Here is a 72,089-nt window from a genome sequence, read left to right as displayed (position 1 = left end):
CTCCTCTTCCTTTAAATGTCTTCTCTTTTGAGGACAGGAAACTTTACCACGAAGCAGCACGTCGGAGGTGTGCCAAGGCTATTCAGGGTTTCCTGAACACACTTCACACAGTGCAAATTCTTCACAGCAGAACGAGGTCAACCGAACAGTAGCTGCCTTGCTTGCTTGCTTGCCTACACAACCGTTCGGATTCTTAAGATAAAGCTCCCCAAAGCAACTCCTGTCTTAAAACAGAAAACAAAAACTGCAAAACGCCATGAGCCTCTCTTCCCAGAAAGAGTCTCCTCCCCAGAATCTAGAATGCCAGTCCCAGGGTTGTCACCCTGGGCTTATGCTCTGACATCCCCTCTTTTCTTTTTATTGGCATTACAATCTAATCGCAGGGTATATTTAAATCCTGTATTGGACAAAAGGATACAGAAATATTCCAGTAAGCTGTCTTTAACTTGGACAGACAGCTCTGATGGGAAAGATAGCCGCCTGAGAAACCCTGACAAGATCTTTATCGCACAACAATTTGAAGAATTTATCATGAGCATTAGTAAGTGCGCCTAATATTTGTAAAGTGCTCTGACTTCTGCCTCAACCCTTTCCTTCATAGCTAAGTCCTGTGACAGTCATTTGAGTCTGGAGGTATTAGGCCCAGTTTCCAGATAAAGAACTGAGCTCAGGGCAGCTCACTTCCCCTGAGGGAACACAACTAACAATAATACAAAACAGCTTCTAATACTAGACAGCCACATTTACACAACCTTTTAAGTGTTCAAACTAATTTAAATGATACCAAGATAAGAAAGTGGTTGGCAGAGTTGCTGACACACCACACAGGCCTCAATGAATTTAATTGTCCCTTCTCTTTGCCAATGTTGGCATCTCTAGGATGCCAATAAAGTAGGCGTGGCCTCCCCTTAGTTACCAAGGAGGAGAGCAGAGGAGAGGAGAGCTGGAGGGCTTGTCCAAAGAAGACATGGAACAAGCCACCAAGCTGGAATTTGAAAGACCTAAGTCTTGTGTGTGTGTGTGTGTGTGTGTGTGTGTGTGTGTGTGTGTGTGTGTTAAGATTCAATTGGACTGTGTGCCATAGAAAGCTTTTCCTAACTGGCAAATTATTTTAAATGTCTCTAGTATTTCAACAGCGAGCATTCAAGCTTAGGTATGTGCATTCCTTGAGTCCACCACAGCATCAGGGTGTCAGGCATGGTGGTACATACCTGTAATCTCAGTACCATGGGAGGGAGAAGAAGGGCCAGAGATTCAAAGCCATTCTGGCCACACAGGAAGTTTAAGGTCAACCTGGGTTACTTGAGACCCTGTCACACACAAAAAATAAAAAAGTAAAAAATTAAGAAAATGATTTGATGGCCCCGTGCCTGCTTAGCATGTGTGACGTTTTGGGTTTCACTGCCAATCCTGCAACAAAAAATTAATTACAATATTAATTATTAATTAATTAAGTGTTAGCAGGTAAGTGGCTTCAGCTGAAGGTCCTCAGAGAAGGAGCAGTTTAGCGATCAGACAGGAAGTGGACTCAAAACCAGCCACCACTGCAGGGTCAAGAGTACAAGTGCTTGAATTCTGAAGCACGGAGGCCAAGACAAACAGCAGGAAAATGATCTTTTACTAATCCACACACATTACTTCCTCCTCCACAGAAGCCAGACGCAGGCAGCACCCCTGAGTTCCAAAGGAAAGGAGTCTGTGTGCTGCTCATAAACTTGCAGCAGGCACTGGGACACCCCTCATTTCAGACGTGGGGCCCTCAAGATTCAAGGTGTGAAAGAGAGGCTCTAATTACAGGCCTTGCCAGGATGCTCGGCCGGCCGGCCGGTGTGGGTGATTCAGCAAGCTTCTGACTTCTCTTTGAGTTCCTGCCAAAACGAGGTCAGGACTGGTTTGTTGGAGCTTGAGAACCTCATCTCCCACATCTAATGAGGAAGCGTAAGTCTCTGGGCCGGGAAGGAATGATAGCATTGCAGACTCTGGGGAGGAAGAGCTGGAGGCAGGGGCATCACAGGTGCTCAGGCCCGAGGGTACTGGGCCAGCACTGACAAGCCAGGGGGTGTCCGTATGAACTGAGACGACAAACTGGATGAGGCAGCCAGAGACCAGCCCACTGCGATGAGGATGATGTACCGAGTAAGAAAAGCGCACGAACCCTGGGCGGTGACCAGGAGAAGATACGTGTTCTAGCTCCACTCACATCTAGTCAAGCATTAGAGAATGTAAGATCCACGAGCTCCAACATGAAAGGAGGTGATCCTGTCCCCTTATACCGGATACAATGACACCTTGGCCTCAGATGAGGCCCTTCTTCCCTGTGTGCTCTTAGTTCAAGAGAGTACCTGGACTGAGTAACACTCTCTGTCTTGTCTCCCTCTTTCTGCCCCTCCCTCGTCATCAACCCCCAAAACCCACCTGCCCTCTTCATTTGGGAGATGGATTCAACCTGCCAGGCTCAATACGCTCTACCCTGTTCTGGATGGCGCCAGCCTCAAGCCCAGGGGGCGTTTAGTCTGTCCTTACAAAAGGTCAACATCTATTTTAGAAAGAGGTACCTTAGAAAGTTACCTTTCCAGCTGGCATGGTGCCACACACTTGCAATTCCAGTAGTCAAGGAGGCCAAGATAGGAGTATCACAAGTCTGTGTCCAACCTGAGCTATACAGTGGGACCCTGTCTCAAAAAATAAAATAAAATCGAAACTGAGAAAAATGGCTCATTTGGTAAAGTGTTTCCTATGCAAGCGTGGAGAGACCTGACTTTGTATCCTCAGCACCCACATTAAAGGTGCCACATGCTGTGGCATCTGTCTGCAAGCCCATCACTGGATAGTATTCCCACAGCTGGTTGATTAGCCAGCCTAGCCAATCACATGAGTGCTCAGGCCAGTGATTGAAGGACCAAAACCAGAAGCTCTTACTAACCCAGGAGCTTACTGATTGGCCATTACTAACCCTGGAACTTCCTGATTGGTCTTTGCTAACCCTGGAGTTTACTGATTGGCCTTTACTAACCCTGGTGCTTACCGATTGGTTCTTACTAACCTGGAGCTTACTGATTGGCTCTTACTAACCTTGGAGCTTACTGATTGGCTCTTACCCTGGTGCTTACTGATTGGCCTTTACTAACCCTGGAACTTCCTAATTGGCTCTTACTGACCCTGGAGCTTACTGATTGGCTCTTACTAACCCTGAAGCTTACTGATTGGTTCTTACTAACCCTGGAGCTTACTGATTGGTTCTTACTAACCCTGGAGCTTACTGATTGGCTACACACACACACACACACACACACACTACACTACTACAGTCACACAAAAATAGTCAAATCAAATTAATATGAAGTCACCTTATTCTAGCTTTTTAGAGCTGAGATCTCCCTCTGCTTGTCTGCTTGTCCTGTATGTTACCTCTGTGTCATTCTGAGCTTGGGAGGTACAAGTTTAGATCTAGCTTGTCCCCATCAAAATTAGTGCTGAGGCTTGATCCCAAAGTAGTGGTGCTGAGAGGTGGTGAGGCATTTAAGAGACTACAAGGAATCTGCCATCATGAATAACTCAATGTTTTTCTCCTAGGAGCGGGTTAGTGGCCATAAGAGTCCACCTCCCCTGTTCTGCAGAAACTTACCACCACTCCTTCCCCCCATCTATGAGAAGCATGAAGCCTACACCATAAGATGGTAGATCTAATCTTCCAGCCTTCAGACCACAGAGCAAATTAAAACCTGCCTTGCCTTGCCTTGCCTTGCCTTGCCTTGCCTTGCCTTGCCTTGCCTTGCCTTGCCTTGCCTTGCCTTGCCTTGCCTTGCCTTGCCTTGCCTTTTCTCCCTTCCTCCCTTCCTCCCTTCCTCCCTTCCTCCCTTCCTCCCTTCCTCCCTCCCTCCCTCTCTCCCTCCCTCCCTCCCTCCCTCCCTTCCTTCCTTCCTTTCTTCCTTGTCATTTATTTGTTTTTAGGTGGGGGTCTCACTATGAAGGCCTGGCTGACCTATAACTCAGTATGTAAATCAGGCTGTCTTGAACTCACAGAGATCCTCTTGCCTCTGCCTCCCATGTGCTGATATTAAAGGCATGCCCTACCACACATGGATACTGCTTCTTGTTTTAGTGTATTTTGAACCAGGGTCTTCTCTTATAGCTCGGGTTGGCCCGATACAGCAACCCTCCTATCTCAGCCCCCTGAGTGCAGAAAATATAGCTGTGCATCCTCATATCCTCAGGACCTGGCGCTTGCCAGGCCTCCCTCTGGCTCCTTTCCTCCCTGGGAGCTGACCCCAGTCTGCAGACCTACTTAGAGTCCAGGGTCAGCGTTTCACAGTGGAGGCCCATCACATCCTCACTTGATGTCAAAGGCATTCACTGAGATGCTTCTGACTCTCCTCTGTGCCTTCATTTGTCCAACTTTAAACTGACCTTGTCTGGATAGCTCCTGGTCTTCCTCTACCATGGTGGAGGTTCTGCTGCTATGACATGACCTGCAAAGATCCATGTGTACAGGAACACATGGCCCATGGCAGTCACAGGCCTCCATAGCCACCTCTAATAGGCTCAGAAGGGAGGGATGGTTGAGATCAGTCCTGGGCAAAGTGTTGACAGAAATTACATTTTCCCAAATCCCTGGGAAATAGTTTGACCTTCAGGTACTCCCCCCCCCCAACCACCACCACATTTCCCAGGGATTTGGGGGGGGGTTTGCATGCTTCTGCATTCTCTGACCAAAATATTCCAAATGAAATCTAAAATGGTTCTGACCATATGAAGTGGACCCACTAAACCTGAAACTGTCCTTTCTTTACAAAAGGGATGGGACACACCACCGTAAACCTGCACCACAGCCCCAGGCTCCCACTGACACGTGGCAAACGCCCATAGGAATCCATGGGTTCTGTGCACATTGCCTCCATCCCCATCGATATTACCATCAGATCTTCCTCCCATGCTCTTGTCTGCTCACATCCTGATGGTCCCTCAGCCCCTGCCCCCAACCTAAAACATCTGAGCTCCTCACCTGACCTCCCTGATGTACCTACTTCCATCCAGGAACATCAGAAAAGATGCTCATTCCTTCTGGGACTGTCTGTTACAGTCACCTCTGCTTGGCTCAAAGGTAGCTTAGGCTCATACTCCTAAAGGCCTGGGGTTCAGTGCACAAGTGCAGCAGCAAGAGCCTGGCTTTCATTGCTTGTAGACCTAAGAAAGGAAGAGAATCAGCTCTCGGCTCATCTCCTGAGAAAATTCTGACAGCTGGACACCGGATATTCATGACAGTGAGACTCTCTCCAGAAATTTCTACTGCCTACCTAGATGATAAATTCTGATGATAGATCAGAAACCTATTAAACTCTGGCCCCAGTCTATGATCCAACCTCATTTGAAAGAACAAACCTCTATCAACTCTAAGGGCTTTCACTTGCTAAATCTATCCATCCATCCATCCATCCATCCATCCATTCATCCATCCATCCATCCATCCATCCATCCATTCATCTATCTATCCATCCATCCATCCATCCATCCATCCATCCATTCATGGAGGGGGCCTCTGCTGCAGCATATGTGTGGAAGTCAGAGGACACTTTACACGAGTCAGTTCTCTCCTTCCACCATGTGGGTCCCAGAGGTTGAACTCAGGTCATCAGGTCTGGCAGCAAATGCCTTTACCCAGTGAGCTCTCTACCCAGGCCAAAACTCACTTTTTCATTGCTTCTTGGATGAGACATTTCACTGCTGGGCCCCTGTGCGTGTGTTAATTAGGGTCAGAGTGAAGGTTAGGGTTAGATTCATCTCCTTGGCTACTGTGTGTACCACGCAGTGGCTTTGAATACATTCATTGGCTGTGTAGTTACCACCATCCAGCTCGAGAGCATCTTCCCAGACAGAAGCTCTCTAAGAGTGGCTCATCCTTCTCCTCACTATTTTCTTGCCTTGGGACAGGCTCATTTCACCTAATGATGTCTTCAAGGTTCGCCTGTATCACAGTATGCATGGCCTATAAGGTTTATAGAATGATCTAGATACCTGTATTTTCAGCTTTAAGTGAGTGGGTTTATCAGATACATGGCAAGAAAAGGTAAGAGCTAAAGAGTGGGTAGCAGGCACACCCAGTAGATAGAAAACCAAATCCAATCAAATGGGGCACACAACATGCAGCAGAGACTGGAGTAGCTCACTTGCGAGAGCAAACAAAAGATGCCACCATCAAATCGAGGGCTTACAAACATCCAGCAGAAACAGACTGCAGAAGACCCACTGAGATTCCCAGGCCAGGCAGAGTGTCCTCTTGGGGGAAGGTTTCCATGTACAAAAGCAAATTGAAGCAGACAGATAATCGCATAAAATCAGGCACATAAAACCACCCTGCAGAAACTAGCAGTGGACTCAGAGTTAGTCAGATGGAGTTCCCAAATGAGAGGGTCCCTAGTAGTCTTCTCTATCCTCTCCATGGAGAAGTCTGGCTTCCCATTTCCAGCTCAGTATTATTACACAAACAGCAGTAGGAAACAGTTTACCTGCTAGCTGTTCTAAATGACATTTTAAAAATAATATTCTTTACTCTATGAAAGTTTCATACATTTATACAATGTATATTGATCATATCTCACTCCAATTTTCCTAGTGTGCCCCCACCCTGTCCCACTCCCAAATTTATGTCCTCTCTTTTAATTTTACTTTTATTGCTGTTAATAACCCCACATCTAAATTAGTGCTGCCTGTATGTACACGGATGTGTGGCCATCCACTGGGCATGAATAATCTACCCCTGGTCGTATCCTCCGAAGAGTCACTCTTCCTTCCTCAGCAGCGTTCAGCTGCCAATTGGTCCTCTAAAAGGCATAGGACCTCTGAGGACCCTCCTCCAGCCATACTGGAATTTTGACTGGCTTGATCTTGTATAGGTCTCATTCAGGAAACCATGCCCTCTGTGGATTGGTGAGTGCAACAGCTATGTCATATCTAGAAGTCAACACTTCATAGCTCTCTACATACCAGCTCTTAAGTTCTTCCCATGACGTCTTCCATGAACATCCTTAGATGTTGGGAAGTTGATAGACCCAGCACAGATCCACAGCTGAGCACTCAGAGTTACTTATGCATGGCACGTTGCCTGTTAAGTCAACTGTATGATGCTTCAATACCCTTTACTGCCTGCTAATTTCCTTTACCCTTGCTATGGCGTTAGAGGGTCAGTCTGACCCAGAACAAGGAGTGATTTGTTTTGTTTTGTTTCTTTTTTGTTTTTGTTTTTGTTTTTGTTTTGAGACAGGGTTTCTCTGTATACCCCTGGCTGTCCTGGAACTCACTCTGCACACCAGGCTGGCCTCAAACTCAAAAGTCTGCCTGCCTCTGCCTCCCAAGTGCTGGAATTAAAGGCGTGTGCCACCACTGCCCAGCAGGACAAAGAGTTTTGAAAGATACAAGAGATGGTCTCCTTGCTCAGAGTCTGCTTTCAAGATCTTACAAAACATACAACAGTTTACCAATATAATGTGCATTACAGTGTGTCCTGCTGGTTTAGTGTCAACTTGACACGAGCTAGAGTCAGCTGAAAGGAGGGAACTTCAAATGAGAAGATGCCTCCATAACATCCAGCTGTAGCATTTTTCTTAATTAGTGATTAATGGGGAAGGGCCCAGCCCATTGTGGGCGGTGCCATCCCTGGGCTGGTGGTTCTGGGTACTATAAGGAAGCAGACTGAGCAAATCAGGGAAAGAAAGCCAGTAAGCAGCACCCCTCCATGGCCTGTGCATCAGCTCCTGTCTCCAGGTTCCTGCCCTGTCTGAGTTCCTGTCCCCACTTCCTTCAAAAGAAAGTGTAAGCCAAATAAACCCTTTCCTCCCCGACTTGCTTTGGTCATGGTGTTTCATCACACCAATAGAAATGCTAACAGAATCTTGAGATTCCTGCCTCCTTGAGACTAGGCAAATGTTGCATTATGGATCTATTCTTCCTTTTGCTTGTGCATTCTATGTCAATGGACATTTGGTTTGCTTACATGTTAGCTGCCTTGAATAGGCTATGAGCACGGGTGAGCAGATATCATTTTGAGGCCGTGTTCTTTCTTATTCTTGTGGTTATCTATGTATTGAACAATTATGTATATAGCATATTTTTCTATATTTACGTTTTTGAGGGACTGAATGTTTTCTGCTATTTTACCCTTGATACTTGATAGTCCCATAAACACAAGGCTTCCTGTTTGTCTTAGGATTCTGTTTCATTAGTAGGGTTTCTTGTAGCCAAGGCTGGCCTTGAACTCCTGACTCACCTACCTCCACCTCCCAAACACAGGTCTGTGTCACCATGCCAGGCATAAATCCAATTTTCTCTCATATCCAGTAACAGTGTTCATTTTTTTTTCTCATTTCATTGCTGTCGTTTTTGGTTTTGCCAGTAGCCATCCTTCTGAGACACAAGTGACATCTCATTGTGGGTTTAATTTGCCTTTCCCTGATGGTTAGTGATGTGTATCTCGGTGTACTTCTTGGCCATGTAGGGACCTTCTCTGGAGAAATGTCTTCTCAAATCTTTTGCCCACTTTTCATGTGTGTGAATGTGTGTGTGTTCACATGTGTGGATACACATGGTGGACATGCATGTGGGCATGTGGAGGCCAGGCATTGATATCAGGTGTCTGTCTCCCTTGGTCTTTCTATATTTGATTTACTGACACTGAACCCAAAGCTCCAACTCAGCTGGCCTAGCTCTCCAGCTTTCCCTGGGGCTTCCTGCCTCTGCCTCCCGAGCCCTGGGATTACAGGTGCAACCCCTATGGGTTTCTGTGGGCGCTGGGACTCTGAACTCCAGTCCTCGGGGTTGCGGGCCAGTGCTTTGTCGAGTGAACCATCTCCCCAGCCCCTTTGATCATGTTATGGGATAGTTGTGCATTGTGGTGTTTTACAGTTTTAAATTCCTATCCCACACCAGATACATTGACCCACGCTATGGTCTCCTTTCATAGTCCACCCCCCTGTGGACAGTGTCCATGAAGCACCATCGTTTTAAGTTCCATGATGTTCTCTCTGTGGGTTTTGTTCCTTTGTTTCCTACACTTTTGTATCACACTGGAGAAATCCTTGCCAAAGCCAATGTTGTCATTTTTTTTTAACTATGTTTTTTTTTTCAAAAATTGTATTATAGCTGGGCATGATGATGCAGAGGCAGTCGGATCTCTGAGTTTGAGGCCAGTGTGGTCTAGACAGTGAGTTCTGGGCTAGCCAAGACTACATAATAAGGACTTGTCTCAAAACAAAACAAAATGCTGTGTTGAGCCTTTGAACCTTTTTTTTTTTTAATCTGAATTTCTAACATTAGTAATAATGTTATTTATTCAAACTCTTTCATTTCCTCTGTGGGACACTCTTAGCACTCACCATGTGTCATGTGACCACGTGTACGAGGGTTTCCTTCGGGGCTCTCTTCTGACCCATTAGTCTGTGTGTCTGTTTTTACGTCAGTACCACACTATTCTGATGGCTCTGTGCTGAGTTTTGAAGTCAGCTTTGTTCTGCCTTTTCCAGATGACCTACTAGACCTCCCTTGAGAACCCGGATGAATTATTACAAGATGAATTTTTTTCAGCTTAGCTCTTTGCCTTTGTAGTTAAGTACTGTGTCCTTTTGGGGGTTTTGTACCCCTTTCTTTTTTGGTTTTGGGTTTTGGTTGTTTGTTTTGTTTTTACACTAAGCATTGGACTCAGGCCTCACACGTGTGCCCTAACACTGTTCTATATCCCTGGCTCTGTTTTTCTAAATTCATGACAGGGTCTCATTAAGCTCCTGAGGCTGGCCTTGAACTCATCTGCAGCCCACACAGGCTTTATCCTACAGTTCTGTCTGGGCCCTCTTCAGTAACTTGTGTCACCAGGCAGAGCTGGCCTTCTTCCCCTTCCTCCTGGGAGTCAAAGCATTCAAACTCCAGCTCCATTCCTGCCTCCACATGATTTCCACCCATTTTGAGCTGTGGCTCCACTGTTTACTGTACCTTTTCTTTCTCTTCCTTTAGACAGGATTTCTCTGTGTAGTCCTGGCCATCTTGGAGCTCAGTCTGTAGAGCTGACAGACTCAGAGATCTACCTGCCTCCACCTTGTGAGTGCTGGGATCACAGGTGTGATTCCCCACAGCTGTCTTATTAGGTGGGTGTTGGACAAGCATTCTATCAACTCCAACATAGACTAAGACACAGTGTCCTTTCCCACTGTCACATCTCTAAAATGGAGTGCTGGGTCTCAGAACTGGTGACCCCTGACCATGGCTGTATCTTCTATTTTGTTGGTACATGAGTGATGCTATGATTAGTTCATATATGGTCACAACCCAGTGGCAATCAAATGAAGAAAAGACAGACATAAAGACAGGAAAACTTGGGCTGGTGAACTGGGCCATCTGCTGGAGAAACCATAGCATGCCGGACTCCGCGTGTTTGTTATAGAGTTGGATGGAGAGGCGGGATTGTTGCATACAGTTGAACAGGAGGTGGGGTTTATGGTATCATATACATATGATCAGGAAGTCGGGTCTATGGTAACAGCTGGATCAAGGGACAAGTTTTGCTAATCTCAGTAGGAACAGTGTCTGTAGGGGAGCAGGCTTTACGACATAAATATCCATAAAGTTGGGAGGAGTGTTGCTGTGGACATTTTCTGTGCATAATAACAAATCCACACGTGGATCAGAGAAAAGCGTTGATATTTCCCTCTGAGCCTCACCCTGGGAACAAGGGTAAGGGGACTTTGCCATTCCTCCATGGGTTTGAGGTTCTGGGGTCCTTGACATTGCTCATGCCTGCCCTCCACAGAATGTCGTATGATCAACAATACCCTAGTTTCAGTGAAATGTGGTGCACGTTTGCTTGTGTTTCCCTATGTGGGTATGTCTCCATCATCTGTAAATCCCAAGACAGCAGGGGCCAGGGCCTTAAATCAAAATGGAAGATGTTATCTAGCTTCAGGCTTTGGTGCTCACTGGGTATTTGATGAATTGCTAGGAAACATTGTTGTTAATCCGTATTGAATTATAAGCCAGTGAATACACTATGGTTCCTGAACCAGCACTTAGACACACCTATAGAACAATAGCTCTGCTAGATAACATCTCCCGCTCCCTGGGCCTGTGCTCACTGACACTAGTGGAAGGGTTTACCTTGCCTCGCTCTTAGAGGAAGAAGGATGTAAGTCCTGTCTCAGACAAAGCTCTTGCTTGCTTCCTTTTCCTTGGCAAACAATTGGCCTTTGTAAACAGAAGGCTTTTGTAAGCTGACACCCACATGCTTGAGGTCTTCCATTTTGATTTGAGGCAAACACGCTATGCAATGGGGACGTCACAAAGGGATCCTATGGAAAATGATGTCAGTTTTTCCCCTGGGAGATCTGATGACGTTGTCTATTAAAGAAACGCTGCCTTTCTATAATCTTTACAGTAGGTAGCTACTTACAATCAGGCTGTCTCCGAAGAGTCAAACAAAAATGACTCTTTGTTTTGTTTTGGTTTGGTTTGGTTTGGTTTTTTGAGACAGGGTTTCTCTGTGTAGCCCTGGCTGTCCTGGAACTCACTTTGTAGACCAGGCTGGCCTCAAACTCAGAAATTCACCTGCTCTGCCTCCCAAGTGCTGGGATTAAAGGCGTGCGCCACCACGCCCGGCGAAAATGACTCTTTGAGGAATAAAAAATGAATGTGTTCTTTTGTGCAGGTGAAACTCTGAGTTCGAGGCCAGTCTGTTCTACAGAGCGAGATCCAGGATGGCCAGGGCTACACCTTGAAACTCTGTGCACGAGGGGCAGGAGCAGTTCTCTTGGAGGGGACTTGGAGTTCCTGTTCTGGGTTCGTTTGTCAAGTGTGACAGCCCAGGGGCAGGTGGAGCCCAGTATCGTGAATTCTTAGTGGCTGGGCTAATAACAGAATGGGTGTTCCCACAGGCCAAAAGGAGAGTGGGCTGGAGACTGGGGAGCTGTTTTTCCTTTTAATCTGGTTCTTTTCCCCGCAGACTAAGCAGGCAGCTTGATTTACAGTGGGTTCCTTCAACATTTGAGGAATCTGCTGGTGATCCAGTGACGTAGCAGGTAGGTTTTACAAAGAAAAGGAAATGAGATTAGTAGTTAAATATTGGGGTGCCCCTCCACCTAAGCTTTTGTAAGTTACAATATAGATGTCACAGTAATGTCAGACTGCTCTACAGGTTCTCAGGAAAGGGTTTTCGAATTGCTTCCAAGGAGTACTTACCAAGGTCCCATCCCAGAAGGCAAAGAAAGAACAGTAGGCAACCCTCTCTGCTGAGGAGCCCACTCCAACCTCTGGGGGTGTATACAACTTCCTCTTCCTGAGCCTGATTTATAGTCTTTCTCTGTCTCTTTCTCTCTCTTCCTCACTCCTTCCTTTCTCCATCCCCTCTTAAATCTGCTTAAATTTCAGCTTGTTTCATTAAATTTTTTAAAAGATACAGGACTGTGGAGGTGGCTTGGTTGGTAAGGAGCCTGCCTTGCAAGCATGGGCATCTAAGTTCAGATCCCCAGAAACCATGAAAAAAGCCAGCCACATCGCGTATAGCTGTATCCCAGTGCTGCGGGACAGGCAAAGACAGGTGGATCCTTGAAGCTCATCAGCCAGGCAATCTACCTGAGTCAGCGACCTTCATGTTCAGCAAGAGATGCTCTCTCAAAGAACTACTGTTACAAGGATGGTAAGTAACTGAGAAAAGATGTCTGATGTCAGCCTCTGGCCTCCACACTCACAAGCACATATGTGAACACACACACACACACACACACACACACACACACACACTGATTTAACAAGTACATACACTGCCTAACACACATGCACGCAAATGGGCAATTTCATAAGTGAAAATAATAAGGTCTGGTTTCCAGCAGCCTCTATGGGCCTGGCACTGTAAGAACTACATACTGAGTCCTATGAGGCCATGTTCACCTCCATTCATAGTGTAAGAGACTGGGGTCCATGAGGTGAAGTCACTTGCCCAATGGCAGAGAGCTAATAAGAAAAGACCTGTGACTTAAACTCAGACATCCATTTCATAGTATCCTGAAGAATATATCTATGGCTGACCTGACAGTCCCTGGGAGGAAATATTGACAAGATCTGGTGTGCAGAGGGCTGTCCTGACCTGTATGTGTTCACCCATCCTCAGTGTCTGGAATGGAGTAGGAGAAGAAGAATCCTGGCGGTGGGGGTGGGAGGCAGCTGTATCAGCAGCAAGTACAAGAACAGAGGTGAGGAAGAAAGAACACAGGATTCACCTCTCTCATCATGGTTTCTGGATCTGTGAGTTCAACCCACTGCAGATCCCAAACTCAGAATCAAAACTACATCTGTACCGAACACGCGCAGGCTGTTTCCTCGGTTTTGTTCCCTAGATGATAGAATACGACCTCTCTGGCATGTACGTTGTGTTAGACACCGTGAACCATCTGCAGGGAAGACTCCTGGAGTACACAAGAAGGTGCTATTGAACACTCTTCAATTTAACAGAAGGGATTTGAGAGCCCTGGTCAACTTCAGTATCCATGGGGAAAGAACTAGAAAACATGGTGAGGGATTCTGAAAATATAGAAACAGAAGACTAGAAGCGAACTCGTCAAAAGGATCAGAGAAAGCAGTTCCTAAACACAGTGTGGCGATGAGTTTCTCTTCAACAATGAACAATGCAAGCAACAATGCCTCTGAGCCAAGCACGGGCTTGGGAGGTGCCACCTTCCTCCTATCCTGTGCTTCTTAGAGGAGTAAAGGTTGCTGCAGGCACTAAATCCAGGGCTCACCCACTGCTGACAGCCTTCTTTGATGCCATGGGTTGAGTGAGCTCCACTTACAGAGCCTCAGGCCTCCCAAGCAGGTGACTCACGGGTTTAGCCCTCTCCTGTGCATTTTACAGGGGATGGCCTGCTAACATGGTGCATCCCTGTTGGGACATGCTGAGGTTCTCAGAGAACTGTGGTCCTCTCCAGAGCCACAAGCAACGTGGTTTTGGAAGAATCCTTCCTGCTTGGCATCGAAAGTTCTCTCAAATGCAGCATGTGCAGACTGTGGCTCTGTAGCTCCCTCCAGACCCTGGCTGGTCTCCATCAGTATTCCATGTACTGCTCTGGCTGCTTTGAGAGGTCACCCCTGCCTTTGGGTGATAAAAGGGCGTGCTGTCTCTTAAAAGAGGGATGTCTCAGAGCCCCGAAAGCCACATGGTAGAAGAAGAGAACTGATTCGCCCAAGTTGTCCTATGATCTCCACATGTGTTATGGCACACATGCACCCCACAACACACACACACACACACACATACACATACACACATACACACATACATACATACACACACATATGCACACACACATACACACACATATGCACACACACACATACACACACATATGCGCACACACACACATACACACATACATACACACACATATGCACACACACACATACATACACACACATACACGCACATGCACACACACATACACACATACATACACACTCATGCACACACACATACACACACTTATACAAACACACATACACACAATAAAGAAACAAGGTTATAGAAATTAAAGCAAGTAGTAAATTAAAACAAAAACCTTTGTAAACACATCTGAGATGAATATTAATGGGTTTCCTACCCCAGAGAAGACTTCAGAGCTGAAGGAGATGAAACCGATAAAGCTTCCTCACTGAGTTATGGCACACATGCACCCCACAACACACACACACACACACACACACACACACACTGAGGAAGGCAGTCCTTCAGGTTGGAATCCTCCTAGTCTCCTAAGTACCGGGCTAGACCAGACCTGTGCCCCCTCTGTTTGTAGGCAGGCAGTCTTGTACCACATTACAACAAGGTTCCTTAGGATAATCGTGGAGCTAAACATCCCTACAGCTAAGAATTGCTATGATACCTTTCCTGTGCCTAGATGTGTTCACAAACACAAACACGGACTACCACCCTACGATGGCCCAGGAACGCTAGCAATCCATACAGCCCTGGTGTGAAACAGTCCATTCTGTGAGGTTTGCACAATGAAGGAACTGCCTGAAGGCCTGTTTCTCTGATAATGTTCTTCTTAGCCTGCATGCATATGGTCAGTGCTAAGCAGGCTTGGGGCAGCAATTCATGTCAATGCCCCGGCTGTGCCCTTACCAACTGATTGGCCTTTGGCCAGTTGCAGTAGACTTTCTGAGCTTTTATTTCCTTAACGGAAAGCCAGGGATCCTGTAACCTGAGTGACTTTATTGAGGGTTGAGTGAGTTTCTGTATGTAAACGTCTATCTCTCGGCAGTGCTGGGGAGGAAAGCCCTCACCAGCTACATAGTCACTGAGCCTTTCTCTCTGAAGCAGAGGCTGCTCACATAGCTTTGTGGAAGGTAGGAGAAGGGCTTTGGAGTTTGTTTGTTTGTTCACTTTTGTTTTCGGCAGAAAACTTACTGGCCTTGAACTTACAGCAATCCTACCTCAATCTTCCAAACGTGGAGATTACAGGCAAGCAACTACCAGGTCCACTTTGACTACATTGGTCTTATTAAGATAAAAGGTGTCTGTGAACTCATACTTTATAATTCATAATGGGCAGAGTGTTAATCCTTCGGTGGAGAGAGATCAGCACAGCTCAGTACCACGGATGCTTTGAGTACAGGAAGTGGGGCCTCTCACAACCCCAACCCAAAGTCTTAGATGACCAGATGTTCGATAAATAATTGGGCTGGTTACATATGTGCTATTAAAGACATTTATATCCCCAACTAACGAAACACTGTGCCCTGTCAATTAGTCTAGTTGTTAATGAACAGTGCTGTCTACACTACTTTTAAAAAAACTCAAGCAGGGGAGTTTTATATGTTGTAAACTTTGGTGCTTAAAGATTCATTAAATTCTGTCCTAACAAGATCAAACACAAGCTTGCTGTGTTACTCTGAGCTGTCACACTGAGGTAGGACAGACACAGTCAACAGATGTGGGTTCAATTTTCATCCCACACACAAAGCAGATTCACTCAGAGAAGTAATTCCGGTTGCTACCACCAGGGGACGCCACATACAAACACATTTTCACTCCAGTGGCTACTGGGGTAAAGCTCTCTTATCACCCAGGTTCTGGGCACCTGCCACAGAGCCAGGCTCAATGTGTAACATCAGCCTCAAAATGCTGCTAGAACATAGAGATGTGACCCAGCTGAGAATCCCTGTCTAGTCAGTTTGTCTTATGTGTGCATATGTATATATCTACTCTCAAATTACCCTAAATGCAGTCTTTGTTAAAGTCAAACAAGAAGCAAACTTTTACAGCCAACTATTAAACCATATAGTTATTGTATTGGTTGTCACCTAGAAAATGTGTAATATGACAGGTGCAAGTCTTTCTGGTCTTTGCATGATATCAAGTAAAAAGTTCATACACACACACACACACACACACACACACACATATATAATCGTCTTCCTCATTTTAAGCACACAGTCCTTGTGACTTTAAGCACATCCACACTGCAAATGCCACCCCATCTTGTTCCCAGACAGAAATTCCACATCCATTACTAACTCCCCTGTCTCTGCTCCCCAGTCCTGGCAACCACCATTTTACTCTCTGTCTTCATGATTTTTTTTTTTCTGTTTGTTTTTTTAAGACAGGGTCTCCTGTAGCCCTAGCACTTCTGATCTTTCTTGATTCCACTTCTCAAGTGCTAAAGTTACAGAGAATGTCCTATGGCCTGCTCCCCCACCCCACCCCCACAGTTATACACTATAGCCAAAGATGGCCTCCAGCCTCAGCAGTCCTTTCCCTGTGCTTCTCAGGTGCTGGGATCGTAGGCATGAAACACCACGCCTGTTTTCAACTTGACAGTTCTCAGCAGCTCTAATAAATTGTGTCTTAGTTAGGGTTTTACTTCTGAGAACAGACACCATGACTAAGGCAATTCTTATAAGGACAACATTTAGGGGCTGGCTTACAGGTTCAGAGGTTCAGTCCATTATTACCAAGGTGGGAGCAGGGCAGCATCCAGGCAGGAATGATACAGGCAAAGCTGAGAGTTCTACATCATCATCTGAAGGCTGCTAGTGGAAGACTGCCTTCCAGGCAGTTAGGATGAGGGCCTTAAAGCCCATGCCCAGCTGGGCAGTGATGGTGCATGCCTTTAATCTCAGCACTTGGGAGGCAGAGGCAGGTGGATTTCTGAGTTCGAGGCCAGCCTGGTCTACAGAGTGAGTTCCAGGACAGACAGGGCTACACAGAGAAACCCTGTCTCGAAAAACCAAAACCAAAACCAAAAAAAAAAAAAAAAAAAAAAAAAAAGCCCATGCCCACAGTGACACACCTACTCCAAGGCCACACCTTCTAATAGTGCCACTCCCTGGGCCAAGCATATAATAGTATCATAACAGATTGTGATACTATTCATTACTGTTGCACTGGCCTTGTTTCAATCTGCATCTCTTCAAAGTGCATATACAATGTATATTCCCATTCCTTCCTTTTGAAGGCCAACAGTATTCCACTGTAGGCATGAACCTCATCTATGTATCTATCACCCACCAGGGATACTTGGATCTCTTCCACTTTTTGACTATTAAATAATTTTATACACCGAGTGCGTAAGCATTTGTTGGAGCTATATATTTTGTACCTATAGTTCTAATGAAAAGTTGTAAATTATCATACCACTATATAATAATTCTGGTATAAACAACAATAAAGCTCATATGGAGACCGCAAGCCATCCGTTGTTCCTGTGATTAAAAACAAAACAAGACATAGAAACTATCCCTGTACTTTTAGGAGAATAAAAAATACAGAAAAACACTGTCCTAGTTAGGGTTTCATTGCTGTGAAGAGACTCCAAGGTAACTCTTATAAAGACAAGCATTTAATTGGGGCTGGCTTACGGGGTCAGAGGTTCAGTCCATTATCATCATTGTAGGAAGCATGGCAGTGTCCAGGCAGACAGGATGCTGGAAGAGCCAAGCCTTCTACATCTTGATCCAAAGGCAGCCAAGAGGAGACTGAATGTGTCACACATGTAAGACCTCAAAGCCCTGCCTCCACAGTGACACACTTCCTCTAACAAGGCCACACCTCCAATAAGGCCACCCCTCCTAGTAGTGCCAGTCCTTATAGCCAAGCATTCAAACACAAATCTATGGAGGCCAAACCTATTCTGTAGAGCAAGCGGGCCATGCCACCAGACAGGCATACCAACCAGTGAGGTTGAGTGACCTCGAATCTTGTGAATCTCAGAGCTTTGAGAATAGCAGGAGTAGAGCTGCTTTCTGCCTATGTCTACACCTGCTCTGGAACACATAATCATGACACCCAACTGAGAGGACCACAGGCAGGCAGGCAGTCTCATAATATAGTCCTCCCCCATGCAAATAGAGCATCACTAACATCTCAAACTCAGCCAATAGAAAACATCTACCCAAATCCTATCCCACTCCCCAAGGTTCACATCGTAGCTGTCCACATGGGATAAAGCGCACAGCTATTTCACAGAGGATTGTCTGAGAGTGGTTATCTTTCCTGATCCGTAACACCTAGGGAAGAGTTCTCTCTCCCAAAGCATTTATTGCTGGATCTTGGACCTGCCTGGCTGGCCACGCTCTCCCTGCCAGCAGGGGCTCACATCAGGATGGCAGCTGACCCCACCTATGCTGCTGCTACTGTTACTATCGAAAGACCTGGGACCCCAGCTACCTGCTGGTGCAGGCCACCATTGCTGTAACACTCCTGGCATTCCCAACTACACGGGAGTCCTGTGGAACCTATTTGTCCCCAGCTCTGCTTCACTCCTCCTTGGTCTGTCAAACAAAAATGTCTGATGCCCCAGAGGGAAGAGGCTAGACAGTGGACCACACCATTCAAACCACCACAGGCACTGTGGTGGTTTGAATAAAAATGAACCCCACAGAGTCCATAGATTTGAATAGTGGGTCACTAGGAAATGGCACTATTTGAAAGAATTAGTAGGTGTGGCCGTATTGGCGTAAATGTGTCACTGGGGTGGGCTTTGAGGTTTCAAATGCCTAAGCCAAGCCCAGAGTCCCTCTCTTCCTGCTGCCTGCAAATCTGGATGTAGAACTCTCCACTACTTCCCCAGCATCATGCCTGTCTGCATGCCACCTTGCTTCTCTCTATAATGAAAATGGACTAAACCTCTCAACTGTAAGCCAGTCCCAAGTTAGTGTTTTATAGAGATGCTGTGGTCATAGTGTCTCTTTACAGCAATAGAACACTGGCTAAGACAGACGCTGAAGTCCTTAAAGCCTGCCAGCCATGATGGTGTGCAGGCCTGTAATCACAGCACTCAGGGGGTGAGGACGGAAAGATCAGAATAGTCAGTGAAAGCCAGACTGAGAAACTTGGGACTCTCTTAAAATTAAAAACAAAAACCCCAAGTCGCACAACCCGGACACAGTACACATCTGCAGCTCCGAGTTCCAGAGGGGACAGGCTTCACAAACCTTTAGAGCTTCAGTGCTTTCTTTCTCTTTGGAATGGGTTAAATTCAGGTCTGAACAGAAGTGAATTCTTCCAGGAAGGGGGGCACATTACTAACCCAAGAAGATCCAAACTTTAATAAGACAACACAGGTTTCTCTGTCGACACTGTAAAATGTCCAGAGACCTGAATTTTGCTTTATTCCTGAAATAAATCCATCACCAGTAAAAGTGAATTTGTTTGGAAGCCAGCACCCTGACATCTCTGGTAAGGTATATATCTTAGGGTTTCTACTGCTGTGAAAAGAAAACATAACCACATCAATTCTTATAAAGGAAAACATCTAATTGGTGCTGCATTGCAGTTTTAGTTTAGTCCATTGCTGTCAGAACAGCACACAGGCAGTCTTGGTGCTGGGGAAGGAACTGAGAGTTCTACATCTGGATCCTCAGGCAACAGGCAGAGAACTGGCTTGAGCTTCTGTGACCTCCAAGTCCAACCCCTAGGGACTTCCTCCAACCAAGCCACACCTACTTCAACCAAGCCACATCTCCTAATAATGCCACTCCCCATGGGCCATGTATTCAAACACATGAGTCTGTGGGGTCTATTCCTATTCAAACCACAATATTCCACTCCATGGCCCCCATAGGCTTGTAGCCATATGACAATGCAGAAATGCATTTAGTCCAACTACAAAAGTCCCCATTGTAGGTGTCTTAGTTTGGATTTTATTGCTAGAGGAGCCAAGACTTCTACATCTTGATCTGAAGGCAGACAGGAGAGGACTCTCTTCCACACTGGGCAGAGCTTGAGCATAGGATCTCAAAGCCCACGCCCACCATGATGGACTGTAAGAAGCCATCTAGGGTAGGAGAAGGCTATTGGAGGACTTTTCTGAGATGGTCTACCATTTTTGCATGGACTGCAGTGGATGAGCTCTGGGAGGCAAGGCCCCAAGAGATTACATCTTAGGATTGATTCTTGCAGCTGATATGCCTTTCCTGTCATTATTAAATTATCATAACAATTCCTGGGCATCAGCCCACCCTATTAGACAGATTTTCTGCAGACCAATGAAAATGTACTCTTTTGTAGCAGTGCTATAGACAAATAGATGATTTCTTAATTCCAAGTAATTCTATAGAATTCCTAAAATTATACAAGCAATTTTGAGCCCTCTGTAATTTGATAAGTGCAATTAGAATTCTGTAAACCTTCATGGTCACGGGCAATTTGCACTAAGATAGAAAGAAGGTGTGAAACAGATTTACGATGAAGGAAAATATTTCTTTAGGCTGCAAAACCATTATCTGATAACTAGAGGTCATAAAAGGGAATAAACAGTTTATTGTAGGTGCAAGGAGAGAAGACAAAATATTGACTGGGTTATCTATACAAAATTTCAATACTAATGAGACACTAGGCAGATGATTTGCCTCTTGACATAGTGCGTTTCTTGGACATAAGAATGATAGTTTTTAACTTTTAATGAGCTAGTGGAGCTAGTGGCAGATAGATAACTAATCTTAATGGAAACATATGTAAACATCTTTCTTGTTACTTCTTATTCAATTTGTGATTTGAATCTATGTTTGAACTTGTGAACTTTTGCAAAAAGGTGCTTGGAATACCGTGTGATCATGTATCCTGAAAAGGTATAAGTATTGAGAACAATGACAATAGTAGAGTCAGGTTTTTTTCTTAAGATCTGTGGAAACTTAGTTCTCTCCCTTTTCTTTCACTTAGAAATAAACAGTAGAGTCTCTTCTCAAAGTTTTTGTTTTTTTCTGCAACTTTTTCCAAGCTGGCAAGGAGTCAGCCTCAGGCTCAGCCAGGAAGGACCTGGGGTGGGGAGAGGAATCAAAGAACCTCTTTAATTAATCCCTCGTGCCACCTCTCCACCCCCATTGAATAATTGGGTGTCAATCACCAGAGACCTGCAGCTTCTGTCCTCAGAGTAATTTAGAGTCCAGACAGGTAAACATTATTTTATAGTAAGCAACCTTTACTCTTAGAAAACCAAGTTGTGCTCTCCACCAATACTCTTCCCCCTCAGCTGCCTTCCAGAGAGAACCAATGCTTGGGCAGGCTCCCAGAAATGCACTTTTTCCAATAAGGCCTCACCTATTCCAACAAGGCCATACCTCCTAATTGTGTCACTTCCCAGGGGCCAAGGATATTCAAACCACCACATACTACTCCCTGGCCTCCATAGGCTTGTTCAAACATAAGAATCAAACTGTAAACTCTACATCTCCATGTCTGATGTCCAATACCTTTCAGCTTTAATGACTATAACACCCTTCTCTTTCTTGAGCTGCTTCCACTCCCTGTTGGCAGCTTTTCTCAGCAGATATTCCACAGCTATGGCATCTCGAACATCTTGGGATTTCCAAGGCAGCCTCAACTTTATAGCTTCTTGTTCCAATATCTGGGAGCCACACATGATCTTTTGGGCTCCTCCAAAGGGCTTGGGTCACTTCTCCATCTCTGCCCTGTGTAACACTCTACATTTAATTGGGGCTGGCTTACAGATCAGAGGTTCAATCCATTATTATCATGGCAAGAAGCATGGCAGTGTCCAGGCAGACACACAGGGTGCTGAACTTCACAAACCTAGATAGTGTGATCCAGGATCCAGACTGTGTGGGAGTGCTTATTGCTCCCAGGCTAGAAATCTGAGTATTAGGTCCCTATACTGAACCCCATAGGTATGGTAGTAAATACTCATCTTTGTGAGTATACTTACACATGGAGGAGGTGTGTTATATGCCTCTGTCATAATGTGACCCATTATTAATTGAAATGTCATTAGATGGCACAAGACTCTAGCTCCCCATAGACAAAGAGAAAGGAGGATGGATTGGCAGCATAGGGCTACACCTCAGTAGACTGAGGCAGGTGGATCACAACTTCACAGTCTGCCTAGCAATTTAGTGAGACTGTGTCCCAAATATTAAAAGGTTAACAATGGGATAGGGTGAGGACATAGTGCAGCGGTAGAACAGGTTTTCATAACAGGAATGTCAGAGGCTCCTGAATTGTGTATAGTAAAGGGAGCTGAGCATTAGCAGGCTGGCTGGCTGCAGTTAGAGCAGCTTCTCCCAAGCTCCCAGGGTTGTGACTTCTCTTCCATGGTGGACTGAAATGTGCGACTGTGAAATCTACTTCTTTTCTGGCTCTACCTCTTTCTGTGTCGATAGCACTCCTGCTGACAAGATGACTGCTGTTCCTAAAACCTGCCAGAGTCTACAGTAGCAAGCACCAGCCCCACAAAGTGACACAACTCCACAAACAGCAAAGATTCTCTGCCCGGGGAAAGTGGTGTTAGGACAGGAAATGGAGTGGCTGTGGTGGGCAGACTAAGTCTATTTTCCTCATAAAGGCTTTTTGTCTGTGCCATGGATTGCCCACTACCTGACCCTACTTATCCTTGGGGGTTGAAGGTGAGGTGGCATGGAGTCAATGCACAGACAGTGTGCGCAGGTGAGAAACACCACAGCACACTCATCTAAACACTGTTGCAAGCTTTCTTAATACCCTCCACCCTTGCCCCATTGGTCCCAAGAAAGCATCTCTTCTAAACAGTACTTCCTGGTTGGATGACATTGTCTGTGTCAGCAATCCCTGGTCTCTCAGGAAGTCCTCAATTGGGTCCTCATGCAAGGGATACCTTGCAGCTGTGTCACATTTATGTAGAGGCGGCTGTGCTGTGCCTCCTACCAAGGCTAACACTACAAAGATTGTACTGAGGCTTGCTCGGATGCTCATACTCAGCTATTGGATGGATCACAGGGCCCCCAATGGAGGAGCTAGAGAAAGTACCCATGGAGCTAAAGGGGTCTGCAACCCTATAGGTGGAACAACAATATGAACTAACCAGTACCCCCCAGAGCTCGTGTTTCTAGCTGCATAAGAATCAGAAGATGGCCTAGTTGGCCATCAGTGGAAAGAGAGGCCCATCGGTCTTGCAAACTTCATATGCCTCAGTACAGGGGAACGCCTGGGCCAAGAAGTGGGAGTGGGTGGGTAGGAGAGTGGGGGGGGGAGGGCATGGGGGATTTTTAAGATAGCATTGGAAATGTAAATGAAGAAAATACCTAATTAAAAAAAAAGATCTAAGGGAACGAGGGCTATTGGAGAGGCAAACATTGTGATCTAGTGTTGCAGGATTTTCCCTGTCCAATCATATTAGTGCAGAGGAGGCCTATGATTGGAGATGGAAAAGGGAGGCGGAGCTAAGAGTGGCATAGACCAGCATTGCAGGAGGAGAATGGAGGCTGACATGATGATATCACCAGGTTAGATTAATTAGGATAGAGCTTTTATTATTATCAATTGGCTCTGAAATTATTGTATTGGCACCTTGTAAACTATATGTAAATCTGATTGGTTAACCATAATTATAAGCTTTAAAAGTCTTGATTTTATTGGAGCAATGGTGGTGCATGTCTTTAATCCCAGCACTTGGGAGGCAGAGGCAGGCGGATTTCTGAGTTCGGGGCCAGCCTGGTCTACAGAGTGAGTTCCAGGACAGCTAGAGTTATACAGAGAAACCCTGTCTCACAAAAAAAAAAAAAAAAAGAGTCTTGATTTTACCGGGTTACTGTGTATTGTAATATGCAACCTCGAGGTTGGTGGTTCCATTTGGTTACTGGAATATGGGATCACCAATTACAGGGGATTATAGCAGAGAGGGAACTAGTGGCTCCCGGGACAAGCGAGCCAGATGCTGCAGGGGCTAGCTGGAGAGAGTTGCCGGTGCTGGCAGGAGCGCGGGAGTGTGGTTCGGCCCCACAGAGAGTTGGTGGGTTCATTTTTTTAATATTTCCTGCAACAACCTGGAAGGAGAGAAGAGAAAGGGCCAAATGATCAATTTCTAAAACAACTCTGTTATGAAGACAATAAAAAAAAAACCCCACCAGCTTCTTATGAAATAAAAAGGTGCAACTGAGGGCTAGATAAACCCTTCCTGGGGCCAAGCTTGGTTCTGGGCAATACCAAGTCAGAAATCACTCCACAGATTTTCCTACTCTTCCAGGAACACCACTTCCTAGTTCCTACCATGCAGGACCACAAGCAGGGCAAATCACAAGAACAGATGTCGATTTCTGTCAGTGTTTTGATCAAAGGTATAGCGGCCCATCTGGTAAGGGTGCTGCTGGCACTCTGAGGTGACACACAGCATCGTACAATAGGAGATAAGAGCACTAAGGAGCCGCCGGAGAAGAGACAGGATGGTCACCTCAAGTTTAGAGCCAGCCTGATCTACATAGTGAGGTCCTGTGTCAAAATCCATGCAAAGCAAAACAAACAAAAAGTCTTCAGTATCAGCCACAGGCTCTGCCCTGGTGCCCTTAGCAAACCCCAGCCACTTCCCACAGACCCGTGACTAACCCCACATTTGAGCCAGGCCTGGTGGCTGATGCCTGGACTCCCAGCACAGCAGAATCAACACAATCATAGTGATTTCTCTGTTTTGTTTTCACAGTGCTAGAGACTGAACCCAAGGCAATCCGACAGATTACCTAACCCCTTCAGAGCTCCCCCGGGCCTTAGAGCATGTGATGTAACTTGCTCCTGCCACGGTTGCTATGTCCTCTACACAGATCCTGCATGTGCTGGAGGTCAGTCGGATGAGGAGCAGGCCGTTATTTTATTTATTTATTTATTTATTTATTTTACCGCAGGAAAAATCTCTGTATAGCCTGGGTTGGTTTCAAACTCACAGTCATTCTGCTGCCTCAGCTTCCTAAATCCTGAGAATACAGACTTGTGCCAACAGGCCTTCTTTGACTACTGTTGTCTCATTAAGACTTACACGTGCCTATGAATTCACTTTTTTTTTTTTTTTTTTTTGGTTTTTCGAGACAGGGTTTCTCTGTGTAGCCCTGGATGTCCTGGAACTCACTCTGTAGACCAGGCTGTCCTCGAACTCAGAAATCCGCCTGCCTCTGCCTCCCGAGTGCTGGGAATAAAGGCGTGTGCCGCCATGCCCGGCTTGAATTCACTTTTTAACAAACACTGTTAATCCTTCTGTGGAGAGAGATCAGCACAGCTCAGCACCACGGATGCTTTGAGTACAGGAAGTGGGGCCTCCCCCAACCCCAACCCCAAAGTCTTAGATGACCAGATGTTCGATAAATAATTGAGCTTGTTACAAACGTGCTATTAAAGACATTTATATCCCCAAGTAACGAGACATTGCCCTGTCAATTAGTCTAATTGTTAATGAACAGTGCTGTCTACACTACTTTTAAAAAACTCAAGCAGGGGAATTTTATATGTTGTAAACTTTGGTGCTTAAAGATTCATTAAATTCTGTCCTAACAAGATCAAACACAAGCTTGCTGTGTTACTCTGAGCTGTCACACTGAGGTAGGACAGACACAGTCAACAGATGTGGGTTCAATTTTCATCCCACACACAAAGCAGAGTCATTCAGAGAAGCAATTCTGGCTGCTACCACCAGGGGACGCCACACACAAACACATTTTTACTCTAGTGGCTACTGGGGTAAAGCTCCCTTATCACCCAGGTTCTGGGCACCTGCCACAGAGCCAGGCTCACTGTGTATCATCAGCCTCAAAATGCTGCTAGAACATAGAGATATGATCCAGCTGAGAATCCCTGTCTAGTCAGTTTGTCTTATGTGTGCATATGTATATATCTACTCTCAAATTACCCTAAATGCAGTCTTTGTTAAAAATCCAACAAGAAGCAAACTTTTACAGCCAACTATTAAACCATGTAGTGATTGTATTGGTTGTCACCTAGAAAATATGTATTATGACAAGTGCAAGTCTTTTTTGTCTTTGCATAATATCATGTAAAATGTTCATATATATATATATATATATATATATATATATATATATATATATATATATAAAATCGTCTTCCTCATTTTAAGCACGCAGTTCCTGTGGCTTTAAGCACATCCACACTGCAAATGCCTCCCATTCTGTTTCCAGAACTGAAATCCCACACCCACCACTAACTCTGCGTTCTCCACTCCATGAGTCCCAGGAACTTAATACCTTTTTTTTTTTTTTTTTTTTTTTTGAGAAAGGATCTCAGGCAGTCCGGGCTAACCTTGAACTCCCAATCTTTCCACCTCCACTTCCCACGTGCTGGAATAACAGGTGTGTGCTTCCATACCTCAGTCTCTATGCTTGTTTTGATTTTTAAACAGAGTTTCCCCCATCTGCCTCAAGACAGTCTCAAATTCCCACCAAACCGCCTGAGTCTCAAATGCTGAAACTATATTTACCTGGCTTTAGTTTGACAGCACGCACGTCTTATATGTTAACTCAGACAGCATCTGTTCCTGTTGTAGCTGGCTTTTTCATTGCCATATGATCTATCTTCATATCAATTGTACATTCATGTTCTTTTCTAAGGCCAAACAATATTTTACAGCACTTAAAACCTCATCTGTGCGCCCATCCATCTTTCTGGGAGCATCTAGATTACTTCCACCTTTCCACTCTTGAACTGTGTTATGAAGTGGGTGTGCAAAGGGTATTTGCAGTTACACATTTTAAATCTATTTCCAATAAAAAGTTGCAAATCATTATTATACTTCTGGCTTTACCAATACAATACTAGAGTTTGTCCAAGACGGTGCAAGTCTTTTAATACTTCTGATGCTTCTGTGGGGAGAAGTATTCTTGTATTTCTTGGAGAGAATAAAAACAACAGAAAAATAAAACCTTCTAGAATAACATTTCTGGATTTCAAAAGAACCTAGGCAGGTGTGCAGTGCAGGCTGCCATCACGGCCCTGGGATGTCTGCAGGAGGTTCCGGTTGAGACCAGGTCCCGCTCCCGGAGACCCTGTCTAAGAGACAAAACGAAATAAAACAAAACTGTATCCATGTGTTACCAAGTCCTGCAGGAGACCGGCTTCACGTCTCTTCATAAGCTTTGTTTTCTTTCTCGTTGGAATACGCTTAAATTCAGACTCGAACAGAACGACTGAATTCTTCAAAGTCAGCGGATTGCAAACCCAAATAGAGCCAAACTTTTTAATGAAGCAATAGGTCTTTAGGGGGACTGTAAAACAACCAGAAATGCACATTTTCCCTTATTCCTAAAATAAATCCATCACTCATAAAGGGACTTTGGGGATCCCTTCTAAAACTGCCACCAACATTCAGTGAATTATTATTTACTAATGATTAGCTGCTGTTCAAGTCCTGTTAGACCCTAGGAAGCCAGAGGAAATGGACAAGGCCAAGATTCTGTCCCTCTCGGTGTCGGTGTCTTATGACTCTCAGAGAAACTCCGAGGGTTAGACACATTAAAAGCCTCACCCCGATGCGGACAAGCTAACCGGACCACACTCTGCCATCCCATCCCCAAGACCGTCTGGAACAACTTGCCCGCAGGGACATCTTCCCCAACACTTCAGGCCATGCCAAGTTTCAAGCGCCTTGGAACAAGTTAATTTAAAAAAATTAGAATCCGTGGAGCTGTCGGCTAATTTGTGTCCGCCTGGAAGCAGGCTGGCGGCCGCTATTTATAGCTTGTTGCCCGCGGGGGCGTCTCTATCCGACAGGGTGAGACAGGATTCCGGCTGGGACTCGCCCGAGGAACAAGTCTGCATCCCCAGGCGGCGACACCCGGGCGCGACCGAGGCGCCCTCCCGACGCCCACGCGCGCAGCGCCCAGGCCGCTCTGGCAGTCGGTTGTGCCTTGCTCCCGCCCCGGCTGTCCACTCCTGCCCTATAGGACCCGGCCCTCGGGTGTCTGCGGCCGGGAACCCCATCCGACACCTGCGGCGGATCGGCGGAGCTGAGAGAGCCCGGACGAGGAGCGCGCGTGGTGCGCACTGGGGTGCAGGTGGCGCCCGAGGATGTGGGCGCGCGAGGAGGGGGCAGGTGCCAGCTTCCCCAGACGGGACCCGGTGAGGGGCGCAGGGGCGTGGCCTGTGGGATGCGGGGAGGCGTGGCTGGCAGAGTGGGAGGTGGCGAGGGCGTGGCGGGGCGACAGGGCAGCGGCGTGGGGCGCCAAGTGCGGTGCGTACCGCGGTGGTGGGGATGGCGGCCGGGGCGGAGAGGCCCGGCCCTAGCGCGGGGCGCTCGTGGGAAGAAGGGGCACCGCACGAGTAAAGAGGGAGCCTCCTTTACAGAGCAGGCCGAGCCCGACTGGGCGAGGAGCGCCGGTGCCGCCGCGGCCGAGCGGGGTAAGGCAAACTGGGAGTTCCAGGGCCATATTGGGGACCCGACAGCACCAGGGGTGGCGGGACGCGGCGCTGTCACCCCTGGGCAAGGCCCTGTTGCTCCCCGATCTTGGGAGGCTTTCGTGATTCTTTGGATTGTTGTGGGGTGCAGTAGGGCTGGGGAGCTGAGCCTTGGGAAACTTTGGGAAAGATTACTGTTCTTCTAGACTCCTAAAGACCTGGGCGGAGCGCCTGCTCTCTTTAATGGACGGTCAAAGCTGGGTCGAGATGGTTTGCCCTTGGGTTGGGGAAAGCAACCAGTCCCTATCCCCAAACAGCAGGGATCCTAAGGTCATTTTAACCTGCAAGTGGCCTGCAAGTGGCGGGGTACATTTGTAGTGTTTGATTGGAAAGAAACAAGGAGGGCCCACTTTTCTCAGAAAAAAAAACTTTTAGAAGTTTATTTTCTTCTTAAATACTTTAGTTGTTAGTACCACGACCCAGCTTCTTGATCTGTACGTGTGTGGCGGTGCACACGAGTAAAGACTGTACATGTTTGGAAGAGCGCCCTTAGCTGCCTTCTACAATAATCTTTTCATTAAGAGACTTGTAGTGACATTAAATTCCAGTGGCGGGCAGCTGTTTGCTTTCTGTCCACTCTTTACACAGGTAACTAGAATTCACTCTCTTGATCAGCCGTCTTGGTACCTGAATAATGTGAAAAGGGCTTCAGCTCTCCAGTTTTCCTTTTATCACGACGCCTCCAAAACGTGCCACTTAACAGCGGCTGTGTAAAACAGCCAGGAAGTGAATTGTGCACAGGCTCTCTCTTGGAATTCAAAACTATGACGATCTGTAATCTGTGCATCACTTCACACACTGCCCTTCTGTCGTGCCGTGAAATATATTGCAAGACAAACATGGAAAGATTAAACTGGAGTAAGGGAGGGGCTTTTCTAAATATCAGTTGTGTTCAAAGTAAAGAGCTAACTTGGCACAAAGTCTCCTGGCTCAGCAGTTTGGCCTCTGTTGAGATAAGCATCAAACAGGGCAATGCTTTGCCCTGTAGTGTGAAGCAGTTTACAAAACGGTCCCACGGGGACAGACAGTGCAGTTTGCTGACCAGCACGTGGCTGGAAGTGGTCGGACTTTAAAATGGCAGGAAACAAAAGTTGACTCTTTGTCGATAAGGAAAGAATTTTAACCAATTTTTTTTTCTGAACAGCACTAAAATTTTAGGGTTTTCTGTTCATTTTTCATAGCTGAATGACATATGATGGGTTTGGAACTTCCTTGCAGCCAGCCTGACGTATGTAGAAACTGGGACTACATCCTGCATTGCTTGAAAGCATGTCTAACAGTACCTAGGACACACAGCCTTAAGAACTCCACCATGTCACAGTCCCATGAACATTAATAAACATACACATTGGTAACTTGCCAGTGTGTGTGAGGACATTCAGAGGATTGAAGGGCCCCCAGGAAGCCTTTCACTTGTGCAGAAAGCCTGGTCCTAGGATCTGGATGTGAAGAAACCCAGACAAACTCAGCTGGTGGCTGGACTCACTTGTGTCTGTCCACCCATCCTTCTGTGGGGCTCCAGGACTAGGCAACCAGGGTCTATATTGCATCTATCCATTTTCCCCATGCCTGCCTCTTCCACGGCCTGCAAACAAGTCTCCAGAGGCAAGGACCACAGTCTTGTTGAGTGTTCACAGCACATACAGCTGCACACAGGATATATTTAATGTTTCCTGGAGAGAGAAACGCACCTGCTATGGTTCATGGGGCCATAACAGCACATGGGACCAGTCTGCTTATGGTTTCACTATATATAGTGCAGAAAGGCAAGAAAATAATAAAATATCACCTACATTTTTATTCTTACAGGGTGCTAAATTCTCCCTCAATAGTAATTAGATTAGCAGCCCAGAGCTGGCTTTTTAAAACCTGTCACAACTTCAGAAGTGTGAAGTCGTTTTTTACACTTGTGTATTTTATTCTTTTTGTTTTGTTTTTTGAGACAGGGTCTTTGAGACAGTAGCCCTGGCTTACGTAGAACTCTCCATGTAGACAAAACTGACTTCAAACTAACAGAGACCCACCTGCCTTAGCCTCTGAGTGCTGGATTGATGGCCTGTGCCACCATTTCTGGCTCATGTAACTTGTTCTTTCGTTTGAAGAATTTTCAGTTTATTTAGTCATTTGCAAACTAATGGTACTAAGTATGAAAATTGCTCATTTTTTTCTTCAGGCAACTCACCCCACTATCTCCATACTAAATTCTATGCTAATCTGTTCGTGAAAATTTATTTCTTGTTAATTTAAAAGTGAGTATTTTAGCTGGGCATAGTGCCTTGTAATCCCAGTGCTGGGAAAGCTGTGGCAGGATTGCTGTGAGCCTGAGGCCACCCTAGACTACGAGAGTTCCCTGACAAGTTAAGCTGAAAAAAAAAAAACCCAGATATTTTGATATGCCGTTTCTGTTTATTATAAAGTGAACAATAGCATCCTATAACCATTGAGGTGCGGGGTTTGTTCACTAAGAGTAGAAATATTTGCATTTTAAGATGATGTTTCCGGTGACATGACGAACAAGGTCACTGGGCTGTCCTTAACTCCTTTTAGGGAGTCTGCATACATGTGTGTCTGGCATGTGAATCACAGCACACGCGGAGTAAGAGGACCAGGCTGTAGCATTGATCCTGCCTTTATAAGGTTGATCTAACGTTTTGCTGAGTCCATCGATTGAACGTGAGAGATCACGCTTGTTCAGCGGGAGTTTTACCTGGAGAGCCATCTCACCAGCCCCTGGGAATTTTGACGGAAGTGTCCCTTTAGCCACTCTCACTGGCAAAAGCTTATAGTGTACTGTAACCTGTCTGCCTTAACACGCATGCTTAACACGTGTGTTCAAGTGTGCAGACTTATAGGATGCAAAGGGCAACACCTGGGACCTGAGCGATCTGCCTACGGCTTCCCCTTGAAGGCGTGTGGAAGGGGAGTGTGGCCAAGAGTTGCAGGTGAGGTTCCTTGCTGGCATTGGCACTATGGGCTGTGCAACCTTGAGCAAATCTCAATACCCCCTCTGGGCTGCCACTTCCTGGGCTGTAAACGAGGACGATAAATGAGACACTTCCGAGGTTCTTAGCGCCGCGGCTGTTTCCGTACGCCAGGTGCAGCAGGTAAGACTCCAGATGACATCACTCTGGCTATACAGTAGAATTACCTTTTAATTGTTTGCAGGATCAGAGCTAGAAAAGCCAATCAGGCTGCCCGACTTAGGCATTTTAGGCGTACCAAGAGCCTGCTGAGATCTCTCGTATATTAAAGTATTCCATGGTTTCTTCCACTGCAATATATCCTTGCCCAAACCACCCCTTAGAAAGTAGAGTGTTGGTAAGTCCCATTTCACCTGAAGGTGATTACTTTTTCATTACTCAGTTATTACGTTTGGAGGAAGAAGTTGAAGTGAGTCCTTCGAAATTAACAAGTGATGTTTAGTGAAATGTTTTGCTAAGTGACGATTCCCTTGGGTTTCATGGATCTTTTAAAAGACTGACAATGTGCTGGAGTAACTAGCCCAGGGCATTGGAGAGTTGGCCAGGGTAGAAGATGGAGGCCCTGGGTGTCAAAGGCCCCAGTGTGATTCATGACAGCAAGCCTTGGAGGTGTGGCCAGTTGCTAGCATTTTGTTGATGTTAGAACTCTGTAGAAAAGGCCACTTAAAGCTGATTCCCAGAGACAATATTTCTCTTGTTCAAGTATTTCAAGAAGAAAGAATTCTATTTAAAAATTAAGTGTTTTGTTAACTTGCCTTTCTTCAATACAAAGCAGTAAAGACCTTTAGTTCTTTTTTTAAACATTTTTTTTTAGATTTTTGCCTAAATATGTGCATTATAGATGCTTGCCTGGTGCCCTTGGAGGTCAGGAGAGGGCTTCAGATGCCCCGGAATTGGAGTTATAGATGTGAGCCACCATGTGGGTGCTGGGAGCCTTTGAAACTACCATCCTCTGAAGAGCAACAAGCACTTGTAACCACTGAGCCACCTCTCCAGCCCCAAGGCCTTTATAATCAAATGAGCACTTGTTGCTACTACTTACAAATCAAAATTAGCTCTCTCTGGTGTCTCTACAGTCCCAGCTACCAGGGAGGCTGAGGTGGAGGATTGTTTCAGCACAGGAGTCCAGAGTCAGGCTAAATAGCACCATCTGGTCAAGGGCTTGCCTTGCAAGTGTGGGGGTTTAATACCTAGACCCTATGTATCAATGCCAGGCAGGAGCTTGCAGAGGTGGCTCAGCAGGTAAAAGCATTTGCTATGCCGGCCTGAGAGCCCGAGCTCAGTTCCCTAGCACCCACATAAAAAGCCGGGTGTGGCCGTGAGCATACCCATGCCCCGTCACGGACAGAATGGGGGAGTCCCTGTGGCTTGCTCCAGGCTCAGAGGGAGACCCTGACTCCTGAGAGTAAAGTAGTCAACGACAAAACAAGACACATAGCCACATAGTGTCCTCTCTGGTCTCTGCATGCACTGATGTATGTTGTCCACCCCCTCCCATAAATACATACACTCAACACCAAAAAAATTAACTAAAAAAAAAAAAAAAAACGTCCAGCATGGTGTCACACTCGTGCTCCTAGTGGTGGAGAAACCGACTGCAGATGCTTGAGACTTGCTGGTCTCCTTGCTGAGCACCACCAGTGAGAGACTGTGTCTCCAAAGGAGTGACATCCAAGGTTGTCCTCTGGGACACACATACACACAGTCGTAACAAAATAAAGTTAAAAGCAGTTCTCGCTAGCTAGGTTTTCAAATCCCAGAAGGTCAAAATGAAAACGGATTCATTGTTTCCTCTGAGAGGTGAAGTGTTCATGCCAGGATTCGGTACTTAGTCCGGGGGTAGGAGGGGAGGCATCTGTTCAAGAGCATCAACTCCTCTGGTCGTCAGAGAGATGAGTAAGATCCTGGCGTGGCAGAAGTCTAAGAAACAAGATGAGAACACAGATGGTACACACCCTCCCAAGTGCTTCCTATGCAGTTATTTCATGAGTAATCCATGCGGGTTAGAAGTACAGCTTCAGGGCCAGGATGGAGCTCAGTGGTCGTGTGCTTGGCTGGAGTACACTTGATGCTGGGTATGATCTCCACCGTGAGGTGAGGATGGGCAAATTGTATATACACGAATTTAAAGCAATATAATTTAAGTGTAGTCGTGTCTTTCTGGAGCTTTATTCTTCAATGTTAGAGAGATATTCTGACAGTGATTGGGGGATAGATGGGGATTGAGATGTGGGCAAAGGACTGTTTATACTTTCACTACATCATGGCATCTAGGAGAAAGTGACCTTTCCCTGAAGAGCATGAGAGTATTTAAAAGTTAAGTAAAAAATTCAGGAGTGGTAGCAGTCAGAAGGCAGGAGCAGGAGAATTAGCCCAAGTTCAAGGCCACCATGGCCTACAAAGCGAGACCTTGTCTCAATAAATACACTAAGGGGCTGGGAACCTGGCTCCATACTTAAGAGCTTGTGCTGTTCCTGCAGAACCAGAGTTCAGGTCCCAGCACCTATGTCAGGCGCAACCACCTATAATTCTAGTTCCAGGGCATTTGAAGCCTTCTTCTGGCACCCACTGGCACCTGTACACACACATACACACACATACACACACACACGTGCACACGCATACATATGCTTTTTTTAAAAAAATCTTTTAAAAATTAGTATGTTTAAATAAATAAATTTGCTCACTATATAAAAATTAGTATAAGTTTGATAAATAATATGCATTTTTTTTCACTTAAAATAAGGGCTAGAAGGCTAGAGAGATGGCTCAGTGGTTAGGAGCACTGACTGTTCTTCCAGAGGTCCTGAGTTCAACTTCCAGCTCCTGACCATCTGTAATGGGATCCGATGCCCTCTTCTGGTGTGTCTGAAAACAGCTACAGTGTACTCACATATATCAAATAAATAAATAAATCTTTAAAAAAAAAAAGAGATGGCAGTAGTCTGCTAGTGGAGTGACTGCTCCCCGACCACTAACAAGGCTTTCCAAAAGGGGGCTGTGTGGGCTAGGAACCACTGAAACTAGTAATAAATACATTTACACTAAAGTAAAGGATGCCCCTTTATGTATACTTTACAGTAATACTGGTAAATAGTAAAACTAGCATCTACTCGTTCTTTTTAAGCATATGAAACCAAATAAAAACAGGTATGAAAGGCTTAGCACTTTAAAATATAAACTTCAATACAGGTACCACTGGATTTAGTATTTTTGTTGTTGTTTGGATTTTTTGTTTTCTGTTTTTGTTTTGGTTTGTTTGGCTTTTTGCTTGCTTGTTTTGGTTGGTTGGTTGGTTGGTTGTTGGTTTTGTTTTGTTTTGTTTTGTTTTAAGACAGGGCCTCACTATGTAACATTGACTGGCCTGGAACTCACTCTGTAGACCAGGCTAGGCTTGAACTAACAGAGATCCACCTGCCTCTGTCCCCCAACTGCTGGGATTAAAGGTGTGCTCCACCATGGCACATCTTAGAAACCATAAGCTAGGAAAAAAAAGAAGAAGAAGAAGGAGAAGAAAAAGAAAAGAAAAACAAATAAAAAAATCAAAAAAAGAAAGAAAAAGAGAGAAAAAAAAGAGAGAAACCATAAGCTAACATGACAGCTAATTTGTTAACAAACTTAAAATGTACAGGAAGTGGAAATTTTTCTGAAAGACAAAGTTGACTTGAGATACAGCAAAACTGCACAGCAAGAGCTGTTAATGAAGTGGGGATCTACTCAAGTCTCCCTGCACCGTCCTCCCTCAGAGAAGGACACTAGGTCTAGATGCCCCAGAGACGTTCTTACAGAGATGTTTCAGAGAATTTCACCTTTTGGGCTCAATAACTTATATATCAAAATATAATGATAATACAGAAATTGGTCCACCTGAGGCATGAATAAATAAATCTAAAGTAAAATGATAGAATATGAGTGTTCTTGATGATTACTCGTAAGCCATGATACGGACACCCTGGAAGTACTATGATCACCAGCTAGAACTCAAATATATTCAGAAAGAAAAAAGCCACTGTATGAAATCCAGTGCTGAGGATGTAGGAAACCAAGGGAGGCATGGAATCTATAGCCAGCCAGGACAGATGCTGCCTTAGCCCGGTAAAATAAAGGCGAATGGATACCAGCCATGCCAGTGCACACTTGTGGTCCCAGCATGGAGAATATAAAAGCAGGAGGATCCAATCTGCAGAGCTAGCCTCAGCTACATAGTGAGTTCAAGGTCAGCCTGAACTACATGAGACCATGTCTCAAAAAATTATACGAGAAATTAAACACTACTCACACGTTAGAAGCATTTGTGTTGTGTTCAGAAACAAGAGTAGATATCACCATGTCACCTTGTCTATTGGGTCCAAAACAACACGGAAAAGAAATAACAGGAAGATGGGTAATGTGTTTCATGGTTGTGATTCCAGCACTCCGAAGCACAGGACTAGAGAGATGGCTCAGCAGCTCAGAGCACTGGTTGCTCTTCCCAAAGTGCCAGGTTCAGTTTGCAACATCCACATGGCAGCTCACTACTGTCTGTAACTCCAGTCCCAGGGGATCTGACATCCTCTTCTGGCCTCCTTGAATACCAGGCATACACATGGTACACAGGCATACATGCAAACAAAATATTTATATATATAAAGTTAAAAAAAAAACAAGGGGGGAGAAGGGTTGAGGCAGGAGAATCACAAATTACAGGTGAATCTTAGAGTTAGGCATAGAATCAAACAAACAGGAAGAATTAGGAAGGGCAACCATCTATGTTTACTAGAGGATATGCTAAGTCTGTATGGCTACTTAGTAAACCCAGAGGGATCTCCTGTTAGCTCTGGTTAGGACTTCCTAACAGACTGTTGGATATGAGATTAGTACATGACAAGAATAACCAGGCTGCATGTAAAAGTGCTTGCCAGTCACATAAAACCCTGGGTCACATCCCCAGAGCTGCCCAAAACAAACCAACAGCCCATGTCACCAAGCAGGAAATTTTAAAACTATTTAGAACACACACACACACACACACACACACACACACACACACACACACACACACACACACACACATGAACAGTTCTTAAGCATCTAGAAATAAACCCAATAAAATAAGGGCAAGCTCTTCTAGGTCAAGATCCAAAGCATTGGGTGATCATCAGAGAATTTGTGTCAACAGAGAACAGTTGTTCTTGCTGTGGAGGAACGACATGGTGAGGAACTGAATTCAGTTTAAAAAAATGTAATGAGTTTCCATTTGAAATCATAGTTAAGATTTTTATGGAACTGACATGTTATATTCAGATTTCGTATTGAAGAAATTTAAGTCCAAAAATAAGTCAAGACATATTTGGAGAACAAGTCTGAGAGTGTTGTGCCAGGTATCTGGTATAGGTGACCCTGGCTATCCACTGGGGATGGGATCCAGGACCCACACGCCCTTATGGAAGGAAGTCCATGATGCTCAGATCCTACATGTGAGACGTGCCATGTTGCCTAGACACTCATCCTCCCATGTGCTTTGAACTATCTCTGGGTGACTTCCAGTGCCCAGCCCATATCAGTGTGCTGTAAAGAGGTGCCATGGTGTATAATCTGGCAAATCATGACAAGGATGTCTGTATAGACACAATTTATAAACTATTTCTCTAGAAGGCCAACTGTACTGTCTCGAGGATGAAAGCTGGAAAAGAGTAAGGAAGGAATGTAAGAAGTTAATAGTAAAGTCTTTCCATTTTCCATGACTCTCGAGTTTACTAGACCAGTCCTAATTTATATCTGGTTCATATTTGTGAAAAGGTCAGTTCCCTTGGAATATATATGTATGTATGTGTGTGTGTGTGTGTGTGTGTGTGTGTGTGTGTGTATCCCAAATCAGGAGCAGCAAAAAATTATTTCCTGAACCACCCCTCTCTCTTTCAAACCCGGGCAGACATTACTATCTGAAAATAGAACTCTGGATTATAGGACCCTTAAAATTCCACTCAGTGGCATGCCAGGCTGTCACACATACTTCATACAAAACTGTACTCTCTAACCCTTCCCCAGTTATATTAGCTCTACAATATTATTGTAAAAGAAAATAAAGAATGCTACACGTTCAGTCTTTCAACTCTGGTACCATTCTGTGGTCTTAGAAAGTTTTACACTTCCTAAGGCTGGGGAATTGGCTCAGTGGCTAAGAACACTGTTGCCCTTGCAGAGGACCCAGGCTCAACTCGCAGCATCCACATCTATAACTCCGGTCCCAGGGAACCTGACACCCTCTTAGGACCTTCAGGAGCATCATACAGGCACTTGATGTGCATACATGCATACAAAACATTCACACGCACACAACAATAAATAAATCTTTTTAAAAACATCTGACTTAGCCTGGTGGGTCACGTGTTCTCGCTCTGTAGATATTAGTGAGCTCCAGACTCAGATGTCAGCCACCTTCTTTCTGCCCCTGATCAATCTACATTTACTCCAAGATTTTCAATTTTATTTGTTTATTTATTTATTTATTTATTTTTATTTTTACTTTTTTTTTTTAAGATAGGGTCTCTCTCCCCATATATCCCAGGGTGGTGTGGAACTTTTAATCTCCTTTAGTCTCTAAAGTGCTGCGGTTATAGGAGTGTGCCACCACACCCAGCTTGGAGGTTTTAAATACCTTCTGCTTGGTGACAACTCCCAGATGGGACCTCAAGCTTGGACACTTGCCCACCTAAGGCGTTTTAAACTTCATGTGTCCCAGATAGAATCCACAGTCGCCATGGTCTCCCCTATTGACCCTCCTCTGATGACCCCACCTTGGAAAAGAGCATATCTGTTTCTCTAGTTGGAGTTCTGAGCTCCATCGTCCTCCCTGTCTGGTCTTCTCCAGTCCTCCTCATATCTGGTCCTCTCCAGTCCTCCTCATATCTCATTATCATGATCAGGCAGGCTCAGCTGTCTCACCACCTGTCTTGTTGGGAGTGGCCTCTTTAGATGGCACAATTTGCGGGAGGGGGGGTGTCCTCAGAAAGAGACCCTCTAAGTTTCTGTGTTCCCCTCTGGGACATTCAGGACAGGGGGATGTCCCAGGAATGTTCTGGACAAAAATGTGTCACTCTGTTCAATCCCTCAAATGTCTTTCCGTAAATGAGAACCAGGCACCTGTCCCTTCTGCTGCAGCTTGGCTCCTCCTGACTTGCTGCCTTGTCCCATCCTTCATGCCTGGGAGGGATACTCTGTCACTTCCTGGAGTGCTCTGCACTGCAGTTGAGGCCCTCTGTTTGGTTTTTATGATCATGTCCCCACCTTAGGTGTCTCCTCTTGCCCTTGGGCTATGCAGACCCCTGTTTCCAACTTCTGCTTGTGGCAGTTTGACTTGACTTGTGCTACGGGCACAGGTTCAGTCCCTCAGCCCCGCGAGGCCCAGAGTAGAGCAGCAGCAGCAGCAGCAGCAGCAGCAGCAGCAGCAGCAGCAGCAGCAGCAGCAGCAGCAGCAGCAGCAGCAGCAGCAGTAGGCTGTCTCCAGGCTGTGCTCTGCCCTTGGCTGCAGCCTCTGGCTATGAGGAGAAGCAGGTGGGACCTTGCTTCCTCCCTGTGAGCTCTCAGCAAACTCATCCTCTTGGGAACTAAGGTTTGACCTCACTGACAGAGTCTTGTCTACACTCCGAGGGAAGGTTTCTTCCCTTACTTGCTCTCTCCACTGCTGTTGGGAAAGAAGGCTCCTTCTGCCTTTACCCTCAACATTCCTATTAACTTCGCCCTCTGATGTCCTGTATCCATGGCCTCTATGGCTTGAAAACACCTCAGATGGGGCCTGACCCTCTCAGTGACTGAGCTGACTCCTCCTTTAATTATGTGTTTATTAAGTAAGTGCCCTTTCCCACTGCCCCATTTATCCCCACCTACTACCCTGTAACCCATGATTAGACTCTCTATCCCTACTACCTTCCTGCTAGTCTGAGATCAAAAGGTCTTGGCTTCATCCATGTTGAACACTCTTTAAACATGTTGACACAGAGTTCATCAAAGCCCTCTGCTGGCCCTTAGCGCTGTGTTGACTTCTGAGTCAGGAGTGGTATTCCTCAGTGCCCCTTTGCCCTCAAGCCCCTCCCAGATTCCTGTGCCACCTGCTAGCCCCACTTTGACTTTAGACACTTCAGGAGATGTCTGACCTCTCCTAAGCTACTTCATCCCCAGCTACACAGGAGCTGAGGCAGGAGAATTATGAGTTTGAAGTCACTGTGGGCTACAGAGTAAGGCCTAGTCTTTAAGCAAAAAAGGAAAACAAAACAAAACAAAAACAAAAAAAAAACAGAAAAGGAGAGAGGAAGAGAAGAAAAGGGGAAGAAGTTTGTGAAATAACTTTCTACAAAATTGAAGGGAAATGAGGACAAGGAACAGAACGGGGGAGAGAAAGACCATTTCGCAGAGCACAGACTCCAAGAACTTAATATCCAAATGCGTGGACTTCTCTTCATGTGGCCTACAGCCAAGACACAGTACCCAGAACTTCTGGGTTTCATCTTCAGTGAGTCTTTGTGTCTTCCTGACCTTATCCAATCCAGTACCACCTTCCCACACACGGTCACAGGCCCCTCGAGGGGCACCGTTCTTTGTATGTCCTTGGGTCTGACATGGACATATACACACTGGACACCGGAATAGTTCTGCAGTGTCCCCAGTCTTCAGTCCCTGTTGCCTGGAGTGCTACACAGCACACAGCTGTACCTGAAATCTGCTCAGCAATGTGGATGCAATGTCGGTAAAGCAGCTGGCTTTACAGAGTTAGAAGGACACCCGGTCACCGCTTTCTAACCCCAGATCATCATACCAGGTCACACGTGTCCCATATCCGTGGCTCCGCTGTCTTCTGTCAAGAGGCAGCACTCCAAATCTCAGCTCTATTTCTGTGGCCTTTCCCCTCCCCCCTCCCTCCCATTTTTCCCTCACCACTCATTTGAGTATTAACCACCCATTTCCCTCTCTACACATAGTTGGGTGTGGTGGTCTACCCCTGTGGTTGCAGACCTGGGAAGCTGAAGTAGGCAGATGCCACTAGGTGCTTGTCAGCAGAGGCTACAGCAAACCAGCAAAACAAAACAAAATGCAAACCAACAACAGTAAAAGCAAAACAAGAGGGCAGAGAGGGGACTCAGCGGTTAAAAGCGTTTGCTGCTCCTGCAGAGGACCGGGGTTCAGACCCCAGCAACCCTGTGGTGGCTCAGAACCATCTGTAACTCCAGTTCCCGGAGATCGGATGACCTCTTCTGGCCTCTTTGGGTGCCAGGCATATAGCTGAGACATACAGATTAAGTTAGGGTTTCTATTGCTGTGATGAAACGCCATGACCAGAAGCAACTTGGGGAGGGCAGGAACTTGGAGGCAGGAGCTGATGCAGAGGCCATGAAGGGGTGCTGCTTACTGGCTTGCTCAACCTGCTTTCTTATAGACTCCAAGACCAACCGCCCAGGGGTGGCCCCACCCACAATGAGCCGGGCCCTCCCCCCCATCAATCACTAATTAAGAAAATACTCTAAAGGTTTGCTGCAGCCTGAGCTTACAGAGGCATTTTCTCCGTTGATGTTCTCTCCTTTCAGATGATTCTAGCTTGTGTCAAGCTGATATGAAACCAGACACACACACACACACTCACATACACACACCACTCATTCACATAAAATAAATTTTTAAAAAATCCATTTTCTTTTCTTTCTCTTGTTTTTCTTTGTGTATTTCTTTTTGTCTCTCTTTCCTTTTGTTTTTGAACTTAGACCCTCCAGAATCCAACATCCTGAATGCAAGGATTTCAGGGCATTGCAGGTGTGTGCCACCTTACCTTGCAGAAACAGATTTAAAAAAAAAAAAAAGACATGCTATGTCTTAAACTGTCCAACAAACTTGTGCATCAGGAATGAACCCCAGGTTCATAGAATAGAACCTGCTGTAGAATAGCCACCATTGATCTGACCGGAAAAACAAGACATCCCAAAGGCTCCAGTGAAAGTTACATAATTTTTGCAAAGAAATAGAGCTGCAAAGCACCATGAAAGCAGCCCAAAGATGTGGGACCTGAAGGCCTGTTTGGTGCTCAGTGGTGTAAGGATAAGGGCTGCTGTTGTGTGCAGCATGTAGTAGCAGTATAGTTAACAACACAGGTTCCTCGGGCTAGCCTCAGACTCACTAAGTAACCCAGGTTAGAACTCAACTTCTAATATTCCTGCCTCCAATTCCCAGGTCCTGGGATTGTGTACATGTACCAACATGCCTGGCCTTTGGGGGATGGGGGGTGGAGGGTGGTTTTCAATTAAGATGTACCGAGTAGACCAGGTGCCATTTTACAAAGATAAACACTACATCCAGGCAGTATGTAGCCCTACTCCCCACCTAACCCTGTCATAGATCAATTCCACCTGTTCTGACAACTGCCACAGGTTGATTTTGTCATAGTGTGACTACAGAGCTTAGGTATATAAACTAAAGCAAGCGTGCCATCACCAGGTGATGCAATCTTTTTGGACCCTGGCCGTCTGCCGTCTGTCAGTCACCACAGTGTTGCTATACAGCATGTGACTGTTTAAAGTGCTGTTATAACGCTGGGTACCGTATCCTGTCATTAAACTGTAAGCACCTCACAGAGTTAAGCAGTTCCTGTCCATGGAGAGAATACACTTGGGCCGCCTTCCATACCACTCAGCCACATTTTACTATACCCGAGGCACACTACCCACACTTAGTCTCAAGAGTGTGATGCTGACATCAGTTGAGTGACAGAGAGGTAACAAGAGAGGCTGGGGTCCCACAGAGATGTGCTTACTCATGTGCACATACTTGTGTGTGATGTGGCCCAAGGTGATTTGTAGTGTGTGGAGACCACAGGATAAGCCTGGTATCATCCTTAGAAATGGCATTTACTTTCTTTGAGCCAGCTACAGCCCGCTGGTCAGGCTAGACCCATGGGTTCTGGGGATCGAGCTCAGGTCCTCGTGTTTACAAGGCAAGCCCCTTACCGACTGAGCTAGAGCAGTCGCTTCAGGTCTTCCTTATTTTGTGAGACCAAGTCTCTCAGTGTACCCAGACTGGCCTCAGTCGGCTGGGTCCTAGGATGACTGGTCTGTGCCGTCACATCTGGCAATGGCTGTGAAATCTGTGGTTACGAATGTGACTTATTGTTATGGAAACCATAACTCTTGTCAGTGTGGCTCCTTCCTTCTCTGAGTGCAGGTCTGAGTATGCGTGAAGTGACAGCATCAGACTGTGTCTGTCATTTATCATTACAGCAGCAGTGTTTCTTTGTGTCTTTAATATGCTTAAAATTATATTTCATTAGTATTAATATATGTTTCAGTAGTTAGGAATCATGTGAATTTTATTTTTCAGTAATTACAAATGAACCACAATTTTTCATTTATGCCTGGCCTTATTCAGATAAGAAAAAAAAATGTAGCTTGAACCAATAGTGGGTTTTCTTCTGATTATAAAAAAAATCTGTCTGGGCATGGTGGCATATGCCTTTAATCCCAGCCCTTGGGAGACAGAGGCAGACATATTTCTGAGTTCGAGGCCAGCCTGGTCTACAAAGTGAGTCCAGGACAGCCAGGGCTATACAGAGAAACCCTGTCTCGAAAAACTAAAAATAAATAAATAAATAAATAAATAAATAAATAATAAAAATAAAAATCTGGAAGCAGCTGGCAAGGTTTATTTAGCAGCAGCCCTGGCGTGTGACAGAGATAACCTTGGGATTTTCTTGACTCTTCCCTTAGGCTTACTGTCTAATGCTTACAAGGTGGCTGCCCATCTCCACATAGCTTACGGTTTCCATTGCTATGAAGAGATACCATGACCACAGCAACTCTTATGAAGGACAACATTTAATTGGGGCTGGCTCACAGTTTCAGAAGTTCAGTGTCTTATCATCATGGTGGGAAGCATGGAGTCATGCAGGCAGACATGATGCTGAAGAAGGAACTGAGAGTTCCACATCTGGATCCACAGGCAGCAGGAGGAGACTGGATTCCACAGAGAGCTTAGCTTGAGTATAGGAGACCTCAAAGCCCATCCCTACAGTGACATGCTTCCCCCAACAAGGCACACCTACTCACAAGGCCACACCTAATAGTGCCACTCCATGTGGGTCAACCATTCAAATACATGAGTCTGTGAGAGTCATTGCTATTCAAACCACCATGCCAGGCGCCATGTCTGTGCTCACAGGAGGAAGAGGAACCACCTGCACCTGTCTTTTCTTAGAAAGGCAGCCCTGGTTGGAATGACTCTCAGCAGTTAAGAACATGTGCTGTTCATGCAGGGTCCTGAGTTCAGTTCTCAGCACTGGTGGCACTGGGCCAGCGGCTTTGGGCCAGTAGCTCACGGCAGCCTGGATTATTGCTCCACCTCCAGGGAGTCTGTATACCTTCTTCTGAATTGTATAGGCACCTGCACACACCCACACAGCACACACATAGATACATAATTAAAAATAAAGCAAATTGCTTAAAAAAGAAAAGCAAAAAGTCCCAAGACATTTCCCAGAAGAATTCTTAAACTTTGCGCACAGATTTTAATCCCTTCTGATGGGATCAGCCCTGCCCCATACCATGACCTAAGGACTTGAATTAGGCTCCACCTCTTAAAGGTCCCACCCTAACGTATGAACCTTATTGAAACCCTGGTAAGGGGCCTTCCTGATATGGGCAGGTGAGTACCCCTTCTTCTAGGGACAGCTCTGAGGGATGAGTAGGTTTAGGGCTGACTGGAAGAGAGGACAGAGGGAGCTGGAATGGTTCTTTGGCATCTCTCAGTCAGGGGAGTGACTGCTTCCTGTACAGCAGTTTAAGTCTTTGAAGTGCAATGCTTTACCCTCTAAAGACATTCAGAGCAGTGCGTGTCACAATAGGGACAGGGAATGTGGGATTTGTCAAGAGTAAGATTTAGTTTTCTATCTTAACCTGATAAGCAGAGCACTGGAGGTGTGCTTGAGGTTAATAATTAGCTGTTTCTTTAGACTGCTAGGAAGTGAAGCTTCATTTAATTCCAAGCCTGTTCTTAAAGATTAGCACTGAGGCTGGAATATGGAGGGCTGGAGAGAGGGCTCAGCTATCAAGAACACTAGCTGCTCTTGAACAGCACCTAGGTTCAGTTCCCAGCACCCACATGATGGTTCACAGCCATCTGTAACTCCAGCTCCAGGGGATTTGACACCCTCTCCTGTCCACTGCAGATGCCAGGCATGCATGCGGTATACAGACATCCTGCCTAAACTTTGATACGCATAAAATAAGTCTTGAAAAGATTAAAAAAAAAAAAAAGATGGCTCAGAGGGTAAAGGAGGGTGGCCGCCAAGCTGCTCTACCTTCGTTTGAGCCCACGACCTACAGGTTGGAAGGAGAGACCAGACTTCTGTGAATTCTTTTTGGACCTCCACTCAAATAAATAATTTTTAAAGTCTTAGATCTACTCATTTTCTTAATTCATGTGCATGAGTGTTTTGTCTACAAGCGTGTCTATGTAGCATGTGAGTGCCTGGTGCCTACAAGGCTGGAAGAGTGAGTACATCGAATCTCCTGGGGCTAAAGTTACATGCTTGCTATGTGTGCACTAGGAGTCAAACCTGGGTCCTTAACCACTGAGCAAACTCTCCAGGTCAAATATCCTTTTCAATTAAAAAGATTATTTAGGCTGGGCAGTGGTGGCACACACCTTTAGTCCCAGCACTTGGGAGGCAGAGGCAGGTGGATTTCTGAGTTCAAGGCCAGCCTGGTCTAGAGAGTGAGTTCCAGGACAGCCAGGGCTACACAGAGAAACCCTGTCTTGAAAAACCAAGAAAAAAAAAGATTATTTAATATTGTATTTATGTGTGCCTCTGTGTGTATATGTGTGTGTGTGTGTGTGTGTGTGTGTGTGTGTGCCTGAAGTCCTCAAGTATCTCCCATGTTGCTGTTCACCTTATCTTTTCAGACTGAGTCTCTTGCTGGACACAAAGCTCTCCAATATGCTAGACTGTCTTGCCAGTCGCTCTAGAGATCTATGCACCTCCCTCCCAGCCTGGCACTAGAGTTCCAGACGTGTACAACCAAGCCTGCCTCTTTGAATGAGTTCTGGGGATCTGAACTCAGGTCCTCCTGCTTGTGGGGCAGGCTCTGTACTCACTGATTGTCACTTAACAACTGATTGTCACTGATTGTCACTTAACACCTTAAAACTCCAAGTGAAGCACTTCCTGGGTTCTGCTGGATGCTGGAACAGACTCTTTCAGCCATGATGGCTGTCCTCACTGCAGCAAGGCCGTGAGAGCATGGGAGCTGTCTTTTCATTGAAGTTCAAAGTGTCTCCCTGTGAGCAGCAGCAATGAAGAAATTCTTCCGATCTCTGTCCCCTGTGCCTTCTCACAGAAGGCTCACATCTTCCTCCCTCATCCCTGTATATGGACAAATGGCTGCTTGTGCTTTCCTTTTTTTTTTTTTTAATTGTTGCAACAAAATACTGACAAAAGCAGTTTAAGCACAGAATGGTTTTATTTTGACTCCTAATTCAAATATATATATATATATATATATATATATATATATACAGTCTATTGTGGCAGAGTCCTGTCAGCAGGAGTTTGAGCTGGCCCCGTTGCACCCACAATGAGGATGCTGCTACTTGGCCCTCTACTTCTTCTTTCAGCTGAGGAAACTAACCCATACAATGGAGCAGCCTACATGTAGAGTGGGTCTTCTCACTCCAGCTAACCTCATCTAGAAATTCCCTAGCGCCTGGACATTTATTTCCGGGTGCCTCAGAAGCTCATCGAGTTGACAAGATTAAGCATCGAGGTTAGCCCTTCAGTGACCAAGCTCACAGGGAGAAGGCCTCCTGCCCACGGGCCTTGTTGGGAGTGCGCTCAGCAACAGTGATGTCCACAGACGGACACCACCAGATGTCTTCATGAGCCCTACCCCAAACCTCCACAGTTCACCCAAAACCTAAAGTCCCTGAGCCTCTTCCCCTTGTCTTTGACCAAGCTAATACCTATACTGTGTGTGTGTGTGTGTGTGTGTGTGTGTGTGTGTGTGTGTGTGTGTGATTCCATAACACCAGCACAGCAGTGGGGACATGCTGTGTGCCCACTGATGCTTTTGAGTGACTAGTTGTTGCAGGTCTTACTCTATTGGACTGGAGCCTTGGTCCCAATGAGGTAACCATGGCAACTCTGGGTACTTCCTGAGCTGTACCACCCCAGCATTGTATCCAGTTTGGACTTCTACGGTGACCACAGAGATTGCACACATGATAGGTGAGGTGATTTTAGGTGGTCTGTTAATTACTAAAATGGTGACAAAATTGACCCATCATCAGTTGTTTCCTTCTTCATGGTGGCCTTGGAGGTCTCAGTGTGATACTAGCACAGTCAGTCCTAACTCTCAGCAGACTGACCCAATAAGAAGGTTTGGTCCTTGGTGGGTTTCCTTAAACAATGCAATATAACTGTGTTAATCATCTTTCTCATCACCATGACAAGATGGCAGAAAGACAGCTGAAAGGAAGAATATCTATTGAGCTCCTGGTTTCAGAGGGTCCAGCCCAGCCCGGGGATGGGACATGAAAGAGAAAAGTGGCTCACGCTCTAACCTATGTCCCACTGCCTTCCTATGTTTCCGTTTTTTCCCTCTGTCCAGTCCTCTAACCCATTTGGATGTTGCTGCCCACATACAGGGGTGGGTCTTGCCCTCTCCGTTCATCTCTCCTGGAAATGCACCTCACTCACACCCAGAAGTGGTTCCCATCCACCTCCCAGGTGATTCTAAATCTAGATAAATTGACGGTGAAGATTAATCACCACACCAGTATGGCATTAAACTGTCAGGTATGATAAGTTAGCTGGAGATGGTATGAAGTGTATAGAAGGGTGGACAGGTTCTATGCAAGGCCAAACCGATGAGCATGCAGTGGTTTTTATCGTCTGTGAAGAAGCTGGAAACCAGTCACCTTTGCTGAGGATATGTGTGTGTGTGTGTGTATGTGTGTATATATATATATATGTATATATATATGTGTGTGTGTATGTATGTATGTATATATATATGTGTGTGTGTATGTATATATATATATATATATATATATATATATATGTTTGTATTTGTTTTATGTTTTTAAATAAGTCCCATGTATCTCAAGCTGGTCCCAGACTTACTGTGTAAGCCAAGGGTGATCTGGACCTTCTGGCCTTCCTGCCTGCACCCACTAGTGCTAAGGTTAAGGTGTTTGCCCACTCATCTCACTGCTTTCTCAGCTTCTTAATCCTTTTTTTGAACAAAGAATGTTTAGCCAGTGTTTTTGGCAGACAATATCATCAAGTAGCATGTTATTAGTGGTTTGTTAGTTTGTTTTGAGACAGGTGTTGATATTGTAGTCCTTGCTGGCCTGGAATTGGTTAAGCAAACCAGATGACTGAGCTTTTGTCAATCCTCCTGCCTCCTGAATAGTGCCAGTGTTTTGTTTTGTTTTTTCTTAAAGCTGCCATTTATTTCTGGTATGAATTTTTTATAATACTTGAAATATTATGATTTTATAATAGTAGAAGAAAGTCTTCTATTTAAGCATTATAAAGAATGTTGGTATGAAGAAAAAGAAAGCAGATAATGGCTGAGGTGGTAGATTAGCAAGGCGAGAGTTTAGACAGTGCCCCAAAAAGGCAGCACTTTGCAAATGTTCTCTAATCCCATGGGAACAGAAAGCCCAGGTCAGAGTTAGCCAGTCCCCTAGCTGTATGCAGAAGCATTCTGGAGAGAAAGAGACCCCGAGTAAGAGGCAGGAGGCTCATCCTCTTTCCTTCCACCCCAGTTTCTCCATCCCTGGAATGAAGGCTCAGGGGGTGGTTAAACCACTCATGCCAGCAGTTGCCTACTGTGACATCTGCTGAGTCGTATCAGTGATTGTTGTTGATGTCACCTACCTGTCAAGACAATGCAGGATATATACAGTATCTGTGGGGATTGGCTCTAAGACCCCCAGAGATTCCAGAATCACCAGTGTCTAGGCCCAGTCAATAAAATGGCAGAGTATTTGCAGAGAACCTATCGCATCCCTCTGTATACTGTACATCATTTCTGGATGCATTGAAATACCGAATACAATGTAAATGTTATGGAATTGTTATCATACTGAATTGTTTGGGGATAACAATGAGAAAATGCAAACACAGAACAATTGCCACCACCCCACATTTCAAATTCTTTAATTACTGTTATTGTGTGTCTGTATGTATGATATGTGCAAGTGTACATGTGCCATGGCCAGTGTATAGGGGTCAAAGGGAAACTTTCAAGAGTCAGTTCTTCCAAGTGAAATCCCAGGCTCTACCTCAGGTTGTTAGCACAGCTTTACCACTAAAGTATGATGGTGGTGGTAGTGCTGTTGCTGCTGCTGCTGCTGGTGGTGGTGGTGGTAATAGAAATACCAGGAACTGGGGGGGGGGGGAGCCCCTTGGTTTTGGGATTACAGACATGTAGTCCACTCCAGGCCTCCACTTGTTTCAGATCTGAAGTTGGTGGGGCCAGAAGCAACACTGCACTGTCCTGCTCTCCCCAGTAGTAACAGCCGTGTTTCCCTTGCAGGTTAGCTGTTGGGAGCAATGGGCGACTGGAGCTTCCTGGGGCGGCTGCTGGAGAACGCACAGGAGCACTCTACAGTCATCGGCAAAGTGTGGCTGACCGTGCTGTTCATCTTCCGCATTCTGGTGTTAGGGGCGGCAGCCGAGGAGGTGTGGGGCGACGAGCAATCGGACTTCACCTGCAACACACAGCAGCCAGGCTGTGAGAACGTCTGCTACGACCGCGCTTTCCCCATTTCGCACATCCGCTTCTGGGCGCTGCAAATCATCTTCGTGTCTACGCCCACCCTCATCTATCTGGGCCACGTGCTACACATCGTGCGCATGGAGGAGAAGAAGAAAGAGCGGGAGGAAGAGCTGCTGAGGAGAGACAACCCTCAGCACGGCCGTGGTCGCGAGCCAATGCGTACAGGGAGCCCGCGGGACCCTCCACTACGCGATGACCGTGGCAAGGTGCGCATCGCAGGTGCGCTGCTGCGGACCTACGTCTTCAACATCATCTTCAAGACACTCTTCGAAGTGGGGTTCATCGCGGGCCAGTACTTTCTATACGGCTTCCAGCTGCAGCCACTTTACCGCTGCGACCGCTGGCCCTGCCCCAACACTGTGGACTGTTTCATCTCCAGGCCCACAGAGAAGACCATCTTTGTCATCTTCATGCTGGCTGTGGCCTGTGCGTCACTGGTACTCAACATGCTGGAGATTTACCACCTGGGCTGGAAGAAGCTCAAGCAGGGAGTTACTAACCACTTCAACCCAGATGCCTCAGAAGCCAGGCACAAGCCCTTGGACCCCCTACCCACGGCCACCAGCTCTGGCCCGCCCAGCGTCTCCATCGGGTTCCCACCTTATTACACACACCCTGCCTGTCCCACAGTACAGGCAAAGGCCATAGGGTTTCCTGGGGCCCCACTATCACCAGCAGACTTCACAGTGGTGACTCTAAACGATGCTCAAGGCAGAAACCACCCAGTCAAACACTGCAATGGCCACCACCTGACGACAGAGCAGAACTGGACCAGGCAAGTGGCAGAGCAGCAGACTCCAGCCAGCAAGCCCTCTTCAGCAGCATCCAGCCCTGATGGCCGCAAGGGGCTCATTGACAGCAGTGGCAGCAGCTTACAGGAGAGTGCCTTGGTAGTGACGCCAGAGGAGGGGGAACAGGCTTTGGCCACCACAGTGGAGATGCACTCGCCACCGTTGGTCCTCCTGGACCCAGGAAGGTCCAGCAAGTCCAGCAACGGACGTGCCAGACCAGGTGACTTGGCCATCTAGCCATAGTCATTCCAGATACCTTTATAAACCTTCTCTTTACCCCTTAGAAACCAAAAACACTCAAAAAGCATTTCTAATCAACAGGTAGAAAGAGAGAGAGAGAAAAAAACCAAAACAAAAACCTGACAGTGCTGGATTCCCCTGAGGGAAACACTGAGCAAACTGGATCAGTCTGGTTTTAATGCTTGCTGTTCTTGTCGCTGTGGGACAGGGTGGGGGTGACCCCAGTGTCTGAGATCGAGGTGGGGGCAGAGCAAGGTTGTTGGCTCCCAGCAGTGCTTGCTCTTGTTCGGCCTCCTCCACTATTCTGTCATGATGAAGCAACAGGTGTTAGCAGCCCTTCAGTGGGGGGACAATTCAGTTTCCATTCCTAAGCTCTCCAAGCAGCCCAGAGAGTCACAGAGGCACTTAAGCTCTATCTCTGCTTGAGACTTTTAACTTAGAGTTCAATTTCATTTTGGGATATTTGCCAAACTGTACTAAAAAAAGACTTGGAATCTATCTAGTGTCGCTTGAGCTTCTGGAATTGCATGTGAGGTCCAGGACATCCAACTGCAGGCTGCAGGACACAGCGACAGAGAACAGTTGTCCTCCAGTGCTGTTTCCATGGGACAAGGCCACAGGCATTCCTGGTAGAGGCAGGTGGAGATGCAGAGACCCTGGAAAGCCCTTCAACAGAGGAGGAAGATGGTGGTGTGGCAGGTATTGCCGTAGGTGTTCATTTATTTCTTTGATGATATTTTGTGCTTAGCCTGGATGGTGAAAGTATTTACCCCCCTCCCCCACATACACATATTTTGCCTTTCATTAAAAAAAATAGTGCCATTAAAATGACTACTGATCAGGGAGATGTTTAATTAGTTAAGATTTGACTTTCCTTTAAAACAAATCCACCTTCCATGTCAGCCAACTAATCACTATGAGGATGTCTAGGTAAAAAATTAACCACTGTGAGAATGTACGCTAGATAAAACTTGGGGTAGGGGATTCACATGCGTTTTAAGTACTTGAAGTTTTAAAAGTTTCTGAATCGGAGGTTCACTACTGTTACAAGGAAAAATGTTTATGCAGATGAATCATTGATGACTTACACTTAAAAGAAAGTACACAATAAAACACTTCAAACTCCCGGACCTTTTATTTATTTATTTTTTTGTGACTATTTGCTTTCTAAAGTGTAAATAAAATTGTCTTGATTTTACTCGCTGTGTAAGAACGTGTGGCTGATTGTGGGGTGTCTGCTCTGTTTTCCTCCCACTTGAGCACTGTCGTCCAGGGAGGCTATTTATGTACGTGGGCCGGTCTGGGAGAGGGCAGAATTCTCTCTACAGTACACGCTCAGTACAGTGCAGTCAGTGGGGCTCTGCTGTGGCTCCTCTTTATATAAACTAATGAGCAGTGGCCATGTAGGGCTTGCCTCCCTTCTTCACCTCCACTCCAAGTCGTTCATCCTTATTCAGCAAACATCACGTACTTTTCCCATTTCATTTCTTTTTATAGGTTAATCTGATGGTTAATTTGGGGCTGCACCCCACACATTTTCTGTCTCCAGGGTTAAAGGGGGGTAGAAAGTAATTTCTGCACTCAGCCTTGCATGTGCATACACACATAGTTCATTAGTTCATTCTGCTTGCTGGACAGAGCAATGAGCAATCGCTGATGTTTAAAATACATTGACTTTCCATACGGAGCCTGGACCACAGTTAAATCCTTTGGAAAATTCTAGATACATAAATGCTGGCTCTGCACATGGAGTCTTTGGCTTAGGGGGCAGGGTGTAGCTCTTTAGAGAGAAGGGTTATGAGGGAAAACCCATGTGAAGAGCATTCAGAGAAAAATCTTGGTTCTCGTAAAAAAAAAAAAATTGCACTAATAGTCACCAAAGAGCCAGTATTCAGTCCCTGGTGACTGTGGATGCTTCCTGAGTTCTTTGCAGTCTTGGGTGGGTACAGATGCTTTTCTGAGTTCTGCAAGTTGGACTAAAATAAATGTAACAATATGTAAGCCCTGTGCATATCCACAGTTGATTTCTAGGGGAGTATTTAGTTTTCACATCTGAAGATGGGGACCAGGAAGACAGCATGAGGACCTGACCTGGGGGAGCAGCACTCACAGTTTTTTAACAATTGGGCTGTGATAGCAGTGCCTGTAATCTAATGCTGGGGAGGCAGAGACAGGCGGTCTCTGGAGTTGGCTGGCCAGTCTAGCCACATAGGCTACCTTCAGGTTCAGTGAGATACCCTGCCTTAAACAGGTGGAGAACAATCGAGGAAGATACCCCACACGTGTACATAATACAAGCAACATTCTCAAACATAAGAACACACATACAAACTGAACTCTGTTCACAATCTGCTCACAAAGATGCTGGTATTATTCAATTAACCATAGTCTAACTGGCCTATTCAGTTATAGGTAGCAATATCTACTTAGAATGACCTACTTAAAAGTCACTGATTTGTAGAAGTATCTTGCAAAAGACATTATCCACAGCCTTCTTCTTGGGTCAGTATGTGGATCATGAGAAGAAAACACTTGTCTTGCTTGGTGTTGCTATTTGAAGTATGGTATCCTGGAGGCGGGGCTTCCTGTCCCTTACAGCAGTGTGTAATCGCTCTGTACTTGTGCAATAAAAATAGAAATCTAGGTTGTTTCCAGTTTCTGGCTATTACAAATGGTGAGGGATACCCAGCAGGGCTCCTACGTGTTCAGAAGAGAAGAGGAGGGGGGAGGGAGAGAATTGTGGGAGGGGGTGACTGGACTGGGAGGGGACAGTGAACAGGATGTAAAGTGAATAAAAAAAAACCAAAAATCCAAAGAAACCACCTCTATGGGCAAGAGTCCACAAAGGTGTTTTCTGGCCTTTGAATGAATAGATTTCACCAACACTATTTTTCTCTTGATGTATTGGAAAGGTTTTTTTTCCTAAACATTAAAAATGCATATATTCTTATATAAGTATCATACATATAATGTTTAATCTGCACAGTGTAACACATCATGTGTGTGTGTGTGTGTGTGTGTGTGTGTGTGTGTGTGTGTTTTAGTTCGTTTTTGGTTTTTCAAAACAGGATTTTTCTGTGTAGCCTTGGCTGTCCTGAAATTCACTCTGTAAACCAGGCTAGGCTGGCTTTGAATTCAGAGATCCACCTGCCTCTGCCTCCAGAGCACTGGGATTAAAGGTGTGGCATCATCACCTGGCTACTTATTATATCTCTTTATTTAGATTCTTTGACATCAGCTGACCCTGAACCCAAAAATGTGAACAGAAACAGCCACAGAACAAAATCCATACTTACATTTTCAACATTCTTTTATCACCACCTGATAAGCTTGAATTTACTGAGCTAGGTTTTGTTTGTTTGTTTGGTTGGTTGGTTGGTTGCTTGCTTGGTTTTTGTTGTTGGTGGTGTTTTGTTTTGTCTAGAAAATCGAATCCAAAAAAAGAAAAGAAAAAGAAAGGAAAGGTGGGCATGTGTATCTCTGGCATATCCTGGCTCTGGATAAGTAGGTGAAGTATAGCGAGGGGAGGTGTATGTTGCTCATATGTGCTTTAGGGACACGGTCTCATTCTGCAGCTCAGGCTGGCCTGGACCTCATGACAATTCTGCTTCAACTTCCCAGTGCTGGAATTACAGGCATGAGCTACAACATCTGCCTCAAAGTATTGGGTTCTTGGAGTCTTGTTGCTTAACATATGGTCTGTAGCGTAGATTAGTCTTGAACTTTCTATCTTAATGGTTCTCAACCTGGGTGTTGCAACCTAATTGGGTTAAGGGGTTTTCCCCAGTTAAACCATTATGCTCAGTTGTAGTAGTAGTAGTAATAATAATAATAATTTTTTTCTGGTTTTTCAAGACAGGGTTTCTCTGTGTAGCCCTGGCTATCCTGGAACTCACTCTGTAGACCAGACTGGCCTTGAACTCAGAAATCTGCCTGCCTCTGCCTCCCAAGTGCTGGGATTAAAGGTGTGTGCCACCACGCCTGGTGTAATGATTATTTAATACTCAAAGATTCCTGAATAAAATCCTTTTTCTTAAACTTTTTGTCTTTCTTTTGATTTTTGTCATTAATCCATGGATCTTCACCATGATAAATACGAAGACTATATAGCTTGACGTAAGAGGGCAGATGTGTTCAGTGAAGAACAATAAATTAGCCAGGTTGTGATGGTGCAAAACTTGGCAGGGGCGGGGGCGGGGGCAGGGGCAGACAGATCTGAGTTCCAGGACAGCTTGGTCTACAGAATGAGTTCCAGGACAGCCAAGGCTACACAGAGAAACCCTGTCTCAAAAAAAAAGTCACAAGTTTGGGATAGTCCAACACACGTTAAATATTGTGTGTAGGCATTGTGCATTTCCAGTCAGGGAGGAGGGGTGAGAGTGTGGCTTGAAGGTTAGCTCTTGCCAAGCCTGCACAAGCATCAGTGCACCGTCTCAGCACCCAGAGAGAAAGCCAAGGATGAAAAAAAAACCTCTCTTCCTGTATTACACTGAAAACCTCAGGCCTACTCTGACATACAGAAAAGGGTTTGTTTTTTTTTCCCCTTATAGAGAACATATTAGTAAGACTATTTTGGGCCAGTTGGGGACTTCATGACACTAAAAAGAGTGAATTGCTTCTAGAGAGTACAATATTAGAAAATGTTCATGTGTAAATCTCAACTTTGCTCTTACCTTTACAAAACTCTTACCTGATTTTAAAATATTTATTTGTTTGTTTGTTTGTTTGTACCAAAACATGTCTTTCATCTTTCCTGGATTACATGGTAATGGAAAATAAGCATTTTCTAAAAAGTCAATGATTGGCCCATGTTTAAATTGCTAGTGGGTAAAATATTTGTATAATAGGTCCCCTGAGCAGGTTTCCAAAACAAGAGTTTTATTATTTTAAAATAAGGAACAGAAAGTTTCTTCCTGTAGTTACATAGTTCCAGAATAGTCTGGAAATGGCACTTCCCTCAGGAAAGAATTTCTTCATTTCCTATCACTTCTATCCTGGCTCTGATAGCCAGGGAAGCGCCTGCTTATCTTTACCAATTTTTTTTGAAGGGCATAGCTCAGGCACAAGCAGAGAGGAAAAGACACAGAGGACCAGGTGGGTGATGTCCTGCTTTGGCACCACCTCCCAGAACCATGTTGCCTAGTGCAGCTAAAAGAATAATCTGAAATAGTTAGGAGCATACACATGTCTGAAAGGGTTATCACTATCAACGATATTACTTTTAATGACACAACCTCTTTTGTTTTTAAGCTTTGCATTCTATAAGATATATCCTGGAGGACCACTGAACAGAGAAACCAATAGATATTTAATATTCTGTGTTTCCTGTTCATTTTGTCAGGCCTTTTAAACACAATCTTATCAGTTAAGTTTCTGTTTGAACTAAAATCCTCTTTTTAAAAAAAAATTTATTAGATATTTTCTTTATTTACATTTCAAATGTTATCCCCTTTCCTAGTTTCCCCTCCAAAAATCCCCTATCTCCTCTCTGCTCCCCCTACTCCCCAACCCACCCACTCACATTCCCAGTCCTGGCATTCCTCTATACTGGGGCATAGAACCTTCACAGGACCTAGGGCCTCTACTCCCATGATGACCGACTAGGCCATTCTCATCTACATATACAGCTAGAGTCACATGTCCCACCATGTGTTTTCTTTTATTGTGGTTTAGTTCCAAGGAGCTCTGGGGGTACTGGTTAATTCATATTGATGTTCCTCCTATGGGGCTTCAGACCCCTTCAGCTCCTTGGGTCCTTTCTCTAGCTCCTTCATTGGGGACCCTGTGCTACGTCCTATGGATAACTGTGAGCATCCACTTCTGTATTTGCCAGGCACTGACAAAGGCCCTAGGAGACAGTTATATCAGGCTCCTGTCAACAGGCTCTTGTTGGCATCTGCCATAGTTTCTGGGTTTGGTGGTTGTTTATGGGATGGATCCCCAAGTGGGGAAGTTTCTGGATGGTCGTTCCTTTAGTCTCTTCTCTGAACTTTGCCTCTGTAAATCCTTCCATTGGTATTTTGTTCCCCCTTCTAAGAAGGATTCAGAGCTTCTGGGCTAATATCCACTTATCAGTGAGTGCATATCATGTGTGTTCTTCTGTTATTGGGTTTCCTCACTCAAGATGATATCCTCCAGATCCATCCATTTGTTTTAAGAATTTCATAAACTCATTGTTATTAATAGCTGAGTAATAGTCCATTATGTAAATGTACCACATTTTCTGTATCCATTCCTCTGTTGAGGGATATCTGGGTTCTTTCCAGCTTCTGGCTATTATATATAAGGCTGTTATGAACATAGTGGAGCATGTGTCCTTTTACATGTTGGAGCATCTTCTGGGTATATGCCCAGTAGTGGTATTGCTGGATCTTCCAGTAGTACTATGTCTAATTTTCTGAGGAACTGCCAGACTGATTTCCACACTGGTTGTACCAGCTTGCAATCCCAACAACAAAGGAGGAGTGTTCCTCTTTCTTCACATCCTCACCAGCATCAGCTGTCACCTGAGTTTTTTATCTTAGCCATTCTGACGGGTGTGAGGTGGAATCTCAGGGTTGTTTTGATTGGCATTTCCCTGATGCTTAAGGATGTTGAACATTTTTTTAGGTGTTTCTCAGCCATTCAGTATTCCTCAGTTCAGAATTCTTTGTTTAGCTCTGTACCCCATTTTTAAAAATAGGGTTATTTGGTTTTCTGGAGTCCAACTTCTTGAGTTCTATATATATATAGTATATTAGCCCCTTTCAGATTTAGGATTGGTAAAGATCTTTTCCCAACCTGTTGGTTGCCTTTTGGTCTTATTGACAGTGTCCTTTGCCTTACAGAAGCTTTGCAATTTTATGAGGTCCCATTTGTCGATTCTTGATCTTACAGCACAAGCCATTGCTGTTCTATTCAGGAATTTTTCCCCTGTGCCCATCTCTTCAAGATTCTTCCTCACTTTCTCCTCTATAAGTTTCAGTGTCTCTGGTTTTATGTGGAGTTCTTTGATCCACTTAAACTTGAGCTTTGTACAAGGAGTTAAGAATGGATCAATTCGAATTCTTCTACATGCTAACTGCCAATTGACTCAGCACCATTTGTTGAAGATGCTGACCTCTTTCCACGGGATGGTTTTAGCTCCTTTGTCAAAGATCAAGTGACCATAGTTGTGTAGGTTCATTTCTGGGTCTTCAATTCTGTTCCATTGATATACCTGTCTGTCACTGTACCAGTACCATGCAGTTTTTATCACAATTGCTCTGTAGTACAGCTTGATGTTGGGGATGGTGATTCCACCAGAGGTTCTTTTATTGTTGAGAATGGTTTTTGCTATCCTAGGTTTTTTGTTATTCCAGATAAATTTGCCAATTGCCCTTTCTAACTCTGTAAATAATTGAGTTGGAATTTTGATGGGGATTGCATTGAATCTATAGATTGCTTTCAGCAAGATAGCCATTTTTACTATATTAATCCTGCCAATGCATGAGCATGGGAGATCTTTCCATCTTCTGAGATCTTCTTTGATTTCTTTCTTCAAAGACTTGAAGTTCTTATCATGCAGATCTTTCACTTCCTTAGTTAGAATCACACCAAGGTATTTTATAATATTTGTGACTATTTTGAAGGATGTTGTTTCCCTAATTTCCTTCTCAGCCTGTTTATCCTTTGTGTACAGAAAGGCCACTGATTTGTTTGAGTTAATTTTATATCCAGCTACTTCACTGAAGCTGTTTACCAGGTTTAGGAGATCTCTGGTGGAAATTTTGGGGTCCCTTACATATACTATCATACCATCTGCAAATAGTGATATTTTGACTTCTTCTTTACCAATTTGTTTTCCTTTGATCTCCTCTGTTGTCTAATTGCTCTGGCTAGGACTTCAAGTACTATATTGAATAGGTAGGGAGAGAGTGGGCAGCCTTGTCTAGCCCTTGATTTTAGTGATATTGATTCCAGTTTCTCACCATTTAGTTTGATGTTGGCTACTGGTTTCCTGTATATTGCTTTTATTATGTTTAGGTATGGGCCTTGAATTCCTGATCTTTCCAAGACTTTTATCATGAAGGGGTGTTGGACATTATCAAATGCTTTCTCCGCATCCAATGAGATGATCATGTGGTTTTTGCCTTTGAGTTGGTTTATATAGTGAATTACATTGATCGATTTCCATATATTGAACCATCCTTGCATCCCTGGGATGAAGTCTACTTGATCATGATAGATGATCATTTTGATGTGTTCTTGGATTCGGTTTGTAAGAATTTTATTGAGTATTTTTGCATCAATATTCATAAGAGAAATTTGTCTGAAGTTCTCTTTCTTTGTTGAGTCTTTGTGTGGTTTAGGTATCAGAGTAATTGTGGCTTCATAGAATGAGTTGGGTAGAGTACCTTCTACTTCTATATTGTGGAATAGTTTATGCAGAACTGGAATTAGATCTTCTTTGAAGGTCTGATAGAACTCTGCACTAAACCCATCTGGTCCTGGGCTTTTTTTGATTGGGAGACCATTACTGACTGCTTGTATTTCTTTAGGGGATATGGGACTGTTTAGATCTTTAACTTGATCCTGGTTTAACTTTGGTACCTGGTATCTGTCTAGAAATTTGTCCATTTCATCCAGGATTTCCAGTTTTGTTGAGTATAGCCTTTTGTAGAAGGATCTGATGGTGTTTTGGATTTCTTCAGTGTCTGCTGTTATGTCTCCCTTTTCATTTCTGATTTTTTTAATTAGGATGCTGTCCCTGTGCCCTCTAGTGAGTCTGGCTAAGGGTTTATCCATCTTGTTGATTTTCTCAAAGAACCTATACCTATATCAGAGTAATTGTGGCTTCATAGAATGAATTGGGTAGAGTACCTTCTGTTTCTATTTTGTGGAATAGTTTGTGAGGAGTATTGGAATTAGGTCCTCTTTGAAGATCTGATAGAACCCTGCACTAAACCCATCTGGTCCTGGGCTTTTTTTTGGTTGGGAGACTATTAATGACTGTTTCTATTTCTTTAGGTGATATGGGACTGTTTAGATCATCAGTCTGACCCTGATTTAACTTTGGTACCTATCTAGAAAATTGTCCATTTCAACCAGGTTTTCCAGTTTTGTTGAGTATAAGCTTTTTGTTCTAGGATCTAGTGATTTTTTGGGATTTCCTCAGATTCTGTTGTTATATCTCCCTTTTCGTTTCTGATTTTGTTAATTAGGATCCTGTCTCTGTGCCCTCTAGTTAGTCTGGCTAGGGGATTATCTATCTTGTTCTCAAAGAGCCAGCTCCTGGTTTGGTTGAGTCTTTGTATAATTCTTTTTGTTTCCACTTGGTTGATTTCAGCCCTGAGTTTGATTATTTCCTGCCATCTACTCCTCTTGGGTAAATTTGCTTCCTTTTTTTCTAGAGATTTCAGGTGTGCTGTCAAGCTGCTACTATATGCTTGCTCCAGCTTCTTTTTGGAGGCACTCAGAGCTATGAGTTTTTCTTTTAGGACTGCTTTTATTGTGTCTCATAAGTTTGGGTATGTTGTGGCTTCATATTCATTAAATTCTAAAAAGTCTTTAGGCACAAGTCCCTTCCGGTCCACTCCAGCACCGGGGTGCTTTGCCCGTGGAGTCTTGGGACACCCCCAAGGACCCACACAGGATCACCCACGGGATCCTAAGACTTCTGGTGAGTGGAACACAGTGTCTGCTCCAATCCAATCGCACAGGACCTGAGACTGCATTTACTAGGGAAGCAGATGACCCGGCCTGAACAGGGGCACAAGTCCCTTCCGGTCCACTCCAGCACCGGGGTGCCTTGCCCACGGAGTCTCCAGACACCCACAAGGACCCACACAGGATCACCCACGGGATCCTAAGACCTCTGGTGAGTGGAACACAGCGTCTGCTTCAATCCAATCGTGCGGGACCTCAAACTGCATTAACTAGGGAAGCAGATAACCCAGCCTGAACAGGGGCACAAGTCCCTTCCAGTCCACTCCAGCACTGGGGTGCCTTGCACGCGGAGTTTCCGGACACCCACAAGGTCCTCACAGGACCACCCACGGGATCCTAAGACCTCTGGTGAGTGGAACACAACCTCTGCCAGGAGGCAGGTTCAAACACCAGATATCTGGGCACCTTCCATGCAAGAAGAAAGCTTGCCTGCAGAGAATACTCTGACCACTGAAGCTAAGGAGAGAGCTTGTCTCCCAGATCTGCTGATAGAGGCTAACAGAGTCACCTGAAGAACAAGCTCTAACCAGAGACAACTATAACAACTAACTCCAGAGATTACCAGATGGCGAAAAGCAAACGTAAGAATCCTACTAACAGAAATCAAGACCACTCACCATCATCAGAACGCAGCACCCACCCCACCTAGTCCTGGGCACCCCAACACACCCAAAAAGCAAGACCTGGATTTAAAAGACTATCTCATGATGATGGTAGAGGACATCAAGAAGGACTTTAATAACTCACATAAAGAAATACAGGAGAACACAGCTAAATAGGTAGAAGACCTTAAAGAGGAAACACAAAAATTTCTTAAAGAATTGCAGGAAAACAAAACCAAACAGGTGATGGAATTGAATAACCCATCCAAGACATAAAAAGGGAAGTAGACACAATAAAGAAAACCCAAAGTGAGGCAATGCTGGAGATAGAAACACTAGGAAAGAAATCTGGAACCATAGATGTGAGCATCAGCAACAGAATACAAGAGATGGACGAGAGAATCTCAGGTGCAGAAGATTCCATAGAGAACATAGGCACAACAATCAAAGAAAATGGAAAATGCAAAAAGATCCTAACTCAAAACATCCAGGAAATCCAGGACACAATGAGAAGACCAAACCTACAGATAATAGGAGTTGATGAGAATGAAGATTTTCAACTTAAAGGGCCAGCAAATATCTTCAACAAAATTATAGAAGAAAACCTCCCAAACCTAGAGAATGACATGCCCATGAATATACAAGAAGCCTGCAGAACTCCAAATATACTAGACCAGAAAAGAAATTCCTCCCAAAATAAAATAATCAGAACAACAAATGCACTAAATAAAGAAAGAATATTAAGAGCAGTAAGGGAGAAAGGTCAAGTAACATATAAAGGCAGGCCTATCAGAATTACACCAGACTTTTCACCAGAGACTATGAAAGCCAGAAGAGCCTGGACAGATGTTATACAGACACTAAGAGAACACAAATGCCAGCCCAGGCTACTATACCTGGCCAAACTCTCAATTTCCATAGATGGAGAAACCAAAGTATTCCACGACAAAACCAAATTCATACATTATCTTTCCACGAATCCAGCCTTTCAAAGGATAATAACAGAAAAAAAACAATACAAGGACATAAATCACGCCCTAGGAAAAGCAAGAAAGTAATCCCTCAACAAACCAAAAAGACAGCCACAAGAACAGAATGCCAACTCTAACAACAAAAATAAAAGGAAACAATTACTTTTCCTTAATATCTCTTAATATCAAAGGACTCAACTCCCCAATAAAAAGACATAGATTAAGAGACTGGCTACACAAACAGGACCCAACATTTTGCTGCTTACAGGAAACTCATGTCAGAGAAAAAGATAGACACTACTTCAGAATAAGGCTGGAAAAGAATTTTCCAAGCAAATGGTATGAAGAAACAAGCTGGAGTAGCCATTCTAATATCTAATAAAATCGACTTCCAACCCAAAATCATCATAAAAGACAAGGAGGGACACTTCATACTCATCAAAGGAAAATCCTCCAAGAGGAACTATCAATTCTGAATATCTATGCTCCATAGTCTGCTCATCTCTGACCTCAAGAAGGCCAGGCCATCTGATATTCAACCATTGCCCACTCTTCCAGCAAGATCTTGATTTCAGACTCAATCCACGGGCTATCACAAGGACCTGCGAGGCAAAGAGGGATGTGGTGAGGATATCAAAGGTAACAAACACGACCATGTCAACTTTGCTTAGGGACTTTCCCTGCACACTGATTGGCCAACAATGCCTTCCCTCACTTATCAAGTGGTTATGAACACAGTCTTACCAGCCCTGTTACAGCACCTACCCTGCTCTTCACAGCAAGAAGTACACTCATTAGGAAAGGATAGGTGTCTACATATTTAGGGAAGGTTTGGTCACAGAATGTAATGGGATCCACAGCATTCATGCTACCAGGGAATGTTGGGCATTCATAACCACACCTACAGCAGGGAGACACACAGAGCCTTCTAGGACAAGGGCATAAATCAGGGACTACTGAGTGCCAGTCTATCCTTGCCACAGATGTCCAAGTCCGGGCTCTTTCATCTATTCCAAGTCAAAGAGCAAGGGAATAGATGAGCAGGGATTTCACTCTGAATACCTGAGGAACTTTGGCCTTCCTGCCTCAGCCTCCTCCTCCTATTGGCTTCTTGGTCGTTTCTCACACTTTGGACTTGGTTGTCTTCTCTCTGGATAGAAAGGAAATACTTAAATATTAAAACAGGTTTCAAGGTACAGGAATCTCTGTTCCCCAGCTGTGAATGGACCCTCCATTCAGGTAGCACCCTCCAGTTGTATAAGGTAAAACAATGGACCCTTCCTTCCTCATCAAAGATGCTGGTCCATTCTCCTCTAAAGGGAAAGCTGGCCTGTGAAGTTAATCCAAAGCGAATTGAGAGTGACCAGGGCAGGAGCCCTTGATCACGTGGAGGAAAGAAACTGAAGCACCTCTCCTTTGAGAAGACCACAGCCACTCACTCTCTCCAGTTCATATTCTTACCATTTTCTGCAGGGGAAAAAATTCCCTTTCAAAATCTAATCAACACCAGCAATACTTCAGACACAATAAGATATCAGAAAAACTGTGTGAATCTCCAATTTTCCATCCTATGTCACACAACATGGGTGTCTGACAGGTAGCCATGACACCATACACCCCAAAGAAGAATGGGGATTCTCAGAAACTTAGCATCACTCTTGGCTACATGGTTGGTTGTGGGCTAAAACCTAGAAACCCAAGGACAGAATAAATCTAGTTGGTGTACCTCTGCAATTTACAGACATGGGTTCAAATTCAAGGTAACTAACGATCTTTAAGTATATGTCGAGGCACAAATATCCCAGTTATCCTACAGAAAATAGGAGTGAATAAAATTGTCCCCAACTCACCTGCATTTCCTCTTCTGAGCTTCTGTTCCCAAACACAGTGAGGAAACTAGGGTCCACAGTGTCCCGGTGTTCACAAGAGTCTGGGGTGCACAGTGAGCTCAGCTGACTTCCTTGGACTCCGGCAAGTCTGAGAATCCTGTACAAATGTGGTCCTTTATAAAGCTCTTCATTTTAATTGAATCTGACCCACCTGACTTATATGTTTAGGGTGGCTCAATTGTTAACCTCCGGCCTTTAATCTCACCTCCCATGCTGAGGGAAGAACCAAGCTTATGAGCAGGATCTCCTAGGCTACATAGGAAGAATCAAATATCTCTCTCCATTAAAATCACCAAAGAAATGAAGTTACAACTAGGCCAGTTAATTTAAGTTCTTTTTATGAGACAGAGTTTATTTACCTAGTCCTGGTCATTCTTCTTCTTTTTCTTTTTCTTTTTTTTTTCCCAAGACAGGGTATCTCTGTATAGCCCTGGCTGTCCTGGAACTCACTCTGTAGACCAGGCTGGCCTTGAAATCAGAAATCCACCTGCCTCTGTTTCCAAATGCTGGGATTAAAGGCGTGCACCACCATGTCTGGCCTGAACATCCTTCAACTCTCTAAAATTAAGACCAAACTCTGGTGTCTGATACACCGGTCAGTACACCGCCTATAGCTACCTCTCTCATGTGCTGGGATCTAAAGTAAGGCCCAGACATTAACACATTTACTAAATACCTTCTTAGGTGTCCTGGCTTCCTCCTCTGGATGAAGGCATAGGATTCTCAGGAGCTGCACCACCATGTCTCCCTACGTGCTGCCATGATTGCTCCCTTATGATATGGGGCTGAACTTCAGAACCCCTATGTCATTCCCAATTAAATGTTGACTTTATAAGAGTTGTTGGACATGGAGTCTCTAAAGCAATGGGAACCCAAGGTCAGGCAGAAGGTGGTACCAGGACTGAGTTACTGCTGTCATAGACCTGAGCACGTTTTGATTTAAAGGAATGTGGATTTGGGGACTTTAGGTCAGGAAAGACATGGAAGGCCTTAAGTGGAGCTGGGTGGGTCACTCTAGCAGGGACATGGGTGTCATGATGCTGAGGGTGAATTGAACTGTGGGTGCAGGGTTCAAGAGGTTTGTTTCACAGAAGAAGGATGTTAGTATGTGGCCTAGAGACTGGTTTTCTGATATTTGGTGGAAAATATGGCTATGTTTGCCCTTGTCTGAAGAGTCTGTCTGGGGCTCTGGTGAAAAGACTGAGATTATTTGCAATGGCAAAGGAAGTTTTTAATAATCTTTTAAAGAATAGACTTTGTTCTTTCGTCTTCAGTGATCAGGAACATGGGGACAATCATAACATTCATGAAACTAAAATTAAAAAAAAAAAGCTATGATTCAAAGGCAAGCAGATCTTTGAGTTCATGATGAACCTGGTTCATTCCAAGCTCTAGGTGAAAAAAAGTTTAAGTGCAGGTGTGGTGGTGCACACCTTTAATCCCAAGACTCAGGGGACAGAGGCCTGTGTATCGCTGAATTTAAGGTGGTCTACAGATTAAGCTCCAGGAGAGACAAGCATAGGCAATGAATGAAATCACTGAACACAGAAATCTGGTAAAGTTGGAATAGAACATGGGATGCCATGTCCCAGTGCACCAAGCAGTAGAACTCTGCAGCTTTGGCCAAGTACAAATCAGGCATCAAGTATATTGCAACCTATTATTAAAATGGGTTCAACCTCAACTCTAACCTGCCATCCCACAAATGTCCTTGAAGAGAAAAGTTATTAGTATATGGAGGAAGTGGACTTGTTCATCAATACTTTTTGGGAGGGGAGCTCAATCTTTGAAAGCAGTTCAGTCCCATAGCAAACTGCAAATAGGATAACGTTGTTGCAGACCAGTCCTCTAGGCAGGCAGATATCACATAGGAACCAGCAGCTTCAGGCCCTTCTCTACTCAGACACACAAGGCACAAACCAGAAGCTACAATCCGGTCAGGAAGGAACTGACAGACATGCCAACTGGCTGGAGGAGAGCCACAAAAGAGAAATCTGATGCAGGAATCTAGGTAGCATTTCTTGGATGAGGGTTTCTCAATGGTAGCTTTACCACATGAAATAACTCAATGTCACTACTTAGGGCAAACCAATATTGTGTGTACTTAGGGAAGAATAGTGATTCAGAGAAAACCAAACCACCGCTCAGTGCTCAACCCCCTAATGCTTGTACGGTCATTTTATACATGCACATCACAGGCCCTTTCACATGTTTGCTCTATCAAACATCCTTTCACCTGTGTGTGCTTCAGCAAAACATCCTTTCACCAATGTCTCCCTCGGGAGACATCCTTTCACCTCCATACCTAAAGAAAACATCCTTGCAAATAACTAACATTGCAAAGAAACTAGGAGTTTCTACTTCAATGAGGCTCTAGCTTTCAAATCAGGAATAGAAGAGGTTAGCGGGACAATTGATGCTGGTTAAGTAGAGCATAGAAATTAGAGGGTATTACAAAGAGGCCACCATCACTAAGGTGAAAACTTCTGTCAAGTGTTATCTGAGAGCACTAAGAAGCTGTGTTCTAGAGATTGCCAAGATTGCACCTCCTGCTGTAGCTAGACGTGGTAATCGGTGAGAATCATCCAGGTGGTACTGGTGTTTAAGATATGAAGGGTTCATGGAGAACATCTGAGCCTTGGCTCACAGAGAGACCAGGGAAGGCCCTTTGTTGTTGTTGTTATTGTTGTTGTTTTCTTATTGTTTTGTAGTTTGTTTATTTTCAATTGTTGTTTTCTTTTTCTTTCATATAAAACTCATCAATTTTTTTCACCCCAAAGGCTGGTCCCCTCCAAATCTCACCTTGATCTCTGAATGGGTGGACCCCTGGGTGTTACCTCTAACCTGGTCCATAGAGTCTATGCAGGTTTAGAATCATCCTGTCCCACTGAGGCTAGACAAGGCAGCCCTGTGCTACTTATGTGCCTGAGGCCTCAGGTCATTGCATGCATGCTCTTTGATTGGTAGGTCAGACTCTAGCTGCTCCCAGGTGTCCAGGTTAGATGTGACTGTGGGGTTGCCATCAGCTTCCGCACATAGGGAAGGCTGTGTGTGAAGGTGCAGCCCTAGTTGCAGTTGATAAGTTAGGACTGAAGTAGCCATGCAAAGAATTAGTGACTAGGTACATGGAAAGGAGCCTTTGAGAGGCTATTGGTGAAGCCTACATGCAGTAGAAGACCCAGTCTTTTGGAGATGCCAGTACCGTGGGATGAACAACAAGAATAGCAGCAAGGGAGTGTCATCCACCAAAGCCTAGATTACTATAGAGGGCAGATAAAGAAGTGACACGAGCCCTATGGAGGAGCTCAGATGATCATGTGTGGATCTCAGACATTGGAACAAGAAGCTCCAATATAGTTACCTTGGAAACTCGAGGATATTAGAGAGACCAGAGGCATAGAGAACTGCTCAGCAAAGCTCGTAACAAAGACCGGGACCATCCAAAGAGAAATATGTGGGTTGCAGTCAAGAAACTTAAAAGGGACTGCAGATATGAAGAGAGCATTGAAAACAGGCATGGAGATACAGAGCTTGCACAGATGAATTTTAATCTTGCTTTGGTTCAGTATTTCTTCACTATAACTTTTTTAAGTGGGAATATATATCCTGTGATGTTGTAGGTATATGATCTGCTTTGTGATTTTGATTTTATACAGCACTACCTTTAAGTCATTGAATGAACATTAAACCACATGTTCAAATTATGGCCTTTCAAATTTTTTGAGAGTGTTATAGACTATGGGTTCTCTGTCAGTTGGACTGCATATTTTAGCATTATGCTATAGCTAGGTATTGCCCATAGAATCACGTGTTTGAACAATGGGCCAGGGCGAGGAGTGTGGTGGTTTGTGAATGCTTGGCTTACAGACTGGCTTTAGGTGACTCCTTTGGGAGCTTCATCAACTCAAAACACATCTCCCCCCAAAACCAGAGAACCTCTGCTCTGACCTCAGTTAGTGCATGCACTTCCTAGGGAGGGTGATACCATGCAGGCAATGGAGGACTTCCTTCTTTTCTGGCCTTCTTGTAGACCTATAGCATGCATATACACACACACACATATATTTATATGTCTCAGAGGGGACCCTGGCTTTCCCACCAAGAAAGATTAGGCAAAGCTCTATTTTGCACCTCAGAGAACGAGGTCAGAAATAGAACTTTCTGCTCCAAGTACTTACGCTAAATTCCTCAGAAGGGTGCCTAGACATTTGAGACTTTAGTTAATTCTACCTGGAGTCAAGTTGAAGTGTTAACCTGACTGAGAGTTCTATCACCCTAGGTCATGATTCATTTAAAAATAAACACTTTATGGATATTAATTAGTCTTAGAGTGATGTAACTTTACAAGGTGGAATGTCAAATGCAATGAAAGATAGATAGATAGTAGATAGATAGATAGATAGATAGATAGATAGATAGATAGATAGATAGATATAGGGAGAGAGAGAGATATAGAGAGAAAGAGATCAAGATAGATAGTTGGTAGACAGATATATGTACCTGTGAATCACCAGGCCATGATTAGACCTAAAATAACAATGCTTTTCTACCTATATATGAGATACAAAATGAGGTTAGTGGCAATGTCCCTTGACAGACATTCTCTTTAGTATTTGAAGCTTAAATATTTAGATAAGTTTTCATATCCTCTCAATTGATATTGCCATCTACCAAGCATGTAGAACTCAATTTTAAACCCATTGTCCCAGTGTTCTCAAAAAATGGGAGTCTATGGATCACTGATCAGGAATCCTCCATCAAGAGGGCCAGAGAATGAAAGAGCTGCTGAGCTGCTGTCTGGGAAGTAGAGAGAGTTTAGCCTCAGGGTCAGAAATCTTATGAAAATGGAGGGTAGACAACAGGTATCAGGTACCCACAAAATGAACCTCACCATGAAGTACCACATTCCCTCCCCTCTACACTTATGTCCCCTATAAAGTGACAAGAATTCAACATAAAAAGAGTTATGTCAAAATAATAGATTTGAATTCACATTTCCTTTACAATAAGATAGAGAAATCGAGTATCCATACAGTGCTGTATGATTCTAAGGCGCTTTTAGAGGAAAAGGAAAGTCCCCATATATCTTCACTGGGGACTTGAGCTGTCATCACGAGGTGACCTCGGCAGCTGAAGGTTGGTGTCTCCAGGGAGAGAGGCAGGAAGTACATGTTGAACTGGCAATGGATAGGTGGCATTCCAGGCGGCAGATCTGGGAACCAGTGAATCCTGACTGGACATCATCAGCGATGGGTTCCCAGGAAGCTGTCCAGAAGATGCAAACATGCCATAATCCCAAGGCTGGTATACTGGAGATGGCATCACCATTGGAGGTTGAGTGCTCCAGGAAGGCATGGGGTAACCAGACCAATCAAACACAGCACCTGAGTAGAGAACAAAGAGAGATAGAGCATAAACATGGCACCCTCACTCTCCCTGAGTCACTCTAAGTAATTGCCTGTCCTCTGGATCAGAGTCAACTATGAACAAGTCCAAATTCCATTGCCTTGAGGTGTCAGAGGGAGTTAGACATTGGAGGCCAGAATTTGTGCTGTGTGCAACAACACAGCCCTGTGGGAATGGGGCTTCACTCCATAGTCTGCTCAGCTCTGACCTCAAGAAGGCCAGGCCATCTGATGCCACCACTTACAGTAGCCCAAGTGTCTATGCAGAAGAGACTTACCTGGAACATAGCCTCCCTGGGATGTAGGGTGGCCCAAGATGTCATATAGGATCAAACGATAAGGAGAATACAAGGGGCCAGCCCGGGGCCTCTCGTTACACAGCTGTGTGTGCAGGTCCTTCATCTTCACCATCACATCAAGGCAGCTATTCTTGCTTTTCCTCAAACCCCGATTAGAAAGGCGACTGCTAAGGGACTCGGCCTTCTCATCCATCCTATTTCCTGTGTCTCTGAGTTCATATTCAACCACTGCCCACTCTTCCAGCAAGATCTTGATTTCAGACTCAGTCCACGGGCTATCACAAGGACCTGCGAGGCAAAGAGGGATGTGGTGTGCATATCAAAGGTAACACACAAGACCATGTCAACTTTGCTTAGGGGCCTTCCCTGCACCTTGATTGGCCAACAATGGCTTCCCTCACTTATCAAGTGGTTATGAACACAGTCTTACCAGCCCTGTTACAGCACCTACCCTGCTCTTCACAGCAAGAAGTACACTCATTGGGTAAGCATAGGTGTCTGCAGATTTAGGAAAGGTTTGGTCCCAGAATAAAATGGGATCCGCAGCATTCATACTACCAGGGAATGTTGGGCATGCAGAAATTCATAACCACACCCACAGCAGGGAGACACACAGAGCCTTCTGGGACAAGGGCATAAATCAGGGACTACTGAGTGCCAGTCTATCCTTGCCACAGATGTCCAAGTCGGGGCTCTTTCATCTATTCCAAGTCAAAGAGCAAGGGAATAGATGAGCAGGGATTTTACTCTGAATACCTGAGGAACTTTGGCCTTCCTGCCTCAGCCTCCTCCTCCTATTGGCTTCTTGGTCGTTTCTCACACTTTGGACTTGGTTGTCTTCTCTCTGGGCAGAAAGGAAAAAATAAATAAATATTAAAACAGGTTGCAAGCTACAGGAATCCCTGTTCCCCAGCTGTGAATGGACTCAGGTAGCAGCCTCCTGTTACATAAGGTAAAACAATGGACCCTTCCTTCCTCATTCACAGATGCTGGTCCATTCTCCTCTACAGGGAAAGCTGGCCTGTGAAGTTAATCCAAAGAGAATCGAGAGTGGCCAGGGCAGGAGCCCTTGATCACGTGGAGGACAGAAACTGAAGCACCTCTCCTTTGAGAAGACCACAGCCACTCACTCTCTCCAGTTCATATTCTTACCATTTTCTGCAGGGGAAAAAATTCCCTTTCAAAATCTAATCAACACCAGCAATACTTCAGACACAATAAGATATCAGAAAAACTGTGTGAATCTCCAATTTTCCATCCTATGTCACACAACATGCGTGTCTGACAGGTGGCCATGACACCATTCACTCCTAAGAGGAATGGGGATACTCAGAAACTTAGCATCATTCTTGGCTACATGGTTGGTTGTGGGCTAAAACCTAGAAACCTAAGGACAGAATAAATCTAGTTGGTGAACCTCTGCAATTCACAGACATGGGTTCAAATTCAAGGTAACTAACCATGTTTAAGTATATGTCGAGGCACAAATATCCCAGTTATCCAACAGAAAATAGGAGTGAATTTAATTGCCCCCAACTCACCTGCATTTCCTCTCCTGAGCTTCTGTTCCCGAACACAGTGAGGAAACTAGGGTCCACTGTGTCCCGGTGTTCACAAGAGTCTGGGATGCACAGTGAGCTCTGCTTACTTCCCTGGTCTACAGCAAGTCTGAGAATCCTGTGCAAATGTGGTCCTTTATAAAGCTCTTCATTTTAATTGACTCTGACCCACCCGACCTGTATGTTTAGGGTGGCTCAATTATCAACCTGGTGCCTTTAATCTCACCTCCAATGCTGAGGGAAGAACCGAGCTCATAAGCAGGATCTCCTAGGCTATATAGCAAGAACCCACAGTCTCCACTGAAAATGACCAAAGAAACGAAGTTACAATAGGCCAAGTAATTTAAGTTCTTTTTATGAGACACTTTATTTACCTAGTCCTGGGCATTCTTCCTTTTCTTTTCCAAGACAGGCTTTCTCTGTATAGCCCTGGCTGTCCTGGAACTCACTCTGTAGACCAGGCTGGACTTGAAATCAGAAATCAGCCTGCCTCTGCCTCCCAAGTGCTGGGGTTAAAGGTGTGTGCCACCACTGCCAGCCTGCGCATTCTTCAACTCACTAGAGTTAAGACCAAACTCTGGTGTCTGATACACCAATCTGTACACTGCCTATATCTCCCTCTCTCATGTGCTGGGATCTAAAGTAAGGCCCAGACATTAACACATTTACTAAATACTTTCTTAGGTGTCCTGGCTTCCTCTTCTGGATGAAGGCATAGGATTCTCAGGCGCTGCAGCACCATGTCTCCCTACATGCTGCCATGATTGCTCAGTTGATGATGTGGGGCTGAACTTCAGAACCCCTATGACATTCCCAAATAAATGTTGTCTTTCCTAAGAGTTGTTGGTCAAGGAGTCTCTTTAGAGCAATAGGAACCCAAAGTCAGGCAGGAGTTCGTAACAGGACAAAGATACTGCTGTCATAGACCTGAACCCGTTTTGTTTTAAAGGAATGTGGATTTGGGGACTTTAGATCAGGAAAGCCGTCGAAGGCCTTAAGTGGAGCTGGATGGGTCATTCTAGCAGGAACATGGATCTCACTGATGCTGAGGGTGAACTGAACTGTGGGTGCAGGGCTCAAGGGGTTTTTTTCAGAGGTGAAGAATGTTAGTATGTGGCCTAGAGAATGGTTTTCTGATATTTAGTGGAAAATATGGCTGCTTTTTGCCCTTGTCTCAAGA

General features: G+C 44.9%; 2 protein-coding genes across 4 annotated transcripts; one reads left to right on the top strand and one right to left on the bottom strand.

Annotated features, from left to right (window-relative positions):
* The first annotated feature begins 28,123 nt into the window (after positions 1–28,123).
* Gja3 (gap junction protein, alpha 3) lies at positions 28,124–51,694 on the top strand. Of its 3 annotated transcripts, XM_011244959.1 has the most exons (3): positions 28,430–28,627; positions 29,866–29,912; positions 49,224–51,623. In XM_011244959.1, exon 3 carries the CDS (start codon positions 49,241–49,243, stop codon positions 50,492–50,494), a length of 1,254 nt encoding a protein of 417 aa, XP_011243261.1. In that variant the 5' UTR covers positions 28,430–28,627; positions 29,866–29,912; positions 49,224–49,240; the 3' UTR covers positions 50,495–51,623. The 3 variants fall into 3 exon arrangements, with proteins under 3 accessions (NP_058671.2, XP_011243261.1, NP_001258552.1); NM_016975.3 differs by lacking the exons at positions 28,430–28,627; positions 29,866–29,912 and adding an exon at positions 28,124–28,348 and having other exon boundaries at positions 49,224–51,694; NM_001271623.1 differs by lacking the exon at positions 29,866–29,912 and having other exon boundaries at positions 28,431–28,627; positions 49,224–51,694.
* A 15,477-nt stretch (positions 51,695–67,171) lies between these two features.
* On the bottom strand, positions 67,172–71,020 carry B020004C17Rik (RIKEN cDNA B020004C17 gene). The gene is made up of 4 exons (NM_001256060.1): positions 70,892–71,020; positions 70,107–70,194; positions 69,330–69,638; positions 67,172–69,030 (listed from the first exon to the last, which is right to left on the bottom strand). Exons 1-4 carry the CDS (start codon positions 70,895–70,897, stop codon positions 68,735–68,737), a joined length of 699 nt encoding a protein of 232 aa, NP_001242989.1. The 5' UTR covers positions 70,898–71,020; the 3' UTR covers positions 67,172–68,734.
* Between the last annotated feature and the right edge of the window lie 1,069 nt (positions 71,021–72,089).

Source organism: Mus musculus, chromosome 14 (genome assembly GCF_000001635.26).
Source record: "Mus musculus strain C57BL/6J chromosome 14, GRCm38.p6 C57BL/6J".
Lineage (NCBI taxonomy): Eukaryota > Metazoa > Chordata > Mammalia > Rodentia > Muridae > Mus > Mus musculus.
Note: the sequence above shows the minus strand (reverse complement) of the source record. Positions and strands in the feature narration are given on the sequence as shown.

Coding starts and splice junctions, on each gene's coding strand:
- Gja3 (NM_016975.3), top strand. CDS start 49,241: ATGGGCGACTGGAGCTTCCTGGGGCGGCTGCTGGAGAACGCACAGGAG.
- B020004C17Rik (NM_001256060.1), bottom strand. Junction 69,639..70,106: donor GGAAGGCCAAAGTTCCTCAG/GTATTCAGAGTA, acceptor TTTGCCTCGCAG/GTCCTTGTGATAGCCCGTGG. Junction 69,031..69,329: donor CCAGGGAGGCTATGTTCCAG/GTAAGTCTCTTC, acceptor TTCTCTACTCAG/GTGCTGTGTTTGATTGGTCT.